At 36.4% G+C, this 72089-nt stretch overlaps 13 non-coding genes across 13 annotated transcripts; 5 read left to right on the plus strand and 8 right to left on the minus strand.

Annotated features, from left to right (window-relative positions):
- Nucleotides 1–11188: 11188 nt before the first annotated feature.
- Nucleotides 11189–11276, minus strand: TRNAS-GCU (transfer RNA serine (anticodon GCU)). The gene has a single exon. It is a non-coding gene; the product is annotated as a tRNA-Ser (tRNA).
- A 3629-nt stretch (nucleotides 11277–14905) lies between these two features.
- On the minus strand, nucleotides 14906–14993 carry TRNAS-UGA (transfer RNA serine (anticodon UGA)). The gene has a single exon. It is a non-coding gene; the product is annotated as a tRNA-Ser (tRNA).
- Nucleotides 14994–15817: 824 nt separating this feature from the next.
- TRNAG-GCC (transfer RNA glycine (anticodon GCC)) lies at nucleotides 15818–15888 on the plus strand. Its single transcript has one exon. It is a non-coding gene; the product is annotated as a tRNA-Gly (tRNA).
- A 452-nt stretch (nucleotides 15889–16340) lies between these two features.
- Nucleotides 16341–16414, minus strand: TRNAM-CAU (transfer RNA methionine (anticodon CAU)). Its single transcript has one exon. It is a non-coding gene; the product is annotated as a tRNA-Met (tRNA).
- Nucleotides 16415–18372: 1958 nt separating this feature from the next.
- On the plus strand, nucleotides 18373–18444 carry TRNAT-GGU (transfer RNA threonine (anticodon GGU)). Its single transcript has one exon. It is a non-coding gene; the product is annotated as a tRNA-Thr (tRNA).
- Nucleotides 18445–18951: 507 nt separating this feature from the next.
- TRNAY-GUA (transfer RNA tyrosine (anticodon GUA)) lies at nucleotides 18952–19033 on the plus strand. Its single transcript has one exon. It is a non-coding gene; the product is annotated as a tRNA-Tyr (tRNA).
- A 3019-nt stretch (nucleotides 19034–22052) lies between these two features.
- Nucleotides 22053–22123, minus strand: TRNAC-GCA (transfer RNA cysteine (anticodon GCA)). Its single transcript has one exon. It is a non-coding gene; the product is annotated as a tRNA-Cys (tRNA).
- Nucleotides 22124–39670: 17547 nt separating this feature from the next.
- Nucleotides 39671–39742, minus strand: TRNAR-UCU (transfer RNA arginine (anticodon UCU)). Its single transcript has one exon. It is a non-coding gene; the product is annotated as a tRNA-Arg (tRNA).
- Nucleotides 39743–48360: 8618 nt separating this feature from the next.
- TRNAS-GGA (transfer RNA serine (anticodon GGA)) lies at nucleotides 48361–48447 on the plus strand. The gene has a single exon. It is a non-coding gene; the product is annotated as a tRNA-Ser (tRNA).
- A 1221-nt stretch (nucleotides 48448–49668) lies between these two features.
- Nucleotides 49669–49741, minus strand: TRNAT-UGU (transfer RNA threonine (anticodon UGU)). The gene has a single exon. It is a non-coding gene; the product is annotated as a tRNA-Thr (tRNA).
- A 1667-nt stretch (nucleotides 49742–51408) lies between these two features.
- On the plus strand, nucleotides 51409–51481 carry TRNAF-GAA (transfer RNA phenylalanine (anticodon GAA)). The gene has a single exon. It is a non-coding gene; the product is annotated as a tRNA-Phe (tRNA).
- Nucleotides 51482–68132: 16651 nt separating this feature from the next.
- TRNAW-CCA (transfer RNA tryptophan (anticodon CCA)) lies at nucleotides 68133–68206 on the minus strand. The gene has a single exon. It is a non-coding gene; the product is annotated as a tRNA-Trp (tRNA).
- A 139-nt stretch (nucleotides 68207–68345) lies between these two features.
- TRNAP-UGG (transfer RNA proline (anticodon UGG)) lies at nucleotides 68346–68419 on the minus strand. The gene has a single exon. It is a non-coding gene; the product is annotated as a tRNA-Pro (tRNA).
- Nucleotides 68420–72089: the final 3670 nt, after the last annotated feature.

The following is a 72089-nucleotide window of genomic DNA, read 5'->3' on the forward strand; positions in this document are numbered from 1 at the left end:
CCGCCAGAAAAACTCAAAAGAGAAAGAAGTCTCGTTAATCTCTTCATGCTCGTTCCAAGTTCGAAGTACCTTTTGGCCAAAGAAAAACCCGCTTCCTGACACGATTGCCTCTTTATCTTTATATAGATAGATTCTATGGGGTTATTACTTAGTAAGTCTATTTTGTACAAGAGCCCCTCCTATCTGATAGAAAAGGGTCCCATGATCCCGAGCCGATCTTACCTTGGCTCGCAAACCCCAAGTTTGTCTATGAAGAGCTAATCTAATTGTATTTTTTTCTAGAATGGATTTCTTATGTGGAATACTAATGGATAGGGCTTCGTTGCTAAGTGCTACAAGATCTAGTGCACTGGAACTCGTGGTTATGGACCCGAATCCTTTAGTATGGAACATTGTCTTTTCCAAGTAAAAACCCCTAGTATATGAAAGAATGAAAAGGTGCTTTCGTTCTTGTGGAATAAGAAGCCCTCGTACCTTAATGAAAGGAAAATCGTAATTTTTCGTTAGGTATTTGACCAAATAGGATCGTCCAGTTCCTACAGAACCTATCACTAAAATACCCGATAGGGCTAAGCGGAACGAAAAGGGTTTTCCATGAGATGGTAAATGAAAACGATTAGTCCCACACGAGGTTTGGGAATAAGTGATTTGGAATAAGTGATTGTCTGATAATGAGCAAGGAATATACGTCTTTCTGCTAAAGAGGATCTATTAAACTCATAATTCATTAGATCCTTGTTATCAATGCCAACTAGGTATCATAAGTAATGGATCCCGGTTGTTCAATCCTTGATAACCAAGGTCATTCTTTGCTAAGTTAATGATCATCACTATGAGTCAGACTCAATAGTAATTGGATCCATTCCAAATAGCGAGAATTAGGATTCTTGATCCCTCTCAATCTCTCTTTCAATTCGAGGATAATATTTGCCATCTCGGAATATTTTCGATTTCATTTTTCTATGATATGTCTTTCTATATGAAAATTGGTTATTTACGATGTACGATGATCCCTGTTAAGCATCCATGGCTGAATGGTTAAAGCGCCCAACTCATAATTGGTAAATTTGCGGGTTCAATTCCTGCTGGATGCACACGAACGGGAACATTCCATAAGTCTATTGGAACTGGCTCTCTATCCATGGAATCTCATCCATCATCCATACATAACGAATTGGTATGGTATATTCATACCATAACATAAGAACAATAAGAACTCGAATTCTTATCGATACTGGAACTCAGAGCATAGGAGGGAAAGTCGATTTATGGATGGAATCAAATACGCAGTATTTACAGAAAAAAGTCTTCGTTTATTGGGAAAGAATCAATATACTTTTAATGTCGAATCGGGATTCACTAAGACAGAAATAAAGCATTGGGTCGAACTCTTCTTTGGTGTTAAGGTGGTAGCTGTGAATAGCCATCGACTACCTGGAAAAGGTAGAAGAATAGGACCTATTCTGGGCCATACAATGCATTACAGACGTATGATCATTACCCTTCAACCGGGTTATTCTATTCCACTTCTAGATAGAGAAAAAAACTAAAGGAGAATACTTAATAATACGGCGAAACATTTATACAAAACACCTATCCCGAGCACACGCAAGGGAACCGTAGACAGGCAAGTGAAATCCAATCCACGAAATAATTTGATCCATGGACGGCACCGTTGTGGTAAAGGTCGTAATTCCAGAGGAATCATTACCGCAAGGCATAGAGGGGGAGGTCATAAGCGCCTATACCGTAAAATAGATTTTCGACGGAATCAAAAAGACATATCTGGTAGAATCGTAACCATAGAATACGACCCTAATCGAAATGCATACATTTGTCTCATACACTATGGGGATGGTGAGAAGAGATATATTTTACATCCCAGAGGGGCTATAATTGGAGATACTATTGTTTCTGGTACAAAAGTTCCTATATCAATGGGAAATGCCCTACCTTTGAGTGCGGTTTGAACTATTGATTTACGTAATTGGAAGTAACCAATTAGGTTTACGACGAAACCTAGAAATCGATCACTGATCCAATTTGACTACCTCTACGGGATAGACCTCAACAGAAAACTGTTGAGTAACGGCAGCAAGTGATTGAGTTCAGTAGTTCCTCATAGAAAATTATTGGCTCTAGAGATATGGTAATATGGAGAAGACAAAATTGTTTGAAGCACGCACAGAACCGGAAGCGCCCCTTGTTTCAAAGAGAGGAGGACGGGTTATTCACATTTAATTTGATGGTCAGAGGCAAATTGAAAGCTAAGCAGTGGTAATTAAGACCCCCGGGGGAAAATAGGGATGTCTCCTACGTTACCCATAATATGTGGAAGTATCGACGTAATTTCATAGAGTCATTCGATCTGAATGCTACATGAAGAACATAAGCCAGATGACGGAACGCAGAGACCTAGGATGTAGAAGATCATAACATGAGCGATTCGGCAGATTTGGATTCCTTTCCTATATATCCACTCATGTGGTACTTCATCATATGATTCATATAAGATCCATCTGTCTAGAGATCGTCATATACATCTAGAAAGCCGTATGCTTTGGAAGAAGCTTGTACAGTTTGGGAAGGGGTTTTTTGAGAGAAAAGAAGAATCTACTTCAACCGATATGCCCTTAGGCACGGCCATGCATAACATAGAAATCACACGTGGAAGGGGTGGGCAATTAGCTAGAGCAGCAGGTGCTGTAGCGAAACTCATTGCAAAAGAGGGTAAATCGGCCACTTTAAGATTACCATCTGGGGAGGTCCGTTTAGTATCCCAAAACTGCTTAGCAACAGTCGGACAAGTGGGTAATGTTGGGGTGAACCAAAAAAGTTTGGGTAGAGCCGGATCTAAGTGTTGGCTAGGTAAACGCCCCGTAGTAAGAGGGGTAGTTATGAACCCTGTGGACCACCCCCATGGGGGCGGTGAAGGGAAAGCTCCCATTGGTAGAAAAAAACCCACAACCCCTTGGGGTTATCCTGCGCTTGGAAGAAGAACTAGGAAAAGGAAAAAATATAGCGATAGTTTTATTCTTCGTCGCCGTAAGTAAATACGTAACTAGGAATATGGAAAATTGCATTTTTGGAATTTGCAATAATGCGATGGGCGAACGACGGGAATTGAACCCGCGCATGGTGGATTCACAATCCACTGCCTTGATCCACTTGGCTACATCCGCCCCTTATCCAGCTAAAGGATTTTTTTCTTTTTTCCATTGATCATTATTCTATTTATTCTGACCTCCGTACTTCGATCGAGATATTGGACATAGAATGCCACTCTTTAAAAAGGAAAAAAGGAGTAATCAGCTGTGACACGAAAAAAAACGAATCCTTTTGTAGCTCATCATTTATTGGCAAAGATAGAAAAGGTCAATATGAAGGAGGAGAAAGAAACAATAGTAACGTGGTCCCGGGCATCTAGCATTCTACCCACAATGGTTGGCCATACAATCGCGATTCATAATGGAAAGGAACATATACCTATTTACATAACAAATCCTATGGTAGGTCGCAAATTGGGGGAATTCGTGCCTACTCGGCATTTCACGAGTTATGAAAATGCAAGAAAGGATACTAAATCTCGTCGTTAACTGAATTCTGAATAGAAAGATTAAGAAGAAAAAAAGATTCAAAATAAAGACAGAAATACCCAATATCTTGCTAGAACAAGATATTGGGTATTTCTGTCTTCAAAAATTCTTATATGTTAGCAGAAAAACCTTATCCATTAATAGATGGAACTTCAACAGCAGCTAAGTCTAGAGGGAAGTTGTGAGCATTACGTTCGTGCATTACTTCCATACCAAGGTTAGCACGGTTGATGATATCAGCCCAAGTATTAATAACGCGACCTTGACTATCAACTACAGATTGGTTGAAATTGAAACCATTTAGGTTGAAAGCCATAGTACTAATACCTAAAGCAGTGAACCAGATTCCTACTACAGGCCAAGCAGCCAAGAAGAAGTGTAAAGAACGAGAGTTGTTGAAACTAGCATATTGGAAGATTAATCGGCCAAAATAACCATGAGCAGCCACAATATTATAAGTTTCTTCCTCTTGACCAAATTTGTAACCCTCATTAGCGGATTCATTTTCAGTAGTTTCCCTGATCAAACTAGAGGTTACCAAGGAACCATGCATAGCACTGAATAGGGAACCGCCGAATACACCAGCTACACCTAACATGTGGAATGGATGCATAAGGATGTTGTGCTCTGCCTGGAATACAATCATAAAGTTGAAAGTACCAGAGATTCCTAAAGGCATACCATCAGAAAAGCTTCCTTGACCAATAGGGTAAATCAAGAAAACAGCAGTAGCAGCTGCAACAGGAGCTGAATATGCAACAGCAATCCAAGGACGCATACCCAGACGGAAACTAAGTTCCCACTCACGACCCATATAACAAGCTACACCAAGTAAGAAGTGTAGAACAATTAGCTCATAAGGACCACCATTGTATAACCACTCATCAACAGATGCAGCTTCCCAAATTGGGTAAAAGTGCAATCCGATCGCCGCAGAAGTAGGGATAATAGCACCAGAGATAATATTGTTTCCATAAAGTAAAGAACCAGAAACAGGCTCACGAATACCATCAATATCTACTGGAGGGGCAGCGATGAAGGCGATAATAAATACAGAAGTTGCGGTCAATAAGGTAGGGATCATCAAAACACCGAACCATCCGATGTAAAGACGATTTTCAGTGCTAGTTATCCAGTTGCAGAAGCGACCCCACAGGCTTGTACTTTCGCGTCTCTCTAAAATTGCAGTCATGGTAAGATCTTGGTTTATTCAAATTGCAAGGACTCCCAAGCACACGTATTAACTAGAATATAGATAATAGAAGGCTTGTTATTTAACAGTATAACATAGACTATATACCAATGTCAACCAAGTCAGCCCAAAGATTAGCTATCCATATAACTAAATTAACCAAACCAATAATTTTGTATTTGTAAATGAAGTGAGTCAAAGTGAAAAACTTTGATGGGTCTTTTCTATATGGGTTGCCCGGGACTCGAACCGGAACTAGTCGGATGGAGTAGATAATTCTTCCTTGTTACAATAGAGAAAAATCCCTCCCCAAATCGTGCTTGCATTTTTCATTGCACACGACTTTCCCTATGTAGAAATAGCCAATTTCTATTCCAAAGAGGAAGTTCTACTAATTTTTTTAATTAGTAAGTTGATTCACCTACTCTTTATTATAATAAAAAGAACATTTCAGAATGAAAAATAGAAAAGTTTTTTCTTGATCATTTATCAACCCTTTCCTGTTTCTTAATTTCGTCTAATGATTAATTAAGAGGGTTGACCAGGTCATTGATACGTATAATATCCAAATACCAAATACGCTCAGTGTGTGATCCACAGAAAGAAAAAAGAGTTGTTTTGGTGAACATCAAAGAAAAAACTTGCTCTTCTTCCATAAAAAATTCTTCTAAAAATGCCGAACCCAATCGTTGCATAAAAGTTCGTACCGTGCTTTTATGTTTACGAGCTAAAGTTCTAGCACATGAAAGTCGAAGTATATACTTTAGTCGATACAAAGTCCGTTTTTTCGAAGATCCACTATGATAATGAAAAAGATTTCTACATATCCGACCAAATCGATCAAGAATATCCCAATCTGATAAATCTGTCCAAATGGGTTTACTAATAGGATGCCCCGATCCAGTACAAAATTGAGCTTTTGATAAGTATCCTATGAGGAGAGTAGCGGGGACTATGGTATCGAATTTTTTCATTCGAGTATCTATTAGAAATGAATTCTCCAGCATTTGATTCCTTACTAACAAAGAACTTTTTTGTACACTTGAAAGGTACCCCATAAAATCGAAGCAAGAGTTTGCTAATTGGTTTATATGGATTCTTCGCGGCTGAGTCCAAAAACAGAAATAATATTGCCAGAAATTGATAAGGTAGCATTTCCATTTCTTCTTCAAAAAAAAAGTGCCTTTTGATGCAAGAATTGCCTTTCCTTGATATCGAACATAATGCATAAGAGGATCCATAAAGAACCATAGGGTTTTCCGAGAAAAACCAGGGTACATTATCCCAAAATGTTCCATCTTCCTAGAAAAGTGGATTCGTTCCAGAAAAGTTCCAGAAGATGCTAATGGTAAGCAAGAAGATTGTTTACGAAGAAACAACAAAAAAAATTCATATTCTGATACATAAGAGTTATATAGGAATTGAAATAGTCTTTTATTTTCTTTTTGAAAAAAAAAAATGGATTTCATTGAAGTAATAAAACTATTCCAATTCGAATAATAGTTGAGAAAGAATCGCAATAAATGCAAAGATGGAACATCTTGGATACGGTATTGAAGGAGTTGAACCAGGATTTCCAAATGGATAGGATAGGGTATTTCTATATGTGATAGATAATCCAAATGCAAAAATTTGTCTTCTAAAAAGGGAAATATTGAATGAATAGAGCGTAAATTCTGAAACTTTGGTATTTCTTTTTCTTTCAGACAAAAAAATTCCCGTAGCGAGAATGGGATTTCCACAACGATCGCAAACCCTTCAGATAGAATCTGAGAATAAAACTCAGAATAAAAATAATTTTTGTAATCCAATAATCGATCTTGGTTAGGATGATTAACCGAGTTATCCAAAAAATTCTGCTGATACATTCGAATAATTAAACGTTTCACAAGTAGTGAACTAAATTTCTTGTTATTACAACTAACAACTATTTCCACAGGTTCAGAACCATTTAATCCATAATGGTGGGCAAATGCATAAATATATTCCTGAAAGAGAAGTGGGTAGACAAAGTATTGTTGACGAGATTTATGTTTTTCTGAATACCCTTCGAATTTTTCCATTTGTATTTCTACTTGAATCAGAGAGAAGAAGCATTTCTCGGTTTATCGAATGATGATACATAGTGCAATATGGTCAGAACAGGGTGTTGCATTTTTAATACAAACCCTGGAAAGAAAGGGAGTCTAATCCACAGATCTTTTTCTGCTCCTTTTCTACCCAATTAGTTTATGTTTGTTCTAATTAAAAAAAAAGAACAGAACAAGTTTTTTATTTTTGCAGGCCAATCGCTCTTTTGACTTTGGAATACAGCCTCTTTATCAATATACTGCTTCTTTTACACATTCAATCCATAACATCCCTTATTCAATCCATAATCAAGAATAATTAGGATTTCTAAAAAAAAAAAGAAAAAATAAAGGGTCCACTCATAGGAAAACCCAACCTTTCCCCGCATCCGGCACTAATCTATTTTTAACGTCTAATTAGAGCGGGGAATCATTCCAATTAGGAAGTTCAGCTCGTTGCTTTTTATTTTACCAGAATTGGAGCCAGGCTCTATCCATTTATTCATTAGACCCAGAAAATCGTAATTTTGGATTCCATTCAAAAAAGATTGATTTTATTACGACATGCTATTTTTTCCATTCATTACCTTTGAGGATCAGTCGTGGTCTTCTAGACTCTACCAAGAGTCTGGACGAATTTGTTGTTTCATCCAAATGTGTAAAAGATCATAGTCGCACTTAAAAGCCGAGTACTCTACCATTGAGTTAGCAACCCAGATAAAAAAAGGATCTTAGATACGATCGAAATCCAAAAATCAATGGAATTACACCGCGCGCTTCTGTCAAAACATTGAACTAGCAAGACATCAAAAGATTTTTTTTATCGACCATGAAAAACACTCAAATGCCAAAACGAACAGGTCCGGTGAAATTCCACTAAAGTAAAGTTAAAAAAAGAGCGACCCTAATCACGATGGCCAAATTCTCCTTATTTTTAGCGATTTTTATTAACAAAAAATATATATTATAAAAAATATATATTATATTGTATGAGAATACATGCAAGAGGAACACCCTTATCATTTGAGCGAAGTGTAGGCGGAAAAATTGAATATGGAGTGAGGATAAAGAGACCCATCTATCTACAAATTCTATTTGTTCAATAGACCTTTGTCAATGGAAATACAATGGTAAGAAAACAAATTAGATAGAAAAAGTAAATAAAATAGGGGCTTATGTTGGATTGGCACGATATAATATAAATCCAAATAGGATTAAAAAAGAGGTAAATTGTGTCTAAATAATTAGACAACTAGGAATACTAATAATCTTCTCCTATCCTATTTTTTGATTCATTTAGTTCTTCAATTAACTCAAAGTTCTTTCTTTTTCTTTAAAGAATTCTGCCTTCCTTAAAATATCATAAACAGTTCTTGTTGGTTGAGCACCCTTTTCAAGGAAATAGAGAATAGCTGGAACATTTAAACAAGTTTGATTCTTTATCGGATCATAAAAACCTACTTTTTGAAGATCTCTTCCTTCTCTTCGAGATCGAACATCAATTGCAACGATTCGATAGACAGCTTATTGGGATAGATGTAGATAAACAACGCCCCCCCCTAGAAACGTATATGAGGTTTTCTCCTCATACGGCTCGAGAAAATGATTCGAATTTCTGTCGATAATAATAGAAATTAGACTATGACGTGCATTAATTTCCTTACAGAAAAAACAAATTTCATTTATACTCATGACTCAAGTGGGCTAATTTTGCCTGACAAACTTCGAAGGCAAAATCCTTCCAAAATTTTTGAGTCGTCTTTAAACTCTTTTCTTTGTCTCATTTCGAACGAATTGACTTTTATTCCTTATTCTAATCCAACTCTGTTGTTGAGACAATTGAAAATTGTGTTTACTTGTTCTGGAATCCTTTATCTTTGATTTGTGAAATCCTTGGGTTTAGACATTACTTCGGGAATTCCTATTTTTTTCTTTCAAAAGAGTAGCAACATACCCTTTTTTCTTATTTCCTTCGATAAAGCATTTATCTCTTCTATAGAAATCTAATAAGAGGGATTGATTCTGATATACTTTTATTGGACTTTCTTCTTATTTTAACCTTTCGATTTATTTCTATATTAAGGATAGACTGACAAAGTTGGCCTAATTTATTAGTTTTCACTAACCCTAGATTCTTTCCCTTGATAAAAAAAATTCTGTCCTCTCGAGCTCCATCGTGTACTATGTTACTTAAACCCAGCGCAAATTTGGTTCGGAACGAATAGAACAGGCTATGTCGAGCCAAGAGCATTTTCATTACTATGGAAAAATGATGGATAGCAAAATCCACAATCGATCATGTCCTTCAAGTCGCACGTTGCTTTCTACCACATCGTTTTAAACGAAGTTTTACCATAACAAACATTCCTCTTTTCATTGCAAAGTGGTATAGAGAATTGATCCAATATGGATGGAATCATGAATAGTCATTGGTTTAGTTTTTTTATACTAATTAAAACTTGCTATCTATGGAGCAATATGGATAAAAGAAAGTAAGTATTTATCCGGGAAGCCTCCGCCAAGATCCAATTTATTTAAACCCATATTAAAATTCTATCATATGAATGAAACATAGTTTGAAAAAGACGACTAAACAAGTTTGCTTAAAACTTATTTATTCTTAAATTTCCACCCTCAACGGATGGCTCGAGATGATCAATCTTGAAGTGAGAAAAGAAGGATTGACTCTTCCTCAATAAATAAACTATCAACCTCCAAAAAAGTTTAATTAATTTAATTACTAGAATTAGAATTCTAGTAGTAATATATTTTTTCAGTACCAAAAACAATTAACTATAATACTAAATAAACTATTCCAATGAAAAGATTGAAAGTTTTTGGTAGTTATAGAATTCTCGTACTTCTTCAACTCGAATACCAAAAGGAAGAAAAAAATATGACTAAGTGATTTTATAGTAGAGGCATATCCTGAATGTGCTTGATAGATCCCATTTTTTCATGAAAATAAAGATAGTCAATTTGACTGGACTTAAGACTTTATTATGTTTTCTGAGAAAGAATAAGATATCATTATTCTCTTTAATAAACTTTTGTCTCGTACGGAATACTATATGATTTCACCGTTTGTTTCATCAGAAACAATCTGGGACGGAAGGATTCGAACCTCCGAGTAACGGGACCAAAACCCGCTGCCTTACCACTTGGCCACGCCCCATTTCGGGTTTTATGCGACACTAATAAACACTAGTATGTTTATTTGTTATTCGTCAATACCATTTCAATTACATAAAAAAGGAGGGATATTCTCTTGCTAGTATTCTACACATGCGGATAATATAGAATCAAAAAAATGCATTGATCATTACATGGAATTCTATTAAGATATTATATGAAAGTCGAATTTATTCCACTCTCATTTGAGAGTGCGAATACAAGGAGGTATTTTGTGTTTGGGAAAGTCCGAAGAAAAAAGATTTTGAATCTGCCTTTTCCTTCTTTCCCTTAAAAAAATAACTCAAGAAAAATCCAATTATTTACTCTACAAGAATGAAATGCTTGTTATGCCTAATATACTTAGTTTAACCTGTATCTGTTTTAATTCTGTTCTTTATCCTACTAGTTTTTTCTTTGCCAAATTACCCGAAGCTTATGCTATTTTCAATCCAATCGTGGATATTATGCCTGTTATACCTCTATTCTTTTTTCTATTAGCCTTTGTTTGGCAAGCTGCTGTAAGTTTTCGATGAAATCTTTAGTACTCTGTATGCCAAATTGAATGATGTGTTCATTCCAAAAAAATTTTAAAATGGGTAAAAGCCGAGAAGTTTTATATTTTTATATTATGAACCTTCGATTCTAAAATTTAAATTCTTCTACATTGAATGGGTAGCTACAGCAATAAATTTGGATCAGCCTTTCTACTCCCCTGCACCTAGGTTGAGCAGGTACCTAAAGGTACCTACACAATACCTAACCACCTAACCCTATTTTTGCTATTGATAAGAGTGCTTATTATAAAAGAATTCTTGCAATTTTTTTCAAGAATTCTTTTTTGCATTTTTAGGTATAAAAAAAAACCATCCTAGTGGATCCGTGTGGTAAGGAAAAACTGGTAATCTATTCCTTAAAAAAAAATCTTGGAGATTATGTAATGCTTACTCTCAAACTTTTTGTTTATACAGTAGTGATATTCTTTGTTTCACTCTTTATCTTTGGATTCTTATCTAATGACCCAGGACGGAATCCTGGACGCGAGGAGTAAAAATTCAGTTTTTTTTTTTCTTATTGGATTTGTTTCGTACATTTATCTATGAGAAAATCCGGGGGTCAGAATTCTTTCCAATTCGAAAGTCCCAAATGATCCAAGGGAGCGGAAAGAGAGGGATTCGAACCCTCGGTACAAAAAAATTGTACAACGGATTAGCAATCCGCCGCTTTAGTCCACTCAGCCATCTCTCCACGTTCCAAAGCGAAAGGTTTCCGTGATATGATATAGGCAAGAAATAAGAAATAACGGTTGCAAAAAACCCCTTTTTTTTCTTTCAAAAGTCTATAAAAATTATATTGCCAATTCCATTTTAATTATATTCTTTTTTCTTAATGTTAATAAAAAAGAAGAAGAAAATTCTTGTTTTTTCTTTCTAAAAATCGATATTGGCCGAGAGACAATCAAATAGATTTTCTCTTTAGCGGGCATTTCCATATAGGACTTGTTATAATTATAATAAAACAAGCAGGTTATATAAAAAAAACGCTTTTTTTGTCGATTATTTATCAAGAAAGCAAAAAGGGTTCTTATCAAATCCACCATAAAATTGGAAAGAAGCATAAAGTAAGTAGACCTGACTCCTTTAATGATGCCTCTATCCGCTATTCTGATATATAAATTCGATGTAGATGAAATTGTATAAGCGAATTTTTTTTATTTCCTTAGACTTAGACCGCGCAAGACAAGAATTTTTCGCTATTTACGATTTCATATTCTTGTTACTAGATGTTCTATAGGAATAAGAAGAAATCGCAACTCCTTTGCGCTACACATAAAATTGGATTTCGAAGGTCCATTTTTTTTTTTCAGAATCCTCTATTATTTTAGTTCTTCCACCCATGCAATAGAGAGGGAATGGGAAAAGAAGGGTTACTTTTATTTGCATTTTTCCCTTAAAAGATAGACTTTGAAATAGGAGTCTTGGAATAATGCTGAATTCAAAGGTTTATTTCTTTCTATAGTATAAGAAAAACAATTTATTTCTATTTCTATAGTATAAGAAAAACAAATAAATAGTATAAGAAAAACAAATCGAATCAAATTCATGGATTTACCACGACCTCGGTTGTGACTGTGACTCCATAGATAAAAATGGGAAATTTCTCTCTTCGAGACCATTGAAAAAGGGCATTGAACGAGAAAGAAATCGTCCACAGATAATAAAACTATCATATGCCTTGGAAAGTGATATGAGGTGCTCGGAAATGGTTGAAGTAATTGAATAGGAGGATCACTATGACTATAGCCCTTGGTAGAATTCCTAAAGAAGAAAATGATCTATTTGATACTATGGATGACTGGTTACGAAGGGACCGTTTCGTTTTTGTAGGATGGTCTGGCCTATTGCTCTTTCCTTGTGCTTATTTCGCTTTAGGGGGTTGGTTTACAGGGACAACTTTTGTAACTTCTTGGTATACCCATGGATTGGCTAGTTCCTATTTGGAAGGTTGTAATTTCTTAACCGCAGCAGTTTCTACCCCTGCCAATAGTTTAGCACACTCTTTGTTGCTACTATGGGGGCCCGAAGCACAAGGAGATTTTACTCGTTGGTGTCAATTAGGCGGTCTATGGACTTTTGTAGCTCTCCACGGGGCTTTTGCACTAATAGGTTTCATGTTACGCCAATTTGAACTTGCTCGGTCTGTTCAATTGCGGCCTTATAATGCAATCTCATTCTCTGGTCCAATTGCTGTTTTTGTTTCTGTATTCCTTATTTATCCACTGGGGCAATCTGGTTGGTTCTTTGCGCCGAGTTTTGGCGTAGCAGCGATATTTCGATTCATCCTTTTCTTCCAAGGATTTCATAATTGGACGTTGAACCCATTTCATATGATGGGAGTTGCCGGAGTATTAGGTGCGGCTCTGCTATGCGCTATTCATGGAGCGACCGTAGAAAACACTCTATTTGAGGACGGTGATGGTGCAAATACCTTCCGTGCTTTTAACCCAACTCAAGCTGAAGAAACTTATTCAATGGTCACTGCTAACCGCTTTTGGTCCCAAATCTTTGGTGTTGCTTTTTCCAATAAACGTTGGTTACATTTCTTTATGCTATTTGTACCCGTCACCGGTTTATGGATGAGTGCTATTGGCGTAGTTGGCTTGGCTCTGAACTTACGTGCCTATGACTTTGTTTCCCAGGAAATCCGTGCAGCGGAAGATCCTGAATTTGAGACTTTCTACACCAAAAATATTCTTTTAAACGAGGGTATTCGTGCGTGGATGGCAGCTCAGGATCAGCCTCATGAAAATCTTATATTCCCTGAGGAGGTTCTACCACGTGGAAACGCTCTTTAATGGAACTTTCGTTTTAGCTGGTCGTGACCAAGAAACCACCGGCTTTGCTTGGTGGGCTGGGAATGCCAGACTTATCAATTTGTCCGGTAAACTGCTTGGAGCTCATGTAGCTCATGCCGGATTAATCGTATTCTGGGCCGGAGCAATGAACCTATTTGAAGTGGCCCATTTCGTACCAGAAAAGCCCATGTATGAACAAGGGTTGATTTTACTTCCACACTTAGCTACTCTAGGTTGGGGAGTAGGGCCAGGGGGGGAAGTTCTAGATACTTTTCCGTACTTTGTATCTGGCGTACTTCACCTAATTTCCTCCGCAGTCTTAGGCTTCGGTGGCATTTATCACGCGCTTCTGGGACCCGAGACTCTTGAGGAATCTTTTCCATTCTTTGGTTATGTCTGGAAAGATAGAAATAAAATGACTACAATTTTGGGTATTCACTTAATTTTGTTAGGTCTAGGTGCTTTTCTTCTAGTACTCAAGGCTCTTTATTTTGGCGGTGTATATGATACCTGGGCCCCTGGGGGGGGAGATGTAAGAAAAATTACCAATTTGACCCTTAGTCCCAGTGTTATATTTGGTTATTTACTAAAATCTCCTTTTGGTGGAGAAGGGTGGATTGTTAGTGTAGATGATTTAGAAGATATAATTGGTGGGCATGTATGGTTGGGTTTTATTTGTGTATTTGGCGGAATTTGGCATATTTTAACCAAACCCTTCGCATGGGCTCGCCGTGCATTTGTATGGTCTGGAGAAGCTTACTTGTCTTATAGTTTAGCTGCTTTATCTGTCTTTGGTTTTATCGCTTGTTGTTTTGTATGGTTCAATAATACAGCTTATCCGAGTGAGTTTTATGGACCCACCGGGCCAGAAGCTTCTCAAGCTCAAGCATTTACTTTTCTAGTTAGAGACCAGCGTCTTGGAGCTAATGTGGGATCCGCTCAAGGACCCACAGGTTTAGGTAAATATCTAATGCGTTCCCCAACTGGGGAGGTTATCTTTGGAGGGGAAACTATGCGTTTTTGGGACCTTCGTGCTCCATGGTTAGAACCTCTAAGGGGCCCCAACGGTTTGGACTTGAGTAGGTTGAAAAAAGACATACAACCTTGGCAAGAACGACGCTCAGCAGAATATATGACCCACGCTCCTTTAGGCTCTTTAAATTCCGTGGGTGGCGTAGCTACCGAGATCAATGCAGTTAATTATGTCTCTCCTAGAAGTTGGTTATCAACTTCTCATTTTGTTCTAGGATTCTTCTTTTTTGTGGGCCATTTATGGCATGCAGGAAGAGCCCGAGCTGCTGCAGCAGGTTTTGAAAAGGGAATCGATCGTGATTTGGAACCTGTTCTTTACATGAACCCTCTTAACTAAGATTTTCTTATTTATACCTGTTCTACTTTTTTTCTGTTCTGGCTCGGTTATTCCATCTAGCCGAGCCATTCATTCCTTTTTATGAAAGAAAGATAAGGGACAGAAAAAAAAAATAAATAAAAATGAAAGAAACAAACGTATTCAATAAGCAAAAGGAGAGAGAGGGATTCGAACCCTCGATAGTTCCTAGAACTATACCGGTTTTCAAGACCGGAGCTATCAACCACTCAGCCATCTCTCCACAGCCTAATCCTTATTTTACTCCTACAAATAGAACATAGCCATATAAAAAATAAAAAGATTTATTAGCCTCTAGAAAGATATCAGATACAAGTTCCTTTTCGATATATCTCTGTATACTGTATACACGGATACAGGATCCGCTATACCCGCTTGTGAAATAAAGAGTAAATAATCTCTTCTCACCCCCATATCCAAATAAAAAAGCGGTTTAAGTAATAAATTTGAATTAAAGAGAAGAATCAATGGATTCATGATTAAACCCCTCCTACTTCTTGTATTTTTTTACAATTTTGGTTTAAGTGAGGGATCAAATATGTAGTCAACTTTATTTGATGGTAGCTTGGAGGATTAGAAATATGACTATTGCTTTCCAATTAGCTGTTTTTGCATTAATTGCGACTTCCTCAGTCTTAGTAATTAGTGTACCCCTTGTATTTGCTTCTCCTGATGGTTGGTCAAATAATAAAAATGTTGTATTTTCCGGTACATCATTATGGATTGGACTAGTCTTTCTCGTAGCTATTCTGAATTCTCTCATTTCTTAAATGAAATTTGGTTAATATTTATTAACCCCATAAAAAAGAAATAATAAAGGCCATTTCTTCTAAAAAATTAGAATAGTGAGACGTATTAAAACGCAATTTGCGTTCCGAATTGCTAGCTCTTCTCTTTCAGTATTATGAAATTCCATTCCCATTAGAATATTCATTGACAGATAATAAAAAAAGGAAAACTCTAATATAATAGAAAATGAAATGAAACGGTCGACCCAGACATAGAAGGTCGACCCAGGCGGATATACGCTATAAAATATATACCGTAGCGAGCGTAGTTCAATGGTAAAATATCTCCTTGCCAAGGAGAAGATACGGGTTCGATTCCCGCCGCTCGCCCGCTTAATTTATCAAAGTACTATGATAAAAAGTTTAGTCTAGTTAACTGTTTAACTACTTATATTAAATTAAGTATTAATTAGGTGTTAGTCTAGTGCCGTATCCCTTACTATCTTACCCTTCCTTTGCATCCCACTCAAAAAAAGAGGGCGCTCCAGAGGCAGAAATAGAACTCGCCAACAGAGCTCCAAAAATTGGGTATTAACTGAGACAAACAACGGGCAAACTTTTTTTAAAGGGAAGGGAGAGGTAGACTGTCCCTTTCGTTTCATTTTTATTTTCTGCAGGGTAGGGAGAGGCCTTGCGCCTTCTTTTTTTGAAGGCAAGTGACTTCGCAAACTGCTCAATTTTGCCCTCTAGGGCCGGGAACTAATGAATAAAAAAGGGTTGGATACGCCCCTCTACCATACATATCTAGAGAAATAGAATAGTCCTTTTATACAGACTGCTAAGTGCGGAGACGGGAATCGAACCCGTGACCTCAAGGTTATGAGCCTCGTGAGCTACCAAACTGCTCTACTCCGCTCTGGAGTACCAGAAACTGGTGGACAAAAAAGGCTTGAATACAAGCCTCTAACATGTCTAGACAAATAGAATACTCCTTTTATACAGAATGGAGCGGGTAGCGGGAATCGAACCCGCATCGTTAGCTTGGAAGGCTAGGGGTTATAGTCGACGTTGGTTGATTATTTTTAACGTCTCTAATTCAAAACCGAACATGAAATTTTGATTTCATTCGGCTCCTTTATGGATATTCTCACCACTTAACATCTATGTCAGCTTTTCTATTTGAATGGAACCAAAGCTCTCCGCTTTCTAGATGATCCTTATAGAGTAGGAGATAGAAATTCTATCTAAATTCATCTAATCTACTTACTTCGTTCCCTAATTTCATTCAAGAGATCCTGAGGAAAAGAATTGGGTTTCCACCGAGCTGAAACAATATGCGGATGGTTCTAGTAAACCAAAACTATCGTTTTTTAGCTATTTGGCTTCCTTATTCCTTATTTTAAGAAGATTTAGTTACGATTGGAAATCAACTTTTTTGTATCTTCATCCATAGATCCTTTACTCATATTTTCAAAATTGGAATACTTAATCCAATGCAAAATTATGCTTCGCGACTCTGTACTCATAATCCTATTTTTATTTTGGATGCAATTTAAATTAGTCTTTGGATACAAATCGCCAGAATGTATATTCTTCCTCAATATGCTATTGAGAGGAAAAGGATTTAATCCTTTATAAGAACTAAAGTTTTCATCGGAATATAAAAATAAAAAACTTAAGGATGCCTTAAGTATATCATTTCAAATTCAGTTATTAATAGAACGAATCACACTTTTACCACTAAACTATACCCGCTACATTGTAGATTATGGTATAAATGGTACCCTTTGTCAAGGATAGCCATTTGACAAGAAGGCTAATTCCCCCTTATTGAATCAGATGGAGAAGGTTCATGACACTGAGCCGTTGGTACTTCTACTTCGATCGCTCGCCTTTACTTTAGGATTTAGATAGCCCCTCTGGTCTGTAAAAAAAATCTTTTCTTACCATGCTAATAGCGCCTGAACCAAATGTATTTATTTTGATTAGGATCCTATTCTACGGTTACGACTACAATAATAATTATTTACTTTGCAAGGACGTAAGTGTGTCAGACTGCTAAATTGTTTTATTATTCCTACAATATAAACTAGGGGATATAGGGGGTAACACTGTCCCTATAAATTCCTTTTTTCCTTTTCTTTTTTGTCCAGAATTGAACAAAAAAGAAATTATGGAAGATGTTTTCTTCCCCCATTAAGTCCGAGCCATAGAGTAAGAGTGAGATGAGTTTTCCAAATTCATCATAGACTTTCCCTATGGCTTGATAGAAGTAAGCAGCAAAGAGTCGTAACTTAAAGAAAAAAACGGACAGGGCCGACAGATTTACCTGATGTAAAGAAGATCCTAAAAGTCTCTGATTAGTCGACTCTCTCCATTTAACACTTTCCTCTCTCTCCTTTTTTCCACTGACTCAATTCTAGTTTATTAGATTCTTGTTTAAAAGAATGCAAAAAGTTCAATAGAACTAAGAACACATAAAAAATAGCATAGAGGATCAAGGCCATTACCAAAAGTTCCTCCCAAGGATCCTATATCCTATTGGGTATCTGTTCCCCGCCTTTTCCCGCTAGGATCGGAAATCTTATATTTTCCATATCCATATACCGTTGAATCCTTGGGGTTCCAGAATCCGCCTATTTTACTAGTCTTCGGAAACGGAAAACCCTGAACCAAGAAGAGTTGGATATGTTATGTAGGGTATGTTTTTTTTTATTAATTTTATTTTGAGCTCTCAAGATATCGATATATACATATACAATCTCTACATAATGTCTCTCTCTCTATCTCTATATATTATATATATAATATGTACATTATGCAGTAGACCCATAATGGGAAATCCAAGTGGCTAATTTTTGAATTAAATAAAAAGCCCTTTTAACTCAGTGGTAGAGTAATGCCATGGTAAGGCATAAGTCATCGGTTCAAATCCGATAAAGGGCTTTTTAAATTAGTGGTAGAGTAATCTCGTGCTAAGACGTAAGTCGTTGGTTCGAATCTGATAGAGTACTTTTCTACTAAATTGATTCACTTTTTTTCTTTGTTTTTGAAACTTTCTCTATATTTTTAGAGAATTTTATGACTTAGTGCGGGATGGATGCATTTTTGGTATGAACACTAAATGAAGCACGGAGAATTAATCTATAACGATCAACTAAAAAAAATCCTAGATGAAAACATAACAGAAAAGTTGGAAAAACTCTTTGCTTTGGATCTATTTATACTTTTCGAGTATATTGACAATTCCAAAAAACTGCTCATACTATGATTATAGTATAATCACGAGCGGTTGTATATGGCCCTATCGTCTAGTGATGCCCCTATCGTCTAGTGGTTCAGGACATCTCTCTTTCAAGGAGGCAGCGGGGATTCGACTTCCCCTGGGGGTAGGGAGTATTATGAAAGGAGGTTAATCATAGATTAGCAAAAACCCTAGAATAAATTCTTCCTGGGTCGATGCCCGAGTGGTTAATGGGGACGGACTGTAAATTCGTTGACAATGTCTACGCTGGTTCAAATCCAGCTCGGCCCAAACCAAAAATCTAGGGCTTCGTGAGTATGAACTAAATCCTTTTGTTTTTCTTCCATAAAATAAAATGTCTGATCTATAGAAATAAAAGATAAAGAAAAAAGGGAAATTTTTTTTTCTAATCCATATCTCTCTCATTCCTTTCTTACAAACAAAAGAGTTTTTCTTATTGAAGGCTGGATTATTATCCATTTTTAGTGATAAAAAATCACGACATACTAGTTATGTCACTCTCACTATACCCACGTATAATATAATATGTGGGTATGTAGTATATGATTCGTCTATTTCTTAGAGTACGAAAGACGAATCGAATCTTCTTATGGTTCTATTTAAGAATGGGTATGCCATACACCCCGCGGGGATTGTAGTTCAATTGGTCAGAGCACCGCCCTGTCAAGGCGGAAGCTGCGGGTTCGAGCCCCGTCAGTCCCGAACTAGGGTTCAATGAATGGAGAAATTGATATTTCCTTTTTCCATGAAAAAAAGGGGCAGGGAGCAAGATCAAATACCCACAGGGCACCCTTACTTCACTTTTTTATTTTGCATCTCTCATTAAAGAGGGAGGGAGGGCATATAGGAATTTTTTTTTCACTACTCCCAATCGATAAAGAAAGACACACATACGATATGTGGATTAGTAGAATTTAGGATATTATATTACTCTATCTTTCTTTATGATGATACCATCCTCATCTTAATTTCCTATTCCACTCTTATGGAATAGAGTACCGGTATTTTACCGGAATCCATACATAAATCGTATTCCCTTTTTATTTCAGACCTCTTTTCCCCATCTCACTTCTACTGCTTATTTGGATGTCTATGTGACCCATAGAAAGTGAAAGTTGGTCATATAATACATACATAATTGTATGTATAACTATAAGAAAAAGGAAGGGAAATTGTATAAGATTAAGAAAGTATAAGATTAAGAAAGCTCGTGGGTTAGAGATATAGAAAAGAAAAAGTAGAAAAGGATTAAAAAAGAGGGAATTCCTAATCCAATCAAAAAACCCATTTTGGTCTTAGTGTGGATAGAGGATCTTCCTATGTTATACTATATAACTCTCATCCGTGAAATATAACTCTCATCCATGAATTGATTTGATAGATCCGATATTCATAATATTGAATTGATTCAGTATTATCAGAATGCAAGCCCTACCCTTGAATTTACAAGATACCCCTTTTTCCTCTCCATGGGATTACATCCCGAGTTATTGTGAAAATAAAAAATAAAGAGGTTATGGAAGTCAATATTCTCGCATTTATTGCTACTGCACTGTTCATTCTAGTTCCTACTTCTTTTTTACTTATTATTTATGTAAAAACAGTCAGCCAAAATAATTAATTGGAATTCCAATTAATCATTGAAGAAATTAAAAAGGGATTAAATAAAAAAAATCCAAGTCTTAAATGAAAGGATCTGGTTGGAATCTTAAAGTGTGGTAGAAAGAACTACATATAGTTTTTTCTACGACACTTTAGATTCTTTCTATTATATTATCTTTGAATCTACATAGAATAGATTAGTAGATTGAAATAGTTAAGTAGTCTAATTCAATTTCTTTTTTCATTGCATCCACTTAATTTCAATCAGGTCAAAATAAAAAAATCTAAGACAATTCTTGACCAAAGAATCCATGGAAGGAAAGAAAAATAATATGAAGAATAGACTATAGTAAAAAGTAAAAGGAAATGGAAAATGTGTGATATGCCGTGAATAGTTCCGTGGAAGAAAGTCTAATTTTCTTATGTATAGAACTTTTTTTAACCATTCGTCATTTCTAGTAGAAATTCTGAATTGGTATAATGGCTCTTTCTTACATTACAACTTACAATACAAGAGTTTCTTACAGGAGTGAAACAAAACTAAAGAAAAAGATTAAAGAATAACGTTTGACAAAATGATTAATGCAAAATGATCCATTAAAGAAAAGAATTGATACAACAATTTGATTACTTAATCAATTAGTAGTATCCCTAGAGTCCACTCCTTCCCCATACTACTAGTGAAAGAGAAAATGTAAAGACTACCATTAAAGCAGCCCAAGCGAGACTTACTATATCCATCTAAATTATGTCTCCTATTTCTATGAAGGGATTATTCTACTATTGATCAATAATCATAGTGGAATCAAGGGTACAGAGTCAAAAAGGGATTCCGCCCTAAGGCCATGGATCAATCAGTTCAAGGAATTTACTCCTAACAAATTCTTATAGGAATTCTGGTAGAATTAGAGAGCATTAAAAATACGAGATACTATAGCCCTTTTTTCCTTAAAAAAGAAAGAGTACGGGAATGATGTCCTGAATAGAAGAAGCGGGAATAGGAAGATTTTTTATTCCTTTTGTTACTCTTTTTTTTTTTTTTAAGCAAAGGACGCCCGAATATACCATAAAATTATCGATAGATAAATATTTATTGGATACCTACCTTACCTAATGTTTATTTTTGACCTAAACCCTGCAGCCTTGCTTTGTATCATTCTATGAAAGAATGAAGAGATTTTATCCATAATACAACTCCTAAATTGATTTTTGATCGACCTATTTAATCTGATTCTCGTTAGAATTAAGTAGTCCTTACTTTAGTGTATGTAGGTAACATAAGATGTACGATAAAAAAATGTATAATAATTAGTAAGTCTTGATATTCTTTCGTGGAGTCCCTTCTTGAATCTTAGATTGAAAAAAAAAAAGAATGCCCCTTAGGGACCTTTCTTTGGATACCAAGATTTCTGACATCTTATCCTCGTATTTTAAAATTATCAAATCGAATCTCAATTAAGAACCAATTCAAATTCATATAATAAAAGAATAAGGAAACACTACCTCACCCCTATTGATAACCATCGTCAAAACAAACCCTAACCCTAGTTTGAGGATAGAACTATGGTATGGTTTCTCTAAACCCAGTATCGGCAGGCCCAGTTACTCTCTTGCCCGAACTTATGCGAAGTAAAAATTTATCGAATTCGATCAGCACTATAAAAAAAACCTAAGTATTTTATTGATCAGGCGGCACCCAGATTTGAACTGGGGATAAAGGATTTGCAGTCCCCTGCCTTACCGCTTGGCCATGCCGCCAAAAAATCCGATCAAAAATCTAGAAAACAGCAAGTATTCATCCACGTTTTCTTACGAAAAGCCCCTTTTATTTTGAATATAATTCTACTTACTTTTTTCCAATCTTTTTCAAAAAATCTATTCCTGCTTTTTTTGATCCAGTTTCTATTATTCTCCTCGATAGATTCTATCTTAAAACATACATTGTTAACACAATAAAACTTCCCATTTCTTTCTATTGAGATGAAAAAGAAGAAAAAGTGGATTTCTATTCACAGGCTGCAAAATTCAGAATAAATTGGAACCGTTAACTAGAATTCTCTTTTTTTTATTGCAGTAGTGAACTACTCTTAAATCGGTATTATCTCCCCCCCCTTCAATGGCATAATAAAATATTATGGCTTTATGCTTAATCCGTGTATAGGTAAACTTTAGGTCCGAACAGCATTATTATCCAAAGATCCCCTTTATGTACATATCTCTATGGGGAATCATGCTTTAATTTTTCAAAGTATTAAATTAAATATCTTGAATAAAAAAAGGAAATTTGCTCTGATATAGAGTATAACCTGACTATCTTGGCGTACCCAAGTGAAATTACGATAAAAGAAAAGCATGGATATGGGGAGAGGTGGATAACTAGATTGGCATGTACTTAAAAAAGGGACTTACTTTATTTTAGAATTCCACAATGAAATACTGAATTTTCTAGCAATTATACTACTCCGATCCGAAATAAAAAAGAACCCTCAAATTATTTTGAGAAATTAAAGTAAGCACGCTATTCTAAATCGAAGTAAAGTCAAACTTTCTAGTATATTATATTACGGCTTTATTACATTCATAGAAAGGAGATAAAATGAGAAATCTTTGCCATCCAATCTGATTAGAATATCATAACATAAAGTATAAGTGGCAGAATTTTTTTTGTAGGAATGTTTTATCAATTCATTTTCATTTCATTTGTACCCCTGGCAAACTCGAACTTTCGTCCAAATGGTCTCTATTCATATGTATGAAATACATATATGAAATACGTATGTGGAGTTCCCTAGAATTTCATGTGATTCAGTAAACAGAATATAGATTCCATGATTGCTAGATCGATCCATAGGGATTGATGAAGAGTGAGCTGATAATGGAATTTTTCTTTGATAAACAGGAAACTTAAGATTAAGATGCTCCGGAATGGAAACGAGGGAATGTCCACAATACCCGGATTTAGTCAGATCCAATTCGAGGGATTTTGTAGGTTCATTAATCAAGCCTTGGCAGAAGAACTTGACAAGTTTCCAACAATTAAAGATCCAGATCACGAAATTGCATTTCAATTATTTGCGAAAGGATATCAACTGCTAGAACCCTCGATAAAAGAAAGAGATGCTGTGTATGAATCACTCACCTATTCTTCCGAATTATATGTATCTGCGAGATTAATTTTTGGTTTCGATGTGCAAAAGCAAACCATTTCTATCGGAAACATTCCTATAATGAATTCCTTAGGAACCTTTATTATAAATGGAATATACCGAATTGTGATCAATCAAATATTGCTAAGTCCTGGTATTTACTACCGCTCGGAATTAGATCATAAGGGAATTTCTATCTACACTGGCACTATAATATCAGATTGGGGGGGGAGATCGGAATTAGCAATTGATAAAAAAGAAAGGATATGGGCTCGCGTGAGTAGAAAACAAAAGATATCTATTCTAGTTCTATCATCAGCTATGGGTTCGAATCTAAGAGAAATTCTGGATAATGTTTCCTACCCTGAAATTTTCTTGTCTTTCCCGAATGCTAAAGAGAAGAAGAGGATTGAGTCAAAAGAAAAAGCTATTTTGGAGTTTTATCAACAATTTGCTTGTGTAGGTGGGGACCTGGTATTTTCGGAGTCCTTATGCGAGGAATTACAAAAGAAATTTTTTCAACAAAAATGTGAATTAGGAAGGATTGGTCGACGAAATATGAATCGGAGACTTAATCTTGATATTCCTCAGAACAATACATTCTTGTTACCACGAGATGTATTGGCCGCTACGGATCATTTGATTGGAATGAAATTTGGAACGGGTATACTTGACGATGACGATATGAATCACTTGAAAAATAAACGTATTCGTTCGGTTGCGGATCTGTTACAAGATCAATTCGGATTGGCTCTTGGTCGTTTACAACATGCAGTTCAAAAAACTATTCGTAGAGTATTCATACGTCAATCGAAACCGACTCCCCAAACTTTGGTAACTCCAACTTCAACTTCAATTTTATTAATAACTACTTATGAGACCTTTTTTGGCACATACCCGTTATCTCAAGTTTTTGATCAAACGAATCCATTGACACAAACTGTTCATGGGCGAAAAGTGAGTTGTTTAGGTCCTGGAGGGTTGACGGGGAGAACCGCAAGTTTTCGGAGCCGAGATATTCATCCGAGTCACTATGGGCGTATTTGTCCAATTGACACGTCTGAAGGAATCAATGTTGGACTTACTGGATCCTTAACAATTCATGCGAGAATTGATCACTTGTGGGGATCCATAGAGAGTCCGTTTTATGAAATATCTGCTGAGAAAGCAAAAGAAAAAAAAGAGAGACAGGTGGTTTATCTATCACCAAATAGAGATGAATATTATATGATAGCAGCAGGAAATTCTTTGTCCTTGAATCAAGGTATTCAGGAAGAACAGGTTGTTCCGGCTAGATACCGTCAAGAATTCTTGACTATTGCATGGGAACAGATTCATGTTAGAAGTATTTTTTCCTTTCCAATATTTTTCTATTGGGGGTTCTCTCATTCCTTTTATTGAGCACAATGATGCGAATCGGGCTTTAATGAGTTCTAATATGCAGCGCCAAGCAGTTCCGCTTTCTCGGTCCGAGAAATGCATTGTTGGAACTGGATTGGAACGCCAAACAGCTCTAGATTCGAGGGTTTCCATTATAGCCGAACGCGAGGGAAAGATCATTTCTACTGATAGTCATAAGATACTTTTATCAAGTAGTGGGAAGACTATAAGTATTCCTTTAGTTAACCACCGTCGCTCTAACAAAAATACTTGTATGCACCAAAAACCCCGGGTTCCACGGGGTAAATCCATTAAAAAAGGACAAATTTTAGCAGAAGGAGCTGCTACAATTGGGGGCGAACTTGCTTTAGGAATAAAACGTATTAGTAGCTTATATGCCATGGGAAGGTTACAATTTTGAAGACGCAGTACTAATTAGCGAACGTTTGGTATATGAAGATATTTATACCTCTTTTCACTCCGGAAATATGAAATTCAGACGGATACGACAAGCCAGGGCTCCGCTGAAAAAATCACTAAAGAAATACCACATCTAGAAGAACATTTACTCCGCAATTTGGACAGAAATGGAGTTGTTAGGTTGGGATCCTGGGTAGAAACTGGTGATATTTTAGTAGGTAAATTAACGCCTCAGATAGCGAGCGAATCATCTTATATCGCGGAAGCTGGATTATTACGGGCCATATTTGGCCTTGAGGTTTCCACTTCAAAAGAAACTTCTCTGAAATTACCTATAGGTGGAAGAGGGCGCGTTATCGATGTGAAATGGATCCAAAGGGACCCGCTCGACATAATGGTTCGTGTATATATTTTACAGAAACGTGAAATCAAAGTTGGGGATAAAGTAGCCGGAAGACATGGGAATAAAGGGATCATTTCCAAAATTTTGCCTAGGCAAGATATGCCCTACCTAGGCAAGATATGCCCTATTTGCAAGATGGAACACCCGTTGATATGGTCTTCAATCCCTTAGGAGTACCCTCCCGAATGAATGTGGGACAAATATTTGAAAGCTCGCTCGGATTAGCGGGGGATCTGCTAAAGAAACATTATAGAATAGCACCCTTTGATGAGAGATATGAGCAAGAGGCTTCAAGAAAACTTGTGTTTTCAGAATTATATGAAGCCAGTAAAGAAACAAAAAATCCATGGGTATTTGAACCCGAGTACCCGGGAAAAAGCAGAATATTTGATGGAAGAACAGGCGACCCCTTTGAGCAACCTGTTCTAATAGGGAAGTCCTATATCTTAAAATTAATTCATCAAGTTGATGAGAAAATTCATGGGCGTTCTACTGGGCCCTACTCACTTGTTACACAACAACCGGTTAGAGGAAGAGCCAAGCAAGGGGGACAACGAGTAGGAGAAATGGAAGTTTGGGCTTTAGAAGGATTTGGTGTTGCTCATATTTTACAAGAGATACTTACTTATAAATCTGACCATCTTATAGCTCGCCAAGAAATACTTAATGCTACGATCTGGGGAAAAAGAATACCTAATCATGAGGATCCTCCAGAATCTTTTCGAGTGCTCGTTCGAGAACTACGATCTTTGGCTCTAGAACTGAATCATTTCCTTGTATCTGAAAAGAACTTCCAGGTTAATAGGGAGGAAGTTTGATCGGAATAAATATAAATTCTTTTCTTATTTCTATTTTATGATTGACCAATATAAACATCAACAACTTCAAATTGGACTCGTTTCCCCTCAACAAATAAAGGCTTGGGCTAACAAAAACCTACCTAATGGAGAAGTCGTTGGCGAAGTCACAAGGCCCTCTACTTTTCATTATAAAACCGATAAACCAGAAAAAGATGGATTGTTTTGCGAAAGAATCTTTGGACCCATAAAAAGCGGGATTTGCGCTTGTGGCAATTCTCGAGCGAGCGGAGCTGAAAACGAAGACGAAAGATTTTGCCAAAAATGCGGGGTCGAATTTGTGGATTCTCGGATACGAAGATATCAAATGGGATACATCAAACTCGCATGTCCCGTGACTCATGTGTGGTATTTGAAAGGTCTTCCTAGTTATATCGCGAATCTTTTAGATAAACCTCTTAAGAAGTTGGAGGGCCTAGTATACGGCGATTTCTCTTTTGCTAGGCCCAGCACTAAAAAACCCACTTTTTTACGATTACGAGGTTTATTCGAAGAGGAAATTGCATCCTGTAACCACAGCATTTCTCCCTTTTTTTCTACCCCAGGCTTTGCAACATTTCGAAATCGGGAAATTGCGACAGGAGCAGGTGCTATTAGAGAACAATTAGCAGATTTGGATTTGCGAATTATTATAGAGAATTCTTTGGTCGAATGGAAGGAATTAGAAGACGAGGGGTATAGTGGAGATGAGTGGGAAGATAGAAAAAGACGAATAAGAAAAGTTTTTTTGATTAGACGCATGCAATTGGCGAAACATTTTATTCAAACAAATGTAGAACCAGAATGGATGGTTTTGTGCTTATTACCGGTTCTTCCTCCCGAATTGAGACCTATTGTTTATAGGTCTGGAGATAAAGTAGTGACTTCAGACATTAATGAACTTTATAAGAGAGTTATCCGTCGGAACAACAATCTTGCCTATCTATTAAAAAGAAGTGAATTAGCGCCAGCAGATTTAGTAATGTGCCAGGAAAAATTGGTACAAGAAGCCGTGGATACACTTCTTGATAGTGGGTCCCGCGGGCAACCGACGAGGGATGGTCACAATAAAGTATACAAATCACTTTCAGATGTAATTGAAGGTAAAGAGGGAAGGTTTCGCGAGACTCTGCTTGGGAAACGGGTCGATTACTCGGGGCGTTCTGTCATTGTTGTGGGTCCTTCGCTTTCATTACATCAATGTGGATTACCTCTAGAGATAGCAATAAAGCTTTTTCAGCTATTTGTAATTCGCGATTTAATCACGAAACGCGCCACTTCTAATGTAAGGATTGCTAAAAGGAAAATTTGGGAAAAAGAACCCATTGTATGGGAAATACTTCAAGAAGTTATGCGGGGACATCCTGTACTGTTAAATAGAGCACCTACCCTGCATAGATTAGGCATACAGGCCTTTCAACCCACTTTAGTAGAGGGGCGTACTATTTCTTTACACCCATTAGTGTGTAAGGGTTTCAATGCGGACTTTGATGGAGATCAAATGGCTGTTCATCTACCTTTATCCTTGGAAGCTCAGGCAGAAGCCCGTTTACTTATGTTTTCTCATATGAATCTCTTATCTCCCGCTATTGGGGATCCTATTTGCGTACCAACCCAAGACATGCTTATCGGGCTTTATGTATTAACGATTGGAAAGCGTCGAGGTATTTGTGCAAATAGATATAATAGTTGCAGAAACTACCCAAATCTAAAAGTAAATTACAATAATAATAATAATTTTAAATATAGGAAAGATAAAGAACCCCATTTTTCTAGTTCTTATGATGCACTGGGAGCTTATAGACAAAAACTAATCAGTTTAGATAGTCCCTTGTGGCTACGATGGAACCTGGATCAACGCGTCATTGGGTCAAGAGAAGTTCCGATTGAAGTTCAATATGAATCTTTGGGGACTTATCATGAGATTTATGCCCACTATCTAATAATGGGAAATAGAAAAAAAGAAATTCGTTCGATATACATTCGAACCACTCTTGGTCATATTTCTTTTTATAGAGAAATAGAGGAAGCCATACAAGGATTTAGTCAGGCCTATTCATACACTACCTAAACAAGAAAGTTAGATTCGGCGATGCCCCTCCCCTTTCGGGGGGCATTCCGATTTCCCTAGTATCATCATTATTTGCCACGCGAATCCAGATTGAGATTGAGGCAATTAAGTTAATTAAATTTTCGAATCACTGACTCAGGCCCATTGTCGAATCCTACTCAGCAATTGTCGAATCCTACTCAGCCGAAAAGGGGGTACTTATGTATGGCGGAACGGGCCAATCTGGTCTTTCATAATAAAGAGATAGACGGAACTGGTATGAAACGACTTATTAGCAGATTAATAGATCATTTTGGAATGGGATATACATCCCATATACTGGATCAACTAAAGACTCTGGGCTTCCATCAAGCCACTACTACATCGATTTCGTTAGGAATCGAGGATCTTTTAACAATACCCTCTAAGGGATGGTTAGTCCAAGACGCGGAACAACAGAGTTTTCTTTTGGAGAAACACTATTATTATGGGGCTGTACACGCGGTAGAAAAATTACGCCAATCTGTTGAGATATGGTATGCGACAAGTGAATATTTGAAACAAGAAATGAATTCAAATTTTCGGATAACGGATCCTTCTAATCCAGTCTATCTAATGTCTTTTTCAGGAGCCAGAGGAAATGCATCTCAAGTACACCAATTAGTAGGTATGAGAGGATTAATGTCGGACCCTCAAGGACAAATGATTGATTTACCTATTCAAAGCAATTTACGCGAGGGACTTTCTTTGACAGAATATATAATTTCCTGCTATGGAGCCCGCAAAGGGGTTGTAGATACTGCTGTGCGAACAGCAGATGCTGGATATCTTACACGTAGACTTGTTGAAGTAGTTCAACATATTATTGTGCGTAGAAGAGATTGTGGTACTATCCGAGGTATTTCTGTAAGTCCTCAAAATGGGATGACGGAAAAACTTTTTGTCCAAACACTAATTGGTCGTGTATTAGCAGACGATATATATATCGGTTCACGATGCATTGCCGCGCGAAATCAAGATATTGGAATTGGATTAGTCAATCGATTCATAACTGCCTTTCGAGCACAACCATTTCGAGCACAACCAATATATATTAGAACCCCCTTTACTTGCCGAAGCACTTCTTGGATCTGTCAATTATGCTATGGCCGGAGTCCTACTCATAGTGATCTGGTCGAATTGGGAGAAGCCGTAGGTATTATTGCAGGTCAATCAATTGGGGAGCCAGGGACTCAACTAACATTAAGAACTTTTCATACTGGCGGAGTATTCACAGGGGGTACTGCCGACCTTGTACGATCCCCTTCGAATGGAAAAATAAAATTCAATGAGAATTTGGTTCACCCCACACGTACCCGTCATGGGCAGCCTGCTTTTCTATGTTATATAGACTTGCATGTAACTATTCAGAGTCAAGATATTCTATATAGTGTGAATATTCCCTCAAAAAGCTTGATTCTAGTGCAAAATGATCAATATGTAAAATCCGAACAAGTAATTGCGGAGATTCGTGCCGGAACGTCCACTTTACATTTTAAAGAAAGGGTACAAAAGCATATTTATTCTGAATCAGACGGCGAAATGCACTGGAGTACTGATGTTTACCATGCGCCCGAATATCAATATGGTAATCTTCGCCGATTACCAAAAACAAGCCATTTATGGATATTGTCAGTAAGTATGTGCAGATCCAGTATAGCGTCTTTTTCACTCCACAAGGATCAAGATCAAATGAATACTTATGGTAAAAAAGATAGGGAAATTCTTGATTATTCAACGTCGGATCGAATCATGTCCAATGGCCATTGGAATTTTATCTATCCTTCTATTTTTCAAGATAATTCAGATTTGTTGGCGAAAAAGCGAAGAAATAGGTTCGTCATTCCATTACAATATCATCAAGAACAAGAGAAAGAACTAATATCCTGTTTTGGGATTTCGATTGAAATCCCCCTTATGGGTGTTTTACGTAGAAATACTATTTTTGCTTATTTTGACGATCCCCGATACAGAAAAGATAAAAAGGGTTCAGGAATTGTTAAATTTAGATATAGGACCCTAGAAGAAGAATATAGGACTCGAGCGGAAGACTCAGAAGAGGAATATGAGACCCTAGAAGACGAATACAGGACCCGAGAGGACGAATATGAATATGAAACCCTAGAAGAATCTAAATATGGAATCCTAGAAGACGAATACGAATATGAAACCCTAGAAGACGAATATGGGAGCCCAGAAAACGAATATGGGAACCCAGAGAACGAATATAGGACTTTAGAGAAAGACTCAGAAGAGGAATATGGGAGCCCAGAGAGCAAATATAGGACCCAAGAGGACGAATATGGAACTCTAGAGGAAGACTCAGAAGACGAATATGGCAGCCCCGGGGAAAGCGCAGAGGAAAAATATGGTACTTTAGAGGAAGACTCAGAAGAAGATTCAGAGGACGAATACGAGAGCCCAGAGGAAGATTCCATCTTAAAAAAAGAGGGTTTGATTGAGCATCGAGGAACAAAAGAATTTAGTCTAAAATACCAAAAAGAAGTAGATCGGTTTTTTTTCATTCTTCAAGAACTTCATATCTTGCCGAGATCTTCATCCCTAAAGATACTTGACAATAGTATTATTGGAGTGAATACACAACTCACAAAAAATACAAGAAGTCGACTAGGCGGACTGGTCCGAGTGAAGAGAAAAAAAAGCCATACGGAACTCAAAATATTTTCCGGAGATATTCATTTTCCTGAAGAGGCGGATAAGATATTAGGTGGCTGTTTGATACCGCCAGAAAGACAAAAAAAAGATTCTAAGGAATCAAAAAAAAGGAAAAATTGGGTCTATGTTCAACGGAAAAAAATTCTCAAGAGCAAGGAAAAGTATTTTGTTTCCGTTCGCCCTACAGTGGCATATGAAATGGACGAAGGAAGAAATTTAGCAACACTTTTCCCGCAGGATCTCTTGCAAGAAGAAAATAATCTCCAAATTCGACTTGTCAATTTTATTTCTCATGAAAATAGCAAGTTAACTCAAAGAATTTATCACACAAATAGTCAATTTGTTAGAACTTGCTTAGTAGTGAATTGGGAACAAGAAGAAAAAGAAAAGGCTGGTGCTTCCCTTGTTGAGGTAAGAGCAAATGATCTTATTCGCGATTTCCTAAGAATTGAGTTAGTCAAGTCCACTATTTCGTATACACGAAAAAGGTATGGTAGGACAAGTGCAGGACCGATTCCCCATAATAGGTTAGATCGCGCCAATATCAATTCTTTTTATTCCAAGGCGAAGATTGAATCACTTAGCCAACATCCAGAAGCTATTGGCACTTTGTTGAATCGAAATAAAGAATACCACTCTTTGATGATTTTGTCGGCATCCAACTGTTCTCGAATTGGTTTATTCAAGAATTCAAAACATCCCAATGCGATAAAAGAATGGAATCCTAGAATTCCTATTCGAGAAATTTTTGGGCCCTTAGGCGCTATTGTAGCTAGTATATCGCATTTTTCTTCATCTTACTATTTACTAACGCATAATAAAATCCTGTTAAAAAAATATTTGTTCGTTGACAATTTAAAACAAACCTTCCAAGTACTTCAAGAACTTAAATACTCTTTAATAGATGAAAATAAAAGGATTTCTAATTTCGATAGTAACATAATGTTGGATCCATTCCTTTTGAATTGTCACTTTGTCCATCATGATTCTTGGGAAGAGACATTGGCAATAATTCACCTTGGACAATTTATTTGTGAAAATGTATGTCTATTTAAATCGCACATAAAAAAATCCGGTCAAATTTTCATTGTAAATATGAATTCCTTTGTTATAAGAGCAGCTAAACCTTATTTGGCCACTACAGGAGCAACTGTTAATGGTCATTATGGAGAAATCCTTTACAAGGGAGATAGGTTAGTTACGTTTATATATGAAAAATCGAGATCTAGTGACATAACGCAAGGTCTTCCAAAAGTGGAACAAATCTTTGAAGCGCGTTCAATTGATTCATTATCCCCGAATCTCGAAAGGAGAATTGAGGATTGGAATGAGCGTATACCAAGAATTCTTGGGGTCCCTTGGGGATTCTTGATTGGAGCTGAGCTAACCATAGCCCAAAGTCGTATCTCTTTGGTTAATAAAATCCAAAAGGTTTATCGATCCCAAGGGGTACAGATCCATAATAGACATATAGAGATTATTATACGCCAAGTAACATCAAAAGTGCGGGTTTCCGAAGATGGAATGTCTAATGTTTTTTCGCCTGGGGAATTAATCGGACTATTGCGAGCGGAACGAGCAGGACGAGCTTTGGATGAATCGATCTATTATCGGGCAATCTTATTGGGAATAACAAGGGCTTCCCTGAATACCCAAAGTTTCATATCTGAAGCAAGTTTTCAAGAAACTGCTCGAGTTTTAGCAAAAGCTGCCCTACGAGGTCGCATTGATTGGTTGAAAGGCTTGAAAGAAAACGTAGTTCTGGGGGGGATTATACCTGTTGGTACCGGATTCCAAAAATTTGTGCATCGTTCCCCACAAGACAAGAACCTTTATTTCGAAATAAAAAAAAAAAATCTATTCGCGTCGGAAATGAGAGATTTTTTGTTTCTCCATACAGAATTAGTTTCTTCAGATTCTGACGTAACAAACAATTTTTATGAGACATAAGAACCCCCATAAAAATATTTTTTACTTTACTAGACTTTTGAACTTAGAACACTAACAGGTCAAATTTTAGATTTTTAAGATTTTTATTTTAATAAGTAAAACAAGTCAGTTAATTCATTAAGGTGGTTATGTTTATACCATGTATCAATGGCCAACTCTTATCTTAGTACAAGGTTCTCTCGGAACAATTATTATTTATTTCAAGCTATTTCGGATCTTTCTTAATCTTCAAAAAGAACTAAATTCCGTAATGGAATGGTAGGATTAAAAAAAAGGAAGTGTGGAAAAAATGACAAGAAGATATTGGAACATTAATTTGAAAGAGATGATAGAAGCAGGAGTTCATTTTGGTCATGGTATTAAGAAATGGAATCCTAAAATGGCCCCTTACATTTCGGCAAAGCGTAAAGGTACTCATATTATAAATCTCGCTAGAACGGCTCGTTTTTTATCAGAAGCTTGTGATTTAGTTTTTGATGCAGCAAGTCAGGGAAAAAGTTTCTTAATTGTTGGTACCAAAAAAAGAGCAACAGATTTAGTAGCATCAGCTGCAATAAGGGCTCGTTGTCATTATGTTAATAAAAAGTGGTTCAGTGGTATGTTAACGAATTGGTCGATTACGAAAACTAGACTTTCTCAATTTAGAGACTTAAGAGCAGAAGAAAAAATGGGAAAATTCCACCATCTCCCAAAAAGAGATGTGGCAATCTTGAAGAGAAAATTATCTACTTTGCAAAGGTATCTCGGCGGGATCAAATATATGACGAGATTGCCAGACATTGTGATCGTCCTTGATCAGCAAAAAGAGTATATAGCTCTTCGGGAATGTGCCATTTTGGGGATTCCTACTATTTCTTTAGTCGATACAAATTGTGACCCGGATCTCGCGAATATATCGATTCCAGCCAACGATGACACTATGACTTCAATTCGATTGATTCTTAACAAATTAGTATTTTCAATTTGTGAGGGCCGTTCTCTCTATATAAGAAATCGTTGATTAAGAATATATAGTGAATTCTTGGGCAACTGCGTAAATTTATGGAATCACTTACTTTACTATATCTTTTTTTTTGCATAGAATTTTTTTTGCATAGAAAAAAGAAGGGGAATATTGATATATATTAGAGGGTATTGATATATATTATGATCTGATGTGCTTTCTTGGTATCCTAAATATAAGATTAATACTTCAAGTTGCTGAGTTGAGAAAGAGATGGTTGAATCAAAAGAATTCCTTTTTTGAAGTTCAATTTTTATCAGAGGACAATATGAATATTATACCTTGTTCCATTAAAACACTCAAGGGGTTATACGATATATCGGGTGTAGAAGTAGGCCAACACTTCTATTGGCAAATAGGAGGTTTCCAAATTCATGCCCAAGTACTCATCACTTCTTGGGTCGTAATTACTATCTTGCTAGGTTCAGTTGTCATAGCTGTTCGGAATCCACAAACCATCCCGACCGACGGTCAGAATTTTTTTGAATATGTCCTTGAGTTTATTCGAGACTTGAGCAAAACTCAGATTGGAGAAGAATATGGTCCCTGGGTTCCCTTTATTGGAACTATGTTCCTTTTTATTTTTGTTTCGAATTGGTCGGGTGCTCTTTTACCTTGGAAAATTATAGAGTTACCCCATGGGGAATTAGCAGCGCCCACGAATGATATAAATACTACTGTTGCTTTAGCTTTACTCACGTCAGCGGCATATTTTTATGCTGGTCTTAGCAAAAAAGGATTGAGCTATTTCGAGAAATATATTAAACCAACTCCAATCCTTTTACCAATTAACATCCTAGAAGATTTCACAAAACCATTATCGCTTAGCTTTCGACTTTTCGGGAATATATTGGCGGATGAATTAGTCGTTGTTGTTCTTGTTTCTTTAGTCCCCTTAGTAATCCCTATACCGGTCATGTTTCTTGGATTATTTACAAGCGGTATTCAAGCTCTTATTTTTGCAACATTAGCCGCAGCCTATATAGGTGAATCCATGGAGGGTCATCATTGAATTGACTCTTTTTGGAAATAGTATTTTTTTTTTTTGCAGCTTAGCTCAATTCATGCATGGTTCCAGATAATCTGCTTGGTTGCAAAAAAATAGTTAGAAATGCGTATGAATATATAGCCTAGAGTTGTAGGAGAGAGAATAGAATAGACTATATTATGGAATTTTCAAAGTATATATGCATTAAGGAGGGTGGAGTCAGGCTAGATCTATACTATAATATCCTTAATGTCTATAAGTGGAGTCCTCTTTTATGCAGGTTTCCACTTTAAGCAATGATTTTAGAATCCGATTCAATAGAAAATGAGAAAATATGCAAACAAAATAGAAGAAACAAATGTATATATATAGGATATTATATTATATATTCCTAGGTTAGATTCATTATCTAATCCGATATATGGATATGGAATTCCCTTCTATGTAGTTCGGACAATTCACATTATCATTTCAATTTGATTTCAATTTGTACTTTTTAGTTACTTTACTTCTCCCCAATAGAGCTTAGAAGTAAGAATTTATTGGTTGATTGTATCCTTAACCATTTCTTTTTTTTGACACGAGGAACTACTCACCATGAATCCACTAATTGCTGCTGCTTCTGTTATTGCTGCTGGATTGGCCGTAGGGCTTGCTTCTATTGGACCTGGAGTTGGTCAAGGTACTGCTGCAGGACAAGCTGTAGAAGGTATTGCGAGACAGCCAGAAGCAGAAGGTAAAATACGAGGTACTTTATTGCTTAGTCTAGCTTTTATGGAAGCTTTAACAATTTATGGACTAGTTGTGGCACTAGCGCTTTTATTTGCGAACCCTTTTGTTTAATCTTAAAAAAAAAATTCTTTCGATTTCGATTAGATACTTTTTTCTTTTTTTAGTAAATTGGTATTTGCTTCCACAATTCCAATTATATCAATACTTTATTTAATTTACTCCTATTTATTACTCCTGGAATTATCTATTTATCGGGACAGATAATACCCCATTCTAGGAAGGGCTGAGTTGAGTATTATTAATTTAGAAGATATGCTCACCTTCTTATTTCCCGTCCTTAGTTTAGGAAAGTGGAAAGTTTTTTCCTTTTATTTTAGGAATTTTGGGAACAGAACATTTCAACAAAGGAAGTCTTTCACCGGTCAAACAAGACGTAAGACTTAATCTAAAAGAAATTACTAGATTGAATCTATTTGCATTAAAAAAACCGATCAAAAAAGGGCGAGCGAAGTAAGTGATCGAAAAACTTTGTTCTTTGTTCGTCCTATCTATAAGAGGAGAGCATATGAAAAATGTAACCCATTCTTTCGTTTTTTTAGCTCACTGGCCATCCGCTGGCAGTTTCGGGCTTAATACCGATATTTTAGCAACAAATCTAATAAATCTAACTGTAGTGGTTGGTGTTTTGATTTTTTTTGGAAAGGGAGTGTGTGCGAGTTGTCTATTTCAAGAATAGATTGGATCTATCCGGCTGCACTTTATAATATTTTTTAGTATTTTTCGGATAAATAAGAAAAGGGTGCACGATCTCGACGAATTACTTCTGAATAAATTCAGAAATCATATGGAAGAACCATAGCATTTCGCGACTCATTGGTAAATCAACTTTGATTCTCTATAAACCAAGAATGTGAGACCATTAACACGGTTAAAGCTAAACTGCTTGAAGTCCAGGCAAAAAGAGGTACTCTTTCTACAACTATATTAGTATTAGTACCAATTTAAACGGGAAATAGCTAATGTAAAATTTATCTGATATAGAACACTCATATCGATAAAATGGTTTGAACTATTTACTAGAAAAAAAAGGGGGCACCCTGCCCTTTTTTAACCAATGCCGAATCGACGACCTATGTATAAAAAAGAGAAATTTTTTGGATTTGAAGAAAAAAAAAATAAAAAAGAATTCTATTAATTTTCATTTTCCATTTATTTAGTTAGTTTTTCTTAATGAAATTGAAATTATTAACTAGAGGGCAAATAAAAATAAAGAAACAACTTTGCTGACCATGATATATTTTTATCTAGGCGGAAGAGTCCTCTTAATATTTATCTAGTCTTATATAGGTTTCGGTATATTGAAATATAAACATAAAAAAGAAGATAGAGGATAGGCTCATTACTTAAAAAAAAGATATGGAAATAGCTATAGAAAAAAAAAAAGGAGCGTGAGAGCCAAATGAATCGAAAGATTCATGTTTGGTTCGGGAAGAGATCATAAAAGTTGTAAACTTACAAAATAATCTACTTTCATTAAAAGATTTATTAGATAATCGAAAACAGAGGATCTTGAGTACTATTCGAAATTCAGAAGAATTGCGTAGAGGGACCATTGAGCAACTCGAAAAAGCTCGGATTCGATTACAGAAAGTCGAACTAGAAGCGGATGAGTATCGAATGAATGGATACTCTGAGATAGAACGAGAAAAAGCAAATTTGATTAATGCTACTTCTATTAGTTTGGAACAATTGGAAAAGTCTAAAAACGAAACCCTTTATTTTGAAAAACAAAGGGCAATGAATCAGGTCCGACAGCGGGTTTTCCAACAGGCCGTACAAGGAGCTCTAGGAACTCTGAATAGTTGTTTGAATACCGAGTTACATTTCCGTACGATTCGTGCTAATATTGGCATTCTCGGGTCCCTGGAATGGAAGAAATAATTAAATTAATTAGGCCTTGAACTTCTACTTTCGTTTAGAATTTAGGCATTATTTTTCCCCTTGCTTCCGAAAAAAGAGTCAAGAAACACTAATGGCAACCCTTCGAGTCGACGAAATTCATAAAATTCTCCGCGAACGTATTGAACAATATAATAGGAAAGTAGGGATTGAGAATATAGGTCGCGTAGTTCAAGTGGGGGATGGGATTGCTCGTATTATAGGTCTTGGTGAAATAATGTCAGGTGAATTAGTCGAATTTGCAGAAGGTACTAGGGGTATTGCTCTGAATTTGGAATCCAAAAATGTTGGGATTGTATTAATGGGCGATGGGTTGATGATACAAGAGGGAAGTTTTGTAAAAGCAACAGGAAGAATTGCTCAGATACCCGTGAGTGAGGCTTACTTGGGTCGTGTTGTAAATGCTCTGGCTAAACCTATTGATGGGAAAGGCGAAATTATAGCTTCCGAATCTCGCTTAATTGAATCTCCTGCTCCAAGTATAATTTCCAGGCGTTCCGTATACGAACCTCTTCAAACAGGGCTTATTGCTATCGATTCGATGATCCCTATAGGGCGCGGTCAGCGAGAGTTAATTATTGGGGACAGACAGACTGGCAAAACAGCAGTAGCCACAGATACAATTCTCAATCAAAAAGGGCAAGGTGTAATATGTGTTTATGTAGCTATCGGTCAAAGAGCATCCTCCGTAGCTCAAGTAGTAACTACTTTCCATGAGGAGGGGGCCATGGAATACACTATTGTAGTAGCTGAAATGGCGGATTCACCTGCTACATTACAATACCTCGCTCCTTATACGGGAGCAGCCCTGGCTGAGTATTTTATGTACCGCGAACGGCATACTTTAATAATTTATGATGATCTCTCCAAACAGGCACAAGCTTATCGCCAAATGTCCCTTCTATTAAGAAGACCTCCCGGACGTGAGGCTTATCCAGGGGATGTTTTTTATTTGCATTCACGCCTTTTAGAAAGAGCCGCTAAATTAAATTCTCTTTTAGGCGAAGGAAGTATGACCGCTTTACCAATAGTTGAGACTCAATCTGGAGACGTTTCCGCCTATATTCCTACTAATGTAATCTCCATTACAGATGGACAAATATTCTTATCTGCGGATCTATTCAATGCCGGAATTCGACCCGCTATTAATGTGGGTATTTCTGTTTCCAGAGTAGGATCCGCGGCTCAAATTAAAGCCATGAAACAAGTAGCTGGCAAATCAAAATTGGAACTAGCGCAATTCGCAGAGTTACAAGCCTTTGCACAATTCGCCTCTGCTCTCGATAAAACAAGTCAGAATCAATTGGCAAGGGGTCGACGATTAAGGGAATTGCTTAAACAATCCCAGGCAAATCCTCTCCCAGTGGAAGAGCAGATAGCTACTATTTATACCGGAACAAGAGGATATCTTGATTCGTTAGAAATTGAACAGGTAAATAAATTTCTGGATGAGTTACGTAAACATCTAAAAGATACTAAACCTCAATTCCAAGAAATTATATCTTCTAGCAAGACATTCACCGAGCAAGCGGAAATCCTTTTGAAGGAAGCTATTCAGGAACAGCTGGAACGGTTTTCTCTTCAGTAACAAATAAATTTTGCATGTCTACTCTTGTTAGTAGAATAGGAATCGTTGAGAAAGCTTTTTCATTTGAATCATGCAAAAAAGTTTTCTTTGTTTTTAGTTTAGTATAGTTATTTAAAGAATAGATAGAAATAAGATTGCGTCCAATAGGATTTGAACCTATACCAAAGGTTTAGAAGACCTCTGTCCTATCCATTAGACAATGGACGCTTTTCTTTCATATTTTATTCTTTCTTTTATTTTTTTGCTTCTCTCCGAGAAAAAACTGTTAGACCAAAACTCTTTTAGGAAATCAAAAAATCCAGATACAAATGCATGATGTATATATTATATCATGCATATATCATAAAGAAGGAGTATGGAGGCGGTAGTGGGAATCGAACCCGCAACCCCAAGGTTATGAGCCTTATGAGCTACCAAACTGCTCTATACTCTTAAACTAAAGAGGGGTAACTAGTGGATAAAAGAGGGTTGGATACGCCCCTCTACCAATATCTATACAAATAGAATAGTCCATTTATACAGAATGGTAAAGAGGGCTCCTCTATGATTATCAATTCCAGAAATCCATACAAATACGAAAGGGTATTTTATCCTTACCAACTGGATCTTGTTGCACCCGGTAACAAACATTCATAAACCATTTCTCGAAGTACGTGTCCGGATAGCCCAAAATGTCGATAGTTAGCTCTAGGTCTTCCGGTCAAAAAACAACGTCGATGAAGGCGTGTAGGTGCACTATTACGCGGTAGGGATTGCAATTTTTCTCGCATTTTCGTTTTTTCACTCAAACTCAAGGGAGAAACTTTGCTTCTTATCTTTTTTTTTAAAGATTGACGAATCAAATGATATTTCTGTTCTAATTTCTGCCGCTTCTTCTCCCTCTGAATCAAACTTTTTTTTGCCATAATGTGTCGTTGCTATTATTACCAAGTATACGGTTCTAATCCTAGATGGAAAAATAAATAGAAAAAGAAATCTAAAAAGGCAGATCCTCCCTCTCTATCAAGAGTAATGAACTAGGTGCTGATACAGTACAAAAAAACAAACTAAATTAACCAAACTTGCCTGATGTTGAGGCAATCAAGAAAGCTGCATAAGTGAATATATAACCCACGGAAAAGTGAGCTAATCCAACCAATCTTGCTTGCACAATGGAAAGAGCCACGGGCTTATCTCTCCAGCGAATTAAATTAGCTAAAGGTGTGCGTTCATGAGCCCATGCTAAAGTCTCAATTAATTCCTGCCAATACCCCCGCCAGGAAATTAAGAACATAAATCCAGTAGCCCAAACAAGATGTCCAAATAAGAACATCCACGCCCATACCGATAAACTATTCATCCCAAAAGGATTATATCCATTGATAAGTTGTGAAGAGTTTAACCATAGGTAATCTCTTAACCATCCCATCAAATAAGTGGAGGATTCATTAAATTGTGAAACGTTGCCCTGCCATAATGTGATATGTTTCCAATGCCAATAAAAAGTAACCCACCCAATGGTATTTAACATCCAGAAAACTGCCAAATAAAATGCGTCCCAAGCAGAAATATCACAAGTACCGCCGCGCCCTGGGCCGTCACAAGGAAAACTATATCCAAAATCCTTTTTATCTGGCATTAATTTGGAACCGCGTGCATCTAAAGCGCCCTTTACTAAAATCAATGTAGTTGTATGCAAACCTAGAGCAATAGCATGATGAACCAAGAAATCCCCAGGTCCTATTGTTAAGAAAAGCGAATTACTATTCTCATTAACAGCATTCAACCATCCGGGCAACCATAGGCTTCGACCCGCATTGAAAGCGGGGCCATTCGTTGAAGATAAGAGTATATCGAACCCATATGTCGTCTTGCCATGAGCAGATTGTATCCATTGGGCAAATATAGGTTCGATCAAGATTTGCTTTTCTGGAGTACCAAAAGCAAGCATGACGTCGTTATGAACATAAAGGCCCAAGGTATGGAATCCTAGAAAGAGGCTAGCCCAACTTAAATGAGATATGATAGCTTCTTTATGGTCTAACATTCTTGCCAATACATTATCCTCATTCTGTTCCGGATTGTAATCCCTAATGAAAAAAATAGCTCCATGAGCAAAAGCCCCTGTCATGATGAACCCTGCAATATATTGGTGATGAGATATAAAGCAGCTTGAGTAGTAAAGTCTTGTGCTATGAATGCATAAGGAGGTAAAGAGTACATATGTTGAGCTACTAAGGAAGTAATAACCCCTAAAGAAGCTAGAGCAAGACCTAACTGAAAATGAATCGAATTGTTGATTGTGTCATAAAGGCCCTTATGCCCACGCCCTAATCGACCCCCCGGAGGAGTATGCGCTTCTAAAAGATCTTTAATACTGTGCCCAATTCCGAAGTTAGTTCGATACATGTGACCGGCAATGAGAAAAATAAATGCAATAGCTAAATGATGGTGAGCCATATCGGTCAGCCACAAACTTTGTGTTTGTGGATGGAATCCCCCAAGAAGAGTTAGAATGGCAGTTCCCGCTCCTTGAGCGGTACCAAATAAATGATTACTCGAATCAGGGTTTTGGGCATAAAGATTCCATTGACCCGTCAAAAGGGGTCCCAACCCCTGGGGATAGGGTAATACATCTAAGAAATTATTCCATCGAACGTACTCCCCCCTGGATGCGGGAATAGCAACATGAACTAAATGTCCTGTCCAAGCCAAAGAACTTACCCCGAAAAGTCCTGACAAATGATGATTGAGACGAGATTCCGCGTTTTTGAACCACGAAAGGCTTGGTTTCCATTTGGGTTGTAGATGTAACCAACCCGCTATTAAGGACAGCGTAGAAAGAAATAATAGAAAAAGAGCTCCAGTATAAAGATCCTCATTGGTGCGTAATCCTATTGTATACCACCACTGATAAACTCCAGAATAAGCAATATTCACTGGACCAGCAGCACCTCCTCGAGTAAAGGCTTCCACAGCGGGTTGACCAAAATGAGGATCCCAAATCGCATGAGCAATAGGTCTTACGTGTAAAGGATCCTGTATCCATGATTCAAAATTTCCTTGCCAAGCTACATGAAACAGATTTCCGGACGTCCATAGAAAGATTATTGCTAATTGCCCAAAGTGAGAAGCAAAAATGTTCTGATAAAGACGTTCTTCAGTAATATCATCATGACTTTCGAAATCATGTGCGGTAGCAATACCAAACCAAATACGACGAGTAGTGGGGTCCTGAGCTAAGCCTTGGCTAAACCTGGGAAATCTTAATTCCATAATGCCTTTCAAATCCTCCTAGCCACTATCCTACTGCAATAATTCTCGCTAAGAAGAATGCCCATGTCGTGGCAATTCCACCCAGAAGGTAATGGGTTACTCCTACAGCGCGTCCTTGTATAATGCTCAAGGCTCTAGGCTGAGTAGCAGGAGCAACTTTTAATTTGTTATGAGCCCAAACGATAGATTCAATGAGTTCTTGCCAATAACCACGGCCGCTGAATAAAAACATTAAACTGAAGGCCCAGACAAAATGAGCACCTAAGAAAAAAAGACCATATGCAGATAATGAAGAACCATAAGACTGAATGACTTGCGATGCCTGTGCCCACAAGAAATCTCGAAGCCACCCATTAATCGTAATGGAACTCTGTGCAAAGTTTCCCCCTGTAATATGAGTTACCACCCCTTGATCACTTATAGTACCCCAAACATCCGACTGCATTTTCCAACTGAAATGGAAAATGACTACCGAAATTGCATTGTACATCCAGAATAAACCTAAGAAAACATGATCCCAGGCGGATACTTGACATGTTCCCCCTCGGCCAGGCCCATCGCAAGGAAAGCGAAAACCTAGATTTGCTTTATCGGGTATCAAACGGGAACTCCGAGCAAATAAAACACCTTTCAAAAGTATTAATACAGTCACATGTATGGTAAATGCATGAATGTGATGGACTAAAAAATCTGCGGTTCCTAATGGAATAGGTAACAAAGCCACTTTGCCACCTACTGCTACTAACTCGCCGCCTCCCCACGTTAAGCTAGTACTTGTTGTTGCACCAGGAGCTGTTACGCCAGGCGCAGTAGCATGGATATTTTGTACCCATTGAGCAAAGATAGGTTGTAATTGTATGGCAGTATCCGAAAACATATCTTGTGGACGGCCTAAAGCACTCATGGTATCATTATGAATGTACAAGCCAAAACTGTGAAAACCTAGAAATATACATACCCAGTTAAGGTGGGATATGATTGCATCGCGGTGTCTAAGGACGCGATCTAATAGATCGTTGTATCGAGTAGTTGGATCATAGTCTCTTACCATAAAAATTGCTGCATGTGCAGCAGCACCGACTATTAGAAATCCGCCAATCCACATGTGGTGTGTGAACAAGGAAAGTTGTGTACCATAGTCAGTAGCTAGGTATGGATAGGGAGGCATAGAATACATATGATGAGCTACAACAATGGTTGTAGAGCCTAGCATAGCTAGGTTAAGAGATAATTGAGCATGCCATGACGTTGTTAAGATTTCATAAAGACCCTTATGGCCTTGTCCTGTAAATGGGCCCTTGTGAGCCTCCAAAATATCTTTAAGTCCATGGCCAATACCCAATTGGTCCTATACATATGACCTGCGATTAGGAAAAGAATAGCAATAGCTAAATGATGGTGCGCAATATCGGTCAGCCAGAGACCACCGGTTACTGGATCTAGTCCTCCGCGAAAAGTCAGAAATTCTGCGTATTTGGACCAATTTAAAGTGAAAAAAGGGGTTGCTCCTTCGGCAAAACTAGGATAAAGTTGAGCCAAAAGGTCCCGATTCAAGATAAATTCATGAGGAAGTGGTATCTCTTTAGGATCCACCCCAGCGTCAAGAAATTGGTTAATTGGTAAAGATACATGAATTTGGTGCCCCGCCCAAGAAAGAGACCCAAGTCCTAATAATCCCGCTAAGTGGTGATTCAACATGGATTCTACATCTTGGAACCAGGCCAATTTGGGAGCGGCTTTGTGATAATGGAACCAACCAGCAAAAAGCATTAACGCTGCAAAAATCAATGCACCAATTGCAGTACAATAGAGTTGTAATTCACTAGTTATTCCAGATGCTCGCCAAAGCTGAAAAAAACCAGAGGTTATTTGGATTCCTCGGAAACCCCCGCCTACATCACCATTCAATATTTCTTGCCCTACTATAGGCCAAACTACCTGAGCACTGGGTCCAATGTGAGTAGGATCACTTAGCCATGCTTCATAATTGGAAAAACGGGCGCCATGAAAGTACATGCCACTCAACCAAAGAAAGATAATGGAAAGTTGCCCGAAATGAGCACTAAAGACTTTTCGAGAAATCTCCTCCAAATCACCAGTATGACTATCGAAATCGTGAGCATCAGCATGTAGGTTCCAGATCCAAGTGGTAGTATCAGGGCCCTTAGCTAGTGTTCTTGAGAAATGGCCGGGTCTGGCCCATTCCTCAAAAGATGTTTTTACAGGATCCCTATCCACAACAATTTTTACTTCTGGTTCCGGCGAACGAATAATCATTAAGTCCTCCTCTTTCCGGACAAGACATACAAAGAGACCCGCCAACTGTCTTTTTAGTGAATCTTTGAAAGATATATATTTTGAAAGATAGATTTTGAAAGATAGATTTTGAAAGATAGATATTGTGATTAGTTCTTTTCTTTACTATCTACCATCCTTCTATTTTTTTTTTAGTTATTCACTGGAGCAATTATATATTGAAGTCAATCCGAGGCAAGTGTTCGGGTCTATTATGACATAAAGATTAGGTGCCTAACGGACATTGTTTATCTTGAAAAACAAATATTTCTCGACGTAAGAAAAAAATCTTTTTTATTTTTAATTTAAGAAACTAGTGTATTTTTTTTGAGGGCATAAGCTCCTATCTATATCTACTTTCCTTGAGCATAATATAGGGTTTTTTATTTGATTCTAAATTCCAAGATAACTCATTAGAATTATTAATAAGATGGTCCTAATATATTAGCAATATTTAGATTGCCCCCTCTTTTTATTCACTTTATTACTTCTATTCTAGACCCTATCCCTATGGTTTATTCTTATGAAATATCATATAAAATAGAAGGTATAAGAAATGGATATAATGAAATTCTTGATTCGATCTTACGACCTAATTTATTTGATTAATGGATCAACAACCAAACCACCCATTTTATGAAAAAGAAGGAGCATGGTCTTATTCAAATTCAAAGCGCTTCGTAATCTTCAACCAGTTCTGTGCTTCAATATAATTTCCCGGAGTAAGCGCTATAGCTTGTTTCCAATATTCAGCAGCTTGATCAAACCAAGCTTCCGCAATTTCCGAATCACCCTGTAGAATGGCCTGTTCTCCTCGGTCGGAATAGGAAGTTCCTTCCCTTAGAACCGTACTTGAGAGTTTCCTACCTCATACGGCTCAGAAATTGCTATCTGAATTTCCCCTATCTTAACTGAATTCGATTTATCAAAAATCGATCCAATTTGTTCTTGGGTTAAGCAGAAGAAATTAATTACCTAAGTTTCAAACCCTAATTTTTATCAATAATCAGTTTGATCTTTTTTCCCACCTTCAGAAGAATGAAGCATAGATAGATATAGAGCCTTCGTTCAAATTTTCTGAGAGGTAACTATCCCGGTTTCATATATGAAATCTCTATAGAATCCTTGAAAAAGACTTTTTTCCATAAGAAAGAAAAAAGAACTTACTATCTTTGGGATCTGATACTACACCGCTGCTTAATCCCTTAGTGGATCGGCTCTATTACATAAGCGGATTCCTAAATTTTGCCCCATATCATGGGATAAGTAAGCAGTTTTTTTTAGTTGTATCGACCCAGTCGCTCACTAATTGATCTTTACGGTGCTTTCTCTATCAATTTGAGAAACTTTATCCATAGAGTAGTAGTATAGGCCATACTTTCTTCGTTTTTTGATTCTCGTGAAGTGTCCTTCCTTCCTACAGCTGATAGGGAAAAATCGTTGTTTTTACGATCCCTATGTAGAAAGCCCTTTTTTTCTAGTATTTACTAGAAAATTTGATCCTCTCTTTTTTTTTTTTCTTTCTATAGTGGAGATAGTCGCACGTAATGACAGATCACGGCCATATTATTAAAAGCTTGCGGTAAGAAGGGGTTTCGTTCTAGTGCCCGGAAATAATATTCCAAAGCCTTTGTATGCTCTCCATTGCTTGTGTGTATAAGGCCTATGTTATAGAGTATATAACTTCGATCATAGGGATCGATTTCTAGTCGCGTAGCTTCATAATAATTTTGCAAAGCTTCCGCATAATTTCCTTCGGATTGAGCCAACATCCGTTACGGTCGTTCATTCTATTCAAAAAATCTCCGTTCCAAAACCGTACATGAGGTTTTCATCTCATACGGCTCCTCCCTTCTGTACATAATAGTACTAAGCGAAATAATCTATAGAATCAAAATAGAATTAGTCCCGTCTCATTATGAACCGAAAGGGGCTGGTATTTTTCCAAGAAATCTCTAGCCAACCTTCCCACAAGAGGTTTTTCTTAACACCAATGAATTCTATTAATGCTAGAGGAAAACGATAGCTCCAATAATTTCTTTGTTCTCAACGCCTCCTATTTAGAGGAATTAGCTACTTCAACGATCTTTGATGGTTATAGGGGTATCCAAAGTACAAACCTGATGGTTGTTTGTTATCCCAACCATTCTTCCCAGCCCTGATACCGATCAGGAAAGGGGTAATTTCTAACAAAGTTTTTCTCTTGTTGATTCCTATTTCTAGGTGTAGTGCTTTTCTCCCCTATGCTGCCTACGGATACTAATAGAGTAGGATTGGCCTGTAATCCATACCATACCATATCCTGTAGGTGTAACCTTTCGCTCAATACTCAAATCTACAATTGAAGTATCTGAAGCCGCATCAATCGAGGATACACGACGGAAGGAATTGTTAGTTCGCCTCACCTTCCCGAAGCGTGGGTTTGTTTGCTTTACAAATTTGGTTCTCTCTATGCCAACCCCCCTCTCTTTTTCGTAAGACTGAGGTATAGGTAGGGCTAAAAAAAAGCAAAAAAAAGAGTCAAATCGCACCATCTCTATAATAAGTAAATGCCTTTTTTTCTCCTGAGGTTGTCGGAATTATTCGCAATAAAATATTGGCTACAATTGAGGAGGTCTTATCAATGAAATTTCCATTTCCACGGGATCTAGGCATAATTCCCAACCCATTCTATATAGAATTGTTTTCATTCCTTCACAAAATAACATAAAAACAAACACATTCGATTCTTATAATTATAAATAGATTGATCCATATGCTCTACTCTAAATCCATATGCTTTAAATGGATAAGAGAGATATGGATTTTCCGCTCAGCTCAAATTGTATCCTTTTCCTTCTGCTTGGACACGAAGAGATATGAAATATTTGACTAAGACTGGATTTCATTCCACTTTCCTATTTCTGAACAACAACTTATGTTATCAACTATTTCGTGTTTTCAAAGTTATTAATTGTCTCATACCCTATTTTTGATTTCGATAGTATGGTGTAGCGTATCTTATGCAAACGGAATTCTAAGGTTTCTTTATTTTATTATGCAATAAGAAGAATTCTTCCATTTTCTTTTTCTTTAGTTGCGGGAAAACCCAAATTAAAACTTTTATTTTATAGCGAGCGCAATTTCTAGTAAAAAATCCTGTATCCTTCCACTTAGATCAAAAGGAATTTTTCCAATAGAACTATGGAACCCCCGAGTGGTTGCGGTTGTACCTGTACTGCAGGAATAAGAAAACTCGCTATTCACTCAGTTTATTTTCCATAATAAGTTATGTAGGAGAGATGGCCGAGCGGTTCAAGGCGTAGCATTGGAACTGCTATGTAGACTTTTGTTTACCGAGGGTTCGAATCCCTCTCTTTCCGTTTTTCTTAATTCATCAACGTTAAGGATCACAATGTATCAAATCAAATAACAATTTTTTCCAGCAATAATATAATATCTTATATTATCTTATTTTGATTTAATAGAAATTAGAAATTCTCTATAGCAAATTACTGTGGTATGTAAAATACACATAGAGGAAAAAAGAAAAAAGGATCCTAATCCTAGGGTTAATCAATTTTAGCTAGTTGATGGGAAAATACAAATTAATGGTAATGGTCTTAGGGCGATTTAGTTCGGGGAAAGGGGAAGGGGAAGAAAATTCTATGAACCTTTCCTTTTTTCGTTAAGTTCAAGTCTGACGAGAGTAATATTCTACAACTAACAACTCATTTATTTTGAGACCGACCCACTTCCTATCTAGGATTTTATTTACTAGTCCTTTATATTCCAACGTGTCAATCGCCAAATGCTTTGGCAATTTCCCCGGGTCCGATGAAGCAATATAATTTTGAACCAGACCTTTTGATCTTTGGTTATCTTTCGTAGTAATAATATCTCGGGGTTTGCAACGAAAACTTGGTATATTGACTATACGACCATTAACTAAAATATGTCTATGGTTGACTAATTGGCGGGCCCCAGGAATGGTTGAAGCCATACCCAATCGAAAAAGGATATTATCCAAACGCATTTCAAGTAATTGTAGTAAAACCTGGCCTGTTGACCTTTTTGCTTTTCCAGCGATATGTACATATCTAAGTAATTGTCGTTCTGTCAGACCATAATGAAAACGCAATTTCTGTTTTTCTTGAAGACGAATACGATATTGCTCCTTTTTCCCCCAGAATTGAATTTTTTTTTAAGATTACTTCCGGATTTAGGTGTTTTTCTAGTGAGTCCTGGTAAAGCTCCCAGACGGCGTATTTTTTTTAAACGAGGTCCTCGATAACGGGACATGAAGACTCCTTTTTTTATTTTATTGAAATTTCATTTTACACAATTAATTTCATTGTATTTACATTACAGAATACATCGAAATTAAAACTGAATTAAACTACAGGATAAACAGAGTAAAATCAACTAAAGTACCCCAAAAAATGGAATTTCATCAAAATCTTTTTTTTTTGTATATATATTATTTATTTTATTGTTTTGTATCTAGCAAAATTGTAAGGTAAAAAACATAAAAGATCCTGGATTCTCCATTTAATTCGGAAAAAAAGAGATTCTTGTTCGTAGAACATCGATAGAGAAAAAAAAGCCGACTATCGGATTTGAACCGATGACCCTCGCATTACAAATGCGATGCTCTAACCTCTGAGCTAAGTGGGCTTACATAACGGAAATAGTGTAACAAATAGAAATAGGTATAGTATAGGAAATCCGTAAAATCTCAGATATTAGTTATTAATCTTAGCTATTAACTAGTTCTAAATTTGAAGTTATACTTATAAAAATAAAAAAATACTAAAACTTCTTAAAGATAAAGTTAGCTTGATATGCTTAACTATAGGATATTAAAAAATAAAATTATAGAATTTATTGGTATTTTCATTCGATCATTATAGACTTTATTATTTGTTAATAATTTGAGGATTAATATTTCACTAAGGGGAACATAGAGTCAGAGTAAATAAAATTGCTAATTCTGATTAGAAAAAAAGAATAAATATCAAGCGTTATAGTATAATTTTGAATACTATAAAAAAGTAAGACGGGAGGTGGGGGAGATAAAAACTTTTGGATATATTGATTCGGATTGAATTGCAAATACATCAAGGATAGAATCAATTCAATTCTGAATTGCAATAAGCAAGCGAGGTCTCTCAAATAGAGTCGAACTGAACTGCTAGACTACGTTGAGTGATGAACTCAATGATTCAAAAAAAAAACTAAGAGATGGATGAAATTACACAAGGAATCCTGGTCTCAAAGAAGAGGGAAATGGGGATATGGCGAAATCGGTAGACGCTACGGACTTGATTGTATTGAGCCTTGGTATGGAAACCTGCTAAGTGGTAACTTCCAAATTCAGAGAAACCCTGGAATTAAAAAAGGGCAATCCTGAGCCAAATCCGTGTTTTGAGAAAACAAGGGGTTCTCGAACTAGAATACAAAGGAAAAGGATAGGTGCAGAGACTCAATGGAAGCTGTTCTAACGAATCGAGTTAATTACGTTGTGTTGTTAGTGGAATTCCTTCTAGTTCTAAATTAGAGAAAGAGGGGTTTTATACCTTATACATTTAATAAACACGTATAGATACTGACATAGCAAACGATTAATCACAGAACTCATATTATATTCTAATTATAATATAGGTTCTTTATCTTTTTTAAAAATGAAATTAGAAATGATAATGATTATGAAATAAAAAACTCATATCATAATTTTTTTTTTTCATTATTGTGAATCCACTCCAATCGAATATTGAATAATCAAATTCTTCAATTAAAATTCAAAGTTTTCGAGATCTTTAAAAAAGTGGATTAATCGGACGAGGACAAAGAGAGAGTCCCATTCTACATGTCAATACTGACAACAATGAAATTTCTAGTAAAAGGAAAATCCGTCGACTTTATAAGTTGTGAGGGTTCAAGTCCCTCTATCCCCAAATCCTCTTTTATTCCCTAACTATACTATATTATTATTATTTATCCTCTTTTTTTTTTTCTTTTTATCAATGCACTTTTTTTTCTTTTTATCAATGCAATGGGTTTAAGATTCATTAGCTTTCTCATTCTACTCTTTCACAAAGGAATGCGAAGAGAACTCAATGGATCTTATCCTATTCATTGAATAGATTTCTTTTTTATTAGAGTATCGGCAAGAAATCTTGGTTATTCACTCTATTTTTAAGTTTTATTTAAGTAAACCATGCACAATGCATAGGACTACCCCCCCCATTTTCAAATTTAAAATTTGAAATACTTTAATTAATTTTTAGTCCTTTTAATTGACATAGATACAAATACTCTACTAGGATGATGCACAAGAAAAGGTCAGGATAGCTCAGTTGGTAGAGCAGAGGACTGAAAATCCTCGTGTCACCAGTTCAAATCTGGTTCCTGGCAGAGAAAAAAAAAAAAAAGATCCACCGAATAGGTATTGATCCAAATACCTCGAGATGGATTGTGATACATATTCATTAATAATATTTATTCATCTAAGTGGATAAATCTATAATATAAATATAGAGGCACTTCTTTTTCTTTTTAAAGAAGTTTTAAAATATATCTTTTCTTTATGATAAAGAAGGGGGTGAGATTCCCCTTTATTTTTTTGCGTTTCTTAATTTTGTATTCCGCTATTCCGACGAATATTTTTTTAGTCTTGCTTATCTTTATCTTATCTTATTTTCCTAGTTGTGCTAAGTAATGTGCGCGGTACAAAGTTCCTGGTAGAGAACTTCTTTGAGTCATCCTATTTTTCTGTTCATATGAAGGAAATTAATATGCGATTTTCAAAATAGGGGAATCCAAATGAAACCCTTTTTTTGCTCAGTCTATCTGGAATGCTTTTGTATAATTAGGAATTAATTATAAATAGGTATTCCGTTTCATCTAGGAAAAGAACCTAAAAATATTCCTTGACTTGAATAAAATCTGGAGTTGTGTTGTATAAGTGAGCATGAATTTCTTATCATTCAATGAGCATCTTGTATTTCATAAAAATTGGGGGTTATATAATCCTTACGTAAGGGCCAGCCTATCCAACTTTCAGGCATTAGGATACGTTTAAGGCGCGGATGATTATCATAAGAGATTCCCACCATATCATAAGATTCGCGTTCTTGAAAATCGGCACTTCTCCAAATCCAGAAGACAGACGGAATTCTAGGATTATCCTTTTGGGCAAAGACTTTTATGCAGACTTCTTCTGGATTATCTATACCATATTGTATTCTCGTAAGATGATACACGCTAGCTAAAGATCCACCGGGTGCTACATCATAAGCACATTGGGAGCGTAAATAATTGTAACCATATACATATAAAATGACAGCAATGGAATCCCAATCCCCTGCTTTTATTTGTAAAGTCTCTATTCCTCGGTGATCAAAGCCCAAAGATCTATGAACCACCTCATGTTTGACTAGCCAATTAGATAACCAACCCTGCTGCATTGTCTTCATCTCTCCCTCTTTGTATAAATATTTCACATTTCGGATGCAAGTTTGAAAGATTGCCCTGCTTTTTATTTTTCTACACAAAAGAGCCCCTCTCCTAATTCACTAATTTGTAGGAAGGTACTGAACTTTTGGATTTGAAAAAAGTTTCAGAAGATATATCTAATGTAGATGGTGATTGATAGAGCAATTCTTGCTCATAAGTTCCTGTATGAGTACTGCGCCTAACATAAAGCTTGTGACTGGTAGTAAAACATCTATTTTTATTTTGAGATAGAGTTTGATCCTCAACTATTTCTCGCGATATCTTCTTACGAAGTTTTGTTAGGGCATCTATAACTGCCTCCGGTTTAGGTGGGCAGCCCGGCAAGTAGACATCCACAGGAATTAACTTATCAACTCCCCGAACAGTACTATAGGAATCCGTACTGAACATTCCCCCTGTAATAGTACAGGCTCCCATAGCAATGACGTATTTTGGTTCAGGCATTTGCTCGTATAATCTCACTAAAGAGGGAGCCATTTTCATTGTTACCGTACCGGCTGTTAAAATTAGGTCTGCTTGCCTAGGACTTGATCTTGGTACCAATCCATAACGATCAAAGTCGAATCGTGAGCCTATTAATGAAGCAAATTCAATGAAACAACAACTGGTACCGTATAGAAGGGGCCATAAACTGGAGAGTCTTGACCAATTCGAAAGATCATTTGGTGTAGTTGAAATAACAGAATTGGAACTTGTTTGGTCAAGTAAGGGAAACTCAATCAAATTCATAACTGTCTCAATAGAATCTTTTCCTTCTTTTTTTTTGTCTAAATATTCAGTTAAGACCATTCCAAGGCTCCTTTTCGCCATGCATAAACTAAACCAACAACTAAGATAAGCACGAAAATCAAAGCTTCGATAAAAACGGATACACCCAATACGTCGAAACTCATTGCCCAAGGGTATAGAAAGACGGTTTCCACATCAAAAACAACAAAAACGAGCGCAAACATATAATAGCGTATTCGGAATTGTACCCAAGCCCCTCCCATGGGTTCTATACCCGATTCATAACTAGAAAGCTTCTCTGGTCCTTCACTAACCGGGGCTAAAAGTCCTGAAATCGAAAATGCCAAAATAGGAATAAGGCTTGCTATTATTAGAAATGTCCAAAAAATATCATATTCGTGAAGCAGAAACATAATGTACTCCCATTAATGTGGAATAGGCGGAACTTAAATTAGTCAATTCAATTCAGCATTGTCAATTTATCCAGAACTTCTCTCTTTTCCTCGGTGAAACAAGAATCTTTTTTGTTCAAACAAAAGCGCTTAGTTTAAGTTTAGCCTTTGTTTCCTCTGTGCTGCATCTTCTTTAAAGATTCATCCAATGGAATCCCAACTCCCTTTCTTTTGGATTTCCATTCTATTTAGATATGGTGTATGTAGATCTAATTCTTATATAAAGAAAACTTTCTCGTTTCACTTTGTCTCGCTTTCTCTAGAATCTCTAGAAAAAAGAATAGCTCTATCCTTTATTTAATATTTAATAATAAAATAATAAGAGACTATTAAATAAAAATGAGAATACTACTAAATTAGAACCTAATTAAGATAGTAGGACTAATCTATGCAGTATAATTAATGAGAAGTAATACTATAAAATAAAAATAAAGAACTCTATTTCAGAACTATGAGACAGAATATTCTGTTTTCTTATTTACTCTTTACTTTATTTTTTCTATTTAAAGTTGATCAATTTACATAATGTATCTATAAACAAAGTAATAAATATACTTAAAACAAAGTAGGAATTCGCAAAATGGATAAAATCATTGCAGTTATTATAGGGAAGTCTAGAGATATCCTATTTGAAGGAGGACGGGATTCAAATCAGGGAAAGGATCCTTTCTTCTATTGATTTGATAGAAATTCGTTTTTCTTTTCCTGTCTGTATGATTTTGATTTTCGATGAATGAGCCTTTGGTAATGCTTTTATCTCTATTCTATGTCGCAGGCGCCTATCCAGTCTATAAACAAATACTAATGAGAAAATGAAAACTATACTAAACTAAAGAAAACATAGGATAGAGATCCTAAAATCTAAAAAAGGGCATATTAGGGCTATACGGATTCGAACCGTAGACCTTCTCGGTAAAACAGATCAAACGGATTATTATCGAAATGATTTGAACTGTTTCAAAGACCCAACATGCATTTTTTTGCATTGGGCTCTTTCATAAACTGATTTAAAGATCAGTTAGTCCACCATAGTTTTTCTTTACGGAAAGATAATGAGATGGCTCCCTGTGCTCTGATTGATTTTTTGTATTATGATCTATCTAGGAGCAATACCAAAGTGTTTCAAAGGAGGATTACCTTGACTTAGGTCTGCCTCCGGTCTAAATTAAATCAACCTAAGTGAAATGGAGTCTCTATCGTTCCACTGCAAGAGTTAACTATGAGACTTCATACACCTTAAAGTTCATAGAACGAAAAGAAGTTTTTTGGAGGCCCTTATCCTCATTACGCCTAGCATTTAGTGGGCTGGATATTTACCTTATCAACTAGCAAATCCATAAGGGTTCTATTTGATTAGGCACCTGAATTGGCACCTGAATCGGACTGAACCGACTGTTTGTCAGGCTACTGTTCTCCTATTCTCTCGAATCTATGAAGTAAGACATTGATTTTGCAATAAGATCGATTATGTTCATTGCATAATAAGCTCCTTTGAAAAGCATTGGCGCACGTGTAAACGAGTTGCTCTACCGAACTGAGCTATAGCCCTTATCAGAGATATCTTAACATATAGATAATTTCTTGTCAAGATGAATATTTTCTAATGCCAGAGGATACCCCTTTGATCTGTATCTGTTTAGTATTTAGTTTAGTATTTAGTATATAACAGACCAATAACAGAGCGGTATTGCTTAGAAAAGGGATTCAATATATAATCGATCGAAGTAATGGGTCTTCCTTTGTGGTGATAAATTGCCTACTTAACTCAGTGGTTAGAGTATTGCTTTCATACGGCGGGAGTCATTGGTTCAAATCCAATAGTAGGTAAGTAGGTAGAAAAATTACTAGATAGCATTGGACTTACTTCGCTTCGCTATCTAATAACTTTTTCTACCCCTCTTCCCTTTTTCTTTGTATCAACTATAAACCACTGGATTGTCTTCAATTGGATGGGGGAATCCAATTGACAGCCTCGATTCGTATCCTAGCTCGTCTGAGAGCGAGCTTCGCTTCAACCAAATCTTTCGTACCCTCAGCTTTACTCAAGTTAGCTTCGGCTATTTCAAGTGCCTTTTGAGCTTCTTCCGGATCAATATCACTACCCAGTTCCGCATCATTTCCTAAAATGATGATCTCATTATTAACTATTCTCGCAAAACCGCTCCACAGAATCGCTGTTAACCATTGGTCGTTGAGGAGGCGTATTCTCAAAGGACCCATATCTACTGCTGTGTTAATGGGGGCGTGGTTTGGTAATACGCCAATTTGGCCACTATTAGTGGATAAAATGATTTCTTTCACTTCACAATCCCAAATAATTCGCTTAGGAGTCAGTACATAAAGATTTAATTTCATTTCTTCGATTTGTTCTCCTCTTCTAAGGTTATAGCTTTCGTGCTAGCTTCATCGATGTTACCCACCAAATAAAAAGCCTGTTCAGGTAGGCCGTCTAATTCTCCGGAAAGGATTAGTTGAAATCCCCTAATAGTTTCCGCAAGAGCAACATACTTTCCTGGAGAACCAGTAAAAACTTCTGCCACAAAGAACGGTTGTGATAAGAAACGCTCAATTTTTCTTGCTCTTGCTACAGTTAAACGATCCTCTTCCGATAATTCATCCAAGCCAAGAATTGCGATAATGTCCTGAAGTTCTTTGTAACGTTGTAAAGTTTCCTTAACTCTTTGCGCAGTTTCATAATGTTCGTTGCCAACGATCCGAGGCTGTAACATAGTCGAGGTTGAATCTAAAGGATCTACTGCTGGATAAATACCCTTGGAAGCTAATCCTCTGGAAAGTACGGTAGTAGCATCCAAATGTGCAAATGTTGTGGCAGGGGCAGGGTCGGTCAAATCGTCTGCAGGTACATAAACTGCTTGAATCGAAGTTATAGATCCCTTTTTAGTAGAAGCAATTCTTTCTTGCAAAGAACCCATTTCTGTACTAAGAGTAGGTTGATAACCCACTGCGGAGGGCATTCTCCCTAATAAAGCGGATACCTCTGATCCTGCTTGAACAAAACGAAAGATATTATCGATAAATAAAAGCACGTCTTGCTTATTAACATCTCGGAAATATTCCGCCATAGTTAGGGCAGTTAAACCAACTCTCATACGAGCTCCCGGTGGTTCATTCATTTGGCCATAGACTAGAGCTACCTTTGATTCCTCAATATTTTTTTCATTAATTACTCCGGATTCCTTCATTTCCATATAAAGATCATTTCCTTCACGAGTCCGTTCCCCTACTCCACCGAATACGGATACGCCCCCATGAGCTTTAGCAATGTTATTGATTAATTCCATGATCAGTACTGTTTTACCTACTCCAGCCCCCCCAAATAGTCCTATTTTTCCTCCACGTCGATAAGGAGCTAAAAGATCGACGACCTTAATACCTGTTTCAAAGATGGATAATTTCGTATCTAACTCGATAAAGGCAGGCGCAGATCTATGAATAGGGAACGTTGCACTACTATCTACAGGACCCAAATTGTCAACAGGCTCCCCAAGAACGTTGAAAATTCGTCCGAGAGTAGCTCCACCGACCGGAACACTGAGAGGAGCTCCCGTGTCAATCACTTCCATTCCTCTCATCAACCCGTCCGTAGCACTCATAGCTACAGCTCTAACTCGATTATTTCCTAATAATTGTTGTACCTCACAAGTCACATTAATTTGCTTATCGGCAGTGTCTCTACTCTGGACTACCAAAGCGTTATAAATATAAGGTAACTTGCCTGGGGGAAAAGTGACATCCAGCACGGGTCCAATAATTTGATCGATACGACCTGTACTTTTTTCTTCAATTGTGGAAACCCCGGGAGGAGAAGTAGTAGGATTGGTTCTCATAATTATCACATAATTAAAAAAAAGGAATTTGTCGAAATTTTTCTTTTTTTATTGTTGAATAATGCCAAATCAAATCAAAAAAAATCCAAAAGTAAAAAGGAAATGAATTAGTTAATTCAATAAGAGAGAAAAGGGGACCAGGACTTGATTTCGTTGCCCAAGCGAATCCCATTCAATCGTTTACTCATGGAATGAGTCCATTGGAAAGTTCAATCAATCTTTTTTTTCATATACATTTTGCCTTTTGTGGAGGATCTGTGCCTACTCTACTTTCCTATCTAGGACTTCGATATACAAAATATATACTACTGTGAAGCATAGATTGCTGTCAACAAAGAATTTTATTAGTATTTAGTTAGGTATTTGCATTCAAAATAAGAAAAGAGAACTATTAAGAACTTGTAAAATAAGGATTAGGAATTAATTTGGGTTGCGCTATATCTATCAAAGAGTATACAATAATTATGGATTTGGTAAATCAAATCCATGGTTTAATAACGAACCGTGTTAACTTACCATAACAACAACTCAATTCCTATCGAATTCCTATATTGGAATTCCTATAGGATAGAACATACACAGGGTGTACGCATTATATATGAATGAAACATATTCATTAACCTAAGCATGCCCTCAATTTTCTTTAATGAGTTGATATTATATTAATTGAATATCCTTTTTGTTTTACGAGATTTTTGCTAAAGTTTCATTTACGCCTAATTAACATCGAGTAGACCCTGTTATTGTGAGAATTCTTAATTCAAGAGTTATAGGGAGGGACTTATGTCACCACAAACAGAAACTAAAGCAGGTGTTGGATTTCAAGCTGGTGTTAAAGATTATAAATTGACTTACTACACCCCAGAGTATGAAACTAAGGATACTGATATCTTGGCAGCATTCCGAGTAAGTCCTCAGCCTGGGGTTCCGCCCGAAGAAGCAGGGGCTGCAGTAGCTGCCGAATCTTCTACTGGTACATGGACAACTGTTTGGACTGATGGACTTACCAGTCTTGATCGTTACAAAGGACGATGCTATCACATCGAGCCTGTTGCTGGGGAAGACAACCAATGGATCTGTTATGTAGCTTATCCATTAGACCTATTTGAAGAGGGTTCCGTTACTAACATGTTTACTTCCATTGTAGGTAACGTATTTGGTTTCAAAGCCCTACGTGCTCTACGTTTGGAGGATCTACGAATTCCCCCTACTTATTCAAAAACTTTCCAAGGCCCGCCTCATGGTATCCAAGTTGAAAGAGATAAGTTGAACAAGTACGGTCGTCCTTTATTGGGATGTACTATTAAACCAAAATTGGGATTATCCGCAAAAAATTATGGTAGAGCGTGTTATGAGTGTCTACGTGGTGGACTTGATTTTACCAAGAGATGATGAAAACGTAAACTCACAACCATTTATGCGCTGGAGAGACCGTTTTGTCTTTTGTGCCGAAGCTATTTATAAATCACAGGCCGAAACCGGTGAAATCAAGGGGCATTACTTGAATGCGACTGCGGGTACATGTGAAGAAATGATTAAGAGAGCTGTATTTGCAAGAGAATTAGGGGTTCCTATTGTAATGCATGACTACTTAACTGGGGGATTCACCGCAAATACTACTTTGGCTCATTATTGCCGCGACAATGGCCTACTTCTTCACATTCACCGTGCAATGCATGCAGTTATTGATAGACAGAAAAATCATGGTATGCATTTCCGTGTATTAGCTAAAGCATTGCGTATGTCTGGGGGAGATCATATCCACTCCGGTACAGTAGTAGGTAAGTTAGAAGGGGAACGCGAAATGACTTTAGGTTTTGTTGATTTATTGCGCGATGATTTTATTGAAAAAGATCGTGCTCGCGGTATCTTTTTCACTCAGGACTGGGTATCCATGCCAGGTGTTATACCGGTAGCTTCAGGTGGTATTCATGTTTGGCATATGCCAGCTCTGACCGAAATCTTTGGGGACGATTCTGTATTACAATTTGGTGGAGGAACTTTAGGACATCCTTGGGGAAATGCACCTGGTGCAGCAGCTAATCGAGTGGCTTTAGAAGCCTGTGTACAAGCTCGTAACGAAGGGCGCGATCTTGCTCGCGAAGGTAATGAAATTATCCGAGCAGCTTGCAAATGGAGTCCTGAACTAGCCGCAGCTTGTGAAGTATGGAAGGCGATCAAATTCGAGTTCGAGCCGGTAGATACTATTGATTAACTAGATAAAACTAAAGATAAAGAAGGTATAAATAAAAAAGAAACGAAATAAAAAGAGAAAAAAATCAGTTATGAAATGCAGTAATTCTTCTTTATTCTTCTAATTGATTGCAATTAAACTCGGCTCAATCTTTTTTAGAAAAAAAAGATTGAGCCGAATAAAAATAGATCATGATATGATCATGAGACTTGACAAATTGAGATTCGTCTATTCTATATATCTAGAATATATATATTAAGGTATAATACAATAAAGAAATACAAATAAAATAATAAAATAATAAAATATAGTATTATCATATGATAATGATAATGGAATCAAATACGCAGTATTTACAGAAAAAAGTCTTCGTTTATTGGGAAAGAATCAATATACTTTTAATGTCGAATCGGGATTCACTAAGACAGAAATAAAGCATTGGGTCGAACTCTTCTTTGGTGTTAAGGTGGTAGCTGTGAATAGCCATCGACTACCTGGAAAAGGTAGAAGAATAGGACCTATTCTGGGCCATACAATGCATTACAGACGTATGATCATTACCCTTCAACCGGGTTATTCTATTCCACTTCTAGATAGAGAAAAAAACTAAAGGAGAATGAATGAAAAAAGACATAGTTTGGAAGTTAGACCTTTTTATAGGACTCTCTTTCAATTTCAAAAAAGAGGACGTTTGAAACTTTTAACAGGCGTAATCGTGAGTCAACAAGTGACTCGAACTGTGTGTAAAAAAAGAAGCATTTTTTTTTTTTCAAAATGCTAGAACTAGATAAGGAAGTTTTCTATAACCTTGAGAAAAAGGATAAAAAGGTAGTTTTTTTTTAGTTTATGACTCCGATCAAGAGCGAGAAATCCTTGATTTGGGATTGGACATAGAACCTGGACCCATCGTAGAGACGTTTAGTTCAAAAGAAAGGATCGTATCCTGATGGTAAGAATTATACTTTCGTGGAAATACAGCGCTATAGACTTCAATGCGGTAGAGTAGACGTTTTGTTTCTAATTTTTCTGGACCAAACCTCCGCTCCGACCCAACGATACAATGAATTTTTTCTGTTCATATTCATAAATAAAAAAGATTCGGAATCGCAATGCTACTATATGCGTCCAGAGGAGTATTTGGAATAATATTCTTCTATAATCCATTATTGCGGGGGGTCTTACTAACAGGGCTTCGCTGCACGGGACAGGTCTTCGTCGAAAAGCTAACTCCACCCGGCATTTTCATACCCTTTCTTTGGGTGGTATATCGCCTTTTAAAGTCTAAGAGGGTAGTAGGGGATCTATAGTAGGTAAGATAATTTGCCCTTTGATTTTGATTGAATATACTATTTTTCCGCCTTTACCACGCATTATTGTATGCGCTTCTAGAGAAGTATGTATGCAGGAAGTAAATTCTAACCGCTTTCTTTTGAATCCAATTTCAAATTAGATTAGAAAGATAGAAAGGCCATGAGGATGGGAAAATCAAAATAAAATCTTTTTAATTAGTTCTCCTTTTTTGGAATTTTCTTATTATCCTTTCATTTTTTTTACAGAATATTTTTCAAACTAAAAATAAAAAATACAATACAATAGTCAATATTCCTTATAATAGATATACTTAATTATATCATAAGAATCTTAAGATATTTTTCGACTAGATAGAAATAGTAAATTTGAATTGAGACACCTATTCCATGACGGATTTAAACTTACCTTCTATTTTCGTGCCTTTAGTAGGCTTAGTATTTCCGGCAATTGCAATGACTTCTTTATTTCTTTATGTGCAAAAAAATAAGATTGTCTAGTATTTTTTAGTGTAAGTAATATAATATGGTAGGGTATGTGGCTTTTTCTACACACACTTTCTACACACAAATGAAAAACGGTTATGGATGCGGATATAGGCTACGAGCATAAATGCATGAATATGCAGAGCCAGGTATAGCGAGTTTTATTTTATTTATTTTAATTGAATCAACGAATATTTTTTGAATAGAAAGTCAATGTATCTAACCTATTATTTCACAGGAGTACTAGTTGCTGAAGGCGATTTCAGAATCAAAAAAAGTAAAGTCAAAATTATTTAGCTTATTCTCTCAATTTCAATCGACCGCTGCTGGATTTAGTATATCTAATATGAATTGGCGATCAGAACACATATGGGTAGAACTTCTAAAAGGTTCTCGAAAAAGGGGTAATTTTTTCTGGGCCTGTATTCTTTTTCTAGGTTCACTAGGATTCTTATCGGTTGGGATTTCCAGTTATCTTGGTAAGAATATTATATCTATACTTCCATCTCAAGAAATTCTTTTTTTTCCGCAGGGGGTCGTGATGTCTTTCTACGGAATCGCAGGCCTATTCATTAGCTCCTACTTGTGGTGTACTATTTTGTGGAATGTAGGTAGTGGTTATGACCGATTCGATAGAAAAGAGGGAATAGTGTGCATTTTTCGTTGGGGATTCCCTGGAATAAAACGTCGCGTCTTCCTTCGATTCCTTATGCGGGATATCCAATCAATTAGAATTCAGGTTAAAGAGGGTCTTTATCCTCGTCGTATTCTTTATATGGAAATCCGGGGCCAGGGGATCATTCCCTTGACTCGTACTGATGATAAATTTTTTACTCCACGAGAAATTGAACAAAAAGCTGCCGAATTGGCCTATTTCTTGCGCGTACCAATTGAAGTATTTTGAGGTATCTTTTTTGAACTGAGTTGAATGAAGAAAAGAAGAATTGGAAGAAGAAAAGTTTTCTCAACACAGGGAGGAAGTCCCTTCTAAATTGGATTTGTTATTGTAAGGGGATTTTTAAGTATTTATCTAAAGGAAGGAACAAACGAGGATAAGAGAAATTTGCTTTTAATTTTTTTTTATCCAAGTTAGATATATCGCATACTATTCTTCCTTTTTCATCCGAAAGGGCTTTTTTTTTATTCTATTTCACTATTTCATTCCATCTAGATCTAAGAAAGAACCCAATGCACTGAAATTCCACTAATAACTAATATACAAAAAAGAAGAATAGATACAGGGTATCAAACCTATAGAGTTTTTGCTTCAAAGAAATAGAAATATCATGAAATAGAAATATCATCATATAGAGTCAGGGAATGGAATAGAGTCAGCGAATGAAGCATATTCATTAACAACTCCATTTACAGATCAAAAATGAAAAAAAAGAAAGCATTGCCTTCTTTACTATATCTTGTATTTATCGTACTTTTGCCTTGGGGGGTCTCTTCCTCATTTAACAAATGTCTGGAACTTTGGATTAAGAATTGGTGGAATACCAGGCAATCCGAAACTCTCTTAACTGATATTCAAGAGAAAAGGATTCTAGAAAGATTCATAGAATTAGAAGAACTTTCTCTCTTGGACGAGATGATAAAAGGGAAACTAAAGACACATGTACAAAAACCTCCTACAGGAATACACAAGGAAATAATACAATGGGTCAAAATAAATAATGAGGATCATCTCCATACCATTTTGCATTTCTCGACAAATATAATCTGTTTGGCTATTCTAAGTGGTTCTTTTTTTCTGGGTAAAGAGGAACTTGTCATTTTGAATTCTTGGGTTCAGGAATTCTTCTATAATTTAAATGACTCAATAAAAGCTTTTTTTATTCTTTTAGTTACTGATTTTTTTGTTGGATTTCACTCCACCCGTGGTTGGGAACTAGTAATTCGTTGGGTCTACAACGATTTTGGATGGGCTCCTAACGAGCTTATTTTCACTATTTTTGTTTGTAGTTTTCCAGTAATTCTAGATACATGTTTGAAATTTTGGGTCTTTTTTTGTTTAAATCGTCTATCTCCTTCGCTTGTAGTCATTTATCATTCAATTAGTGAAGCATAAATTCATTTGATCTCCCGATATTAATATTAATCAAATTAGCAAGCATCTTTTTTTAGAAAGAAAGCCCTTTTCCATTTTAGCAAAATTCTTTCTATTTATACCTACTTTAAGGTATTCATCATTGCAGTACAACTGTTGCAGTAGAATGACAACAGATTCGTGTATAGGGAACTAGATTAGCTTAGCTACCTATCTAATTTATTGTAGAAATTCTGGGATCTGCGATTGGACATGGAAAATAGAAATACTTTTTCTTGGGTAAAGGAACAGATAACTCGATCGATTTCTGTATCGATCATGATATACGTAATAACTCGGACATCTATTTCAAATGCATATCCCATTTTTGCGCAGCAGGGTTATGAAAACCCACGAGAAGCAACTGGACGAATTGTATGTGCCAATTGCCATTTAGCTAGCAAGCCCGTCGATATTGAAGTTCCCCAAGCTGTGCTTCCCGATACTGTATTTGAAGCAGTTCTTCGAATTCCTTATGATATGCAATTGAAACAAGTTCTTGCTAATGGAAAAAAGGGAGGGTTGAATGTAGGTGCTGTTCTTATTTTGCCCGAGGGATTCGAATTAGCGCCGCCCGATCGTATTTCCCCTGAGTTAAAAGAAAAGATAGGAAATCTTGCTTTTCAGAGTTATCGTCCCGATAAAAAAAACATTCTTGTGATAGGCCCTGTTCCCGGTAAGAAATATAGTGAAATTGTCTTTCCCATTCTTTCCCCTGATCCTGCTACGAAGAAAGATGCTCATTTCTTAAAATATCCCATATATGTAGGGGGAAACCGAGGAAGAGGACAGATCTATCCTGATGGTAGCAAGAGTAACAATACAGTCTATAATGCTACGTCAACAGGTATAGTAAGAAAAATACTACGTAAAGAAAAGGGGGGGTATGAAATATCCATAGTTGATGCATCAGATGGACGCCAAGTGATTGATATTATACCTCCCGGACCAGAACTTCTTGTTTCAGAGGGGGAATCCATCAAGCTTGATCAACCATTAACAAGCAATCCTAATGTGGGAGGTTTTGGTCAGGGGGACGCAGAAATCGTGCTTCAGGATCCATTACGTGTCCAAGGCCTTTTGTTCTTCTTCGCATCCGTTATTTTGGCACAAGTTTTTTTGGTTCTCAAAAAGAAACAGTTTGAAAAGGTTCAATTGTACGAAATGAATTTCTAGGTCCCGGGATTTCTTACCATCAAGTTGGTAAAAAGCCTCGATTTATTGGCAATTGCTAGAATTATCTATGATCTATTTTGGAAATCCTTTTTTTGTTTAGACTGCTTTTTGTTTATGAGATGTCTGGAATTCCTTATTTATATCCCATGCAAAAGAAGAGAATCCAAGGCAAAGGCGAGAACAATCAAATTAAAATTTCTTCTTTTTCGGAGGGATTGCAGGTCTTCTTAATCGTCTATTCGGCACAAGAAAAAGCCTTTTTCTTGTGCCGATTCTTCTTGTATCAAAATAAGAATCCTTTTTCTTCCTAATTCGTCAAAGATTACTATTTCTTCTTTATTCGGGTCTGTCTCTTGGACCTCTTTTTCTTTTGCTTAGGTTTAGCCGAGGTAGTGGACAAACAGAGGGGAAGAAAATATGGCGGGGGAAAAATTTCTTGTGATTGTGAGCAAATTGCTTGGCTTGTTTAATTAAGTTCAACTTCAAATTTACAGAAATTTTGCAAAAAAAAAGTAAACTCTTCCATTGAAGGTTTTTTTATTTTTAGGCTAGTTGAATAGTTTTGATTAAGGTTTTATTAGTTTATTACTCGAAACTAAATCAAGGATTTTCAGGATACTTCCTTCGTGGAATAAGATATTGGATCCTCGAGTGATCTCTTTTTCTTGTTGCTTCATAAGAGTGAATCGAATAGATTCAATTCGCGTTATAAGAGTAAAATAAAAATTCCGCGGGTCCTTTCCGCTCTAATCAGATAAAGGGGGGTAAGGACCCGCTAAGCTCCTACTTTTTCATGTTTACAATCTGGTCCCTCCGATTACTATAGAGATGAACCCAATCCAGAATATGAACCATAAAAGAAAACACCTACTAAACCAATCACAGCAATACCAGCTACAGTACCTATCAGCCAAAGAGGAATTCTTCCAGTAGTATCGGCCATTTCCCCTACTTTCCTCCACATTTTATCAATTGGTCATGCTAGAGACAAAAACAGTCATGGGTAGTTATAAGGATGGTATCCTTCCAAATGGGATAAGAGAATTCTTATTAGTCTCTTTCTTTCTCTCAATTGAAGAAGTAATTGGAAAATAAAACAGCAAGTACAAAAATGAGTAATAAACCCCAGTATAGACTGGTACGATTCAATTCAACATTTTGTTCATTCGGGTTTGATTGTGTCATAGTTCTATAGTTGGAATTTGTTTTATCGTTGGATGAACTGCATTGCTGATATTGATCCCAAGAAAAAAACAGTAGGTACAGCTAGTCCGTGAATAGCCAGCCATCGCACTGTAAAAATAGGATAGGTTCGATCTATGGTCATTGAGGGCCTCCTAAAAGGATCTACTAAATTCATCGAGTTGTTCTAAAGAATCAAAACGGTCGGTTATTAACGGAATTCCTTGTCGGCTTTCCGTGAAATACTCGTTTGGCCTAGGACTTCCAAACACGTCATAAGCTAAACCCGTACTGACAAATAACCAACCCGCAATGAATAGGGAAGGTATAGTAATGCTATGAATAACCCAGTATCGAATACTGGTAATAATATCAGCAAAAGAACGTTCTCCCGTGCTTCCAGACATGCTGAACTCCCAAAATTTTTGTACATTCAAAAAAGGAATTGATTCCGTAAAAGATGGGATCGACCAGTAAATAGAAAATTACTGATATTTCATCCTTGTGAGATTGTCAATTTTGTACCAAAGGTGTATTTTGAGTATACCGAATTAGTATAGCTATCCTTCCTATGGCACAGCAATCTGGTTTTGCCTGGTTCCGAAACATAATTACTTTTTTATTTTTTTTTTGTCTATAGGTAAGCTATATGTTATTCAAGGCATCAATAGAAAACCCCATTTTTGTAGGTTCTACTTACTTTTCATTGGCTTCGGAATAATAGAGTAATTCGGAATAGCAGCCAAAATCTTGGGAAAATCTAAGTTAATGATCAATAGGTTTGGATAAATAATTTAGGAAGGATATTCTCATACTGACACAATACAAGGACAAGTATATGTGAAATCTATCCTTTCATAATTCGTAATTCATCCTTGTATTGTTTGTTGGATTAGGTCTAACTTTCTTGACCAAACTGCGAGCGCGGAACTTTACGAGATGAAATAGGGAAAGACAGAAGATAGAATAGAACTTAAAAGGATAATTGAAGTGACTCGTCTTCGAATCTACTTTGGTTGGAGTTCGAAAAAGGAATAAAAATAAAGTAAATTCAAGGAAGAGCTTTCTTTTTTTTTTTTTTTTAACAGCCCCTTGGCAGGTCGTGGAATGCTTTTGTTCTCCTCTTATTCCATATGGAATACAATCAGTTAAAATAAGAAGGAATAGGGGAATATTCGATCGTTCACTCCAAAAAGAGGGTCCTATTGAAAAAGAAATTATCCAAAATAGAAAGAAGTTTTTTTTTTCAAATTCAATTGTTTATTTATCTCTTATTCAAAAATTTCCCTGAAAATTGAATTTCTTTTTTTCATTCAATGGGGTTAGATGATCTAGTTCTTAATATTATTACTTTACTCAATTGACAAATTCCACAACAAATCTCTTGATTCGGAATTAGGGACTCATGTATCATCTGATGAATCCACTTTCTTTTACACTTCTGTATCTTACTCTATCTTGTTTTTTAGTATTATCTAAAATAACTGATGAATTATGAATTTTCCATAACTTAGGTAAATGCTTTACCAACATATGTAGTGTAGTAAAAAAAAATAAATGGAATTTAACTCTTTCATGCTTACTTTAACTAGTTATTTTGGTTTTCTACTGGCTGCTTTAACTATAACCCCAGCTCTATTTATTGGCTTGAACAAGATACGCCTTATTTGAATTGACTGAATAATTATAATTCAGAAAAGAAAAATCTTTCTTTGGGATTCCTGGCATTCTACGACTCTTTTCCAGACTAATTAGGAATTCTTTTCTTGGTCATTGAGATTCGTGGATAATTTAGAGTACTATTTAGGGATAGATCGTACCTCTTTTTTTATCCCCTCGAACAAATCGAAATGATTGAAGTTTTTCTATTTGGAATCGTCTTAGGCCTAATTCCTATTACTTTAGCGGGATTATTCGTGACTGCGTATTTGCAATACAGGCGTGGGGATCAGTTGGATCTTTGATTGAGTCATTTTTTTTTTTTGATTGACCTCCTCCAGACCAGAGAGGAGGTCAAATTGAAATTGGAGTTACAATTCAATTTTGTTAAGTTATTTTACTCTGCTTCGACATAAAATAGATGGAATCACGCTCTGTAGGATTTGAACCTACGACATCGGGTTTTGGAGACCCGCGTTCTACCGAACTGAACTAAGAGCGCTTTCATTCATTCAAAAAGAAAATCTTTTTCTATTCCTAATGTATCTCACGTACGTATAGTCTCCACAAATTCAAGTTATACCCACTTTACTTTAATTGATCTCGTCGCTACTGCCTATAAAGAAGAAAGAAGTAATAGGTAGGGATGACAGGATTTGAACCTGTGACATTTTGTACCCAAAACAAACGCGCTACCAAGCTGCGCTACATCCCTTTTCCAAATTAAATTGTTGTACAATGCCATTGTACACAATTCCTGTCTTCTTTTCCACATCATAATTTTCTTCTTCTTTCTTTCTCTATCTATATATAGAACCCTCGTGTCATTTCTTCTTTTTGGTCTCATATAATTAAGGAATTATATACATATAAAATCCAATATAATTTCGCCTATAAAAGAAGGATTACTTTTCCTTGGTAATATATAGGAAGAAGGGGTCATCTTTTTCTTTTTTAGGGATAGGAAAATTTCGTCGATATGGTTCATTTTATATATAGCATAACAATCTTGGGCAAGAGTTTATGATCATATATGTATTCCAACAAGGAAGGAGGATTTTCAATGCGGGATATAAAAACATATCTCTCTGTAGCACCCGTGCTAAGTACTCTATGGTTTGGTGCTTTAGCAGGTTTATTGATAGAAATTAATCGTTTATTCCCAGATGCTTTGTCATTCCCTTTTTTTTAATTCTAGTTATTGCTATGGGAGGGATAGATTTCTTCGTGATATGACAAAATTTGATCCTTTTCAATCTTTTTTTAGTATCGGAAGGAAAAAGAAAGAAAAGATGGATTGGGTTGAACCTCAGAGTCATTAAAAATTTGGTAAACCCCATTTTTGAAAATAGAAATTCAATTTAAAGGGGTACCCAAGCTAAATAAGGCCTCAGAAATCAGAGCATAGAAAAGGCGGGGCTGGCTAATTAAATGAAAGGATTTCGAACCAAAATCTTTGCTAATTCGACAAGGATTGTATTCTTTAATTATTTCTCTATTTTTTATTACTTAATTAAAGAATAAAAAAAAATTATTCTAATGAATTTTATTCTTCTTCTTCGGATTCAAAATAGAAGAATAAAAGAATAAGTAGAAGAATTAAGTTAAGTCAATCCAAAAAGAAAAGGAGGTTCATGGCCAAGGGAAAAGATGTTAGAATCAGAGTTATTTTGGAATGCATCAGTTGTGTTCGAAAAGGTGCCAATGAGGAATCGACGGGGATTTCTAGATATAGTACTCAAAAGAATCGCCACAATACACCCGGACAATTAGAATTCAAAAAATTTTGTCGTTATTGTCGCAAGCATACGACTCATCACGAAATAAAGAAATAGGAACATCGTGTGTTTGATCTTTCCAAACAACAGAAAGAGTAAGAACTTCATATTTAATATATAAAGAAAACATAGTATAGAATACAAAATACAAATCAACTCATCTGATTTCCGGTAGATATTATTTCATATGTATAGAGGGTATTCATATACTATAATATGAATCAAATAAGATATGGATCAAAGAAAAACTACTTCTTCTGGATCCTAAATTAATAAAATAAAGAAGTGAATTTTCAAATTTTCAAATTTTAAATAAGGAATAAATCATGTATACATCTAAACAACCTTTTCTTAAATCTAAGCAACCCTTTAGTAAATCCAAGCAAACTTTTAATAAATCCAAGCAACCCTTTCGTAAATCCAAGCAAACTTTTCGTAAATTCAAGCAACCTTTTCGTAAATCTAAACAACCTTTTCGTAGGCGTCCCCGGATTGGCCCGGGAGATCGAATTGATTATAGAAACATGAGTTTAATTAATAGATTTATTAGTGAACAAGGAAAAATATTATCGAGACGAATAAATAGATTAACCTTGAAACAACAACGATTAATTACTCTTGCTATAAAACAGGCTCGTATTTTATCTTTCTTACCGTTTCGTAACTATGAGAACGAAAAGCAATTTCAAGCCCAGTCAATTTCAATAATTACAGGTTCTAGACCCAGAAAAAATAGACATATTCCTCAATTAACGCAAAAGTACAATTCCAATCGAAACTTAAGAAACAACAACCAAAATTTAAGAAACAACAACCGGAACTTAAGTTCCGATTGTTGATGTTTTATTCGAATTCGAAAGGGCCAGACCTATATATATTATAAAGAAAGTAATCCAGCTCGTTGATTCCTACCACTTAATCTTAATTTATTGTATCTTCCCGGAGTTCCCTCTCCGGGAATTCATCTTTTATTATTCCAGTATATTACTTTATTTATACCTTTAATTGATGATCTTTATTTTATTGGAAATCGTGTAAAGATTATTTGGATTTGATACAGCTACTTGTGCAAGCATTTTACGATTAAGAATCAATTTCTTCTTGTACAGGTTGTGTATTAATTTACTATAACTATCGAATACTTTATATACCCGCGTTGCTGCGTTTATCCGAGTGATCCACAAACGACGAAAATCCCTCTTTTGCCTACCTCTATCTCGATGAGAGGAAACAAAAGCTCTTTTTACCTGTTGGGTAATCATTCGATTAAGTCTTAAATGAGCCCCTCTAAAGTTTGAGGCAAATGAACGCATTTTTGTTCGTCGTCTCCGGGCTATATATCCTCGCGGAACTCTGGTCATTGAATCAAATTAACCTTAATGAATAACTAATGATTTCTCTTCTTTTAGCCACCCTTTTTCTCATTAATAACAAAACTAATTATTCCGATATATAAAATATTAATTCCAATGGCTTTTGCTATAGTAACCTTCCCAACCACGATTTTTTATTCCACTCCGTTCAGTTATTTCTATACGAAATAACAAATTCATTCTAATAATACTAAAAAAAATAGTGGGTTCCATCGTTTCTATGGTTCCCTTTTAAACGGTGAGGCCCTCTCTATACACCGGAGCCCTTTCTTTCATCAAAAGGTATTGCGAACTTGTATAGTCCACATTCTTTGGCTCTACCTATCCATTATAGAGTAAATAGCTCTTTTCACAATAAGAGTTATCCATACAGTGACGGTATTTAATTATGAAAGTTGGCTAAGTAGCTGACCCTGTTAGTCCGTTCTTTTAAGATAAAGGAGCATAAGCCTTTTTCTTTTTATTACTATTTCCTCCGCTTAATGGATAACCATTTGCTACCAATGGGAGAATTGCTTCTTATTTCCAATTTAGATAATTGGATTTGCACCAAAGGAAACCATAAATTCCATATACCATAGAAATCTAGGATAGAGAAGCTATATCCTATTCATTGGTACTAATCATGGATACTTCAATTTTTTTTATATTTGTTTGAAGTCATGATCTGAACGAGTCGCACATACACCCTAGCACATGTTCCTCGACGCTGAGGGCATCCTTTAAGCGCGGCCGTTTTTCGAGCATTTCGTATTGGCTGTCTTGCGTTTCTAATAAGTTGTTTAACCGTCGGCATGTTGTATGTATATAGAAAAAAATGGATTGGTTTAGATCCATCTTAACCTGATGATTGCTCATCATGAAGTCTTTCTATTTTCTATTAAATCGAGGAAAACACGAATTTAGCTGTGAAATAACTTTACAAGAAATCCGGACACTACCAATCCTTAAACATTTCTGGAAACCACACTGGATCAGTATCGCAGTGCTTGTCAATCATTTCATCCCCTACAATATCGACAAGTCCATAAGCTTTGGCTTCGTCTGCTGACATAAAAACATCCCTTTCCATGTCTTCGGATACAACCCAAAAAGGCTTGCCTGTTCTTACTGCATAAACCCTTGTGATCATTTCGCGAACTTTGTGTAACTCTTCTACTTCTAGTAAAAATTCTGGTGTCCTTGCCCGATAATAAGCACTAGCAGGTTGGTGAAGCATAATCCTCGCGTGAGG

This window comes from Triticum urartu, unplaced genomic scaffold (assembly GCF_056163025.1).
Source record: "Triticum urartu cultivar PI428250 unplaced genomic scaffold, HENAU_Tu73 scaffold2, whole genome shotgun sequence".
NCBI lineage: Eukaryota > Viridiplantae > Streptophyta > Magnoliopsida > Poales > Poaceae > Triticum > Triticum urartu.